The following is a 66,736-nucleotide window of genomic DNA, read 5'->3' as shown; positions in this document are numbered from 1 at the left end:
TTATATTAATATTAATATTATATTAATATTATATAAATATTAAGGTCATGAGAATAATGGAAATGATGAGGGTTTAATTAACCCTTCGTACTCAACATCAGTATGCATATTCTCGCTCCTTGGTAGGCACAAGCACGTCCTTGTGCGGTGAAAGAAGCGATGTAAACAAAATAGGCAAATCTAGACCGGATAAAAGCCCTGCAAAAACTTTAAACATTTTTTTTTTGCAATATTTTGTAAGTTTGTCGCTTTCCCAGCCCGCTCTTTCGCTCGACTTTACTGACTGAGGGTCAGAGAGGATCAGAGAGAATCAGCCCATAAAATTTCCGTACCGTTTTTCCGATACAAGACTTTAAAGCCTGTCCGACTTCTTTTTCATTACCATAAACCGCTGCGCAGTCGATGTGTCTGTATCCAGCTTTTATCGCCATTTCCACGGCATAGGTGACCTTATCTGGTTTGCTTTTCCATGTCCCAAGGCTAAGAGCAGGTAGCGAACCACCGTTACTTAATTTGATGGTTTCCATGTGATTTTATGGCACAAACAAAAGCTCTCCCAGATGTTCTGCACATTAGTCAAGCAGCTTTGATGAGGACCAAACAACAGAATAGGACCTCATTAATGTCCTGTAAATCCCTCTAAAGGCTGTTTCTGTTTGGTATTATTCCTTAGGGTAAGGATAAGAACCTCATTACTCGAGCTTCTGTTACAACGCTCGAGTCGTTTTCCTCCGAGGCGTTCCAAGTGTAGACGCGGAGAAACTAGTGATGAGAATCGCGTGCCTCTCCCACTGGGTGCTGCCGTCTGCTCAAATATCTGGGGAGTGATACAGAGGCCGAAATTTTTGCCTAAGTACATTGATTATTCAACAAAATAAAGTTATCTGGCCGGTTTTTCCTTCTTTTCACTGAGTCCTTGATCAAATTACACCCGTGTAGAACGTACAAACGAAGGGGAAATATGCAAAAGAAAATGGTTTTAAAGTCAACGACCGCTGGTGAATTGGTGGAAAATAGAAATTTTTTAAACTAATCACAATAAAAGCATCAAGAAATTATAATTTTTATGATTAATTTGAGAATAGCTTGGGTTTATAAATATTTCTGAAGCACCTACAAGTGCCCTGATTGGTTATAAACCCAGCTTTATTGCACGAGTAACCCATAGAAAATTAAAACATACTGTTGTTTTGTTTTAAGTTTAGTTTATAAAGCAGGAGACCTTAAATAACATCAGTTAACTGGCAAAATAACCCACTTAGGATGTTGGGAGAACAAGAGAAAAGTGAATGAATCATTGGTGTCTTGCACATGATTTATAACCTTTTCTTGTGTTACCTCAACATCCCATTAGTGGGTTATTATGCTGGTAAACAGATAGAAAGTGCAGATAATTGCTTCAGTATTATTGTGAAAGGTGTTATTGAAAGTGCTGTTTTTTATTGATAATATAAATTTAATCAGTTTCCCAAGATGTAAGATTTAGGCTAATCAATTGAGACGTTTCGACTGCTAATTACTTCGTTAGGTGAGGAAGTTGAAAGGTTATGTGTCGCTATTTGTAACACCATAATTTGATGTTATTGGTGGGTTATGGTGCGCTGTCATCGGTGCATTTTGATCCTCATTATTATTCTGAGTTTTGGATATCATTCCCTTATAGCTTTGCCTTTTTACCGATTGGCTATCATGCTTTTTGATAGTAAGGCATCCATGCTTCAGGAATTTTAATTCCATTATCTTTATTGATGTTAATAAGATTAATGCATAAGTGGCTTGCTTGTTTAACCCTTCATGTGTTACAGGGAGAGTCATGATCAATATACCTAACTTAGTCCTAAAGAGGAACATGCCTTGTTCCATTGACGTGTTCTGAAACAGCCATATTCTGAATGCAAGCAAGCTGTAGCATGAAAGTGCAGTAAATAGCGGTAACTACCCTTGAAACAATGAGGGTCATGTGTTCAATATTTTTCCTTTTTTCGCCTTCGCGGGAATTTAACTGCAATGGAACAGTTGTTGAAAACCCAGAATGTGGAGAGGTGATACAGCCACAAGGTGACCAGCGTCAGAGCATCAGTGATTTTCTGAAACAGCTGAAACTGGCCAAACCAGACCAGACACACATGCATGGTTTCTAAAACTTACTCCTTAGCATTGGGGTTTGCATGTATATAAGTTTACTCTTATTACCAAGTAAGATCATATCTAGAAAACAACTATCAAAGTGAAGGCTGATTCAGATCTAACTAGGAACACTGTTTTGTGGTAAACTTTCAGACTATGTCTACCTTAAAATCAAAACTTTTTTTAAGATTTATGTCTAGCTATGTTGAGTTGATGGTTTCAGTTCTTTGGTGGCTTCTCTTACTTCATGTGTTCACGACAGCCATGGAAATAGTTTTAACACTAGCCAGTACCTTGGAAAACATAAGCAATAAAAAAAGAAACATTTCTGACTAGCATTGGTTGGTTTGTTTGTTTTTTGTTAATGTGAACAATTGGTTGAGAATTATCATATTTCATGTCAGCGTAAACCTTTCAACCCTCATACATTGTAAATGAATGAGACAGAATTTCTCTTAACCGTATCAATACAACATCAAGCAGACAAGTGATGAGAATAAAGAAAAATTCCAATTGGGAATTATTTGTTGATCAAATACAAAATTCTCTAAACTAAAATCATAAGAATTGCATAACAGACTGTAAGGAGAATTACTACTGAGATATTGGGAATGAAAGGGTAAATGTATTATTTCCCTCCCAGTTTTTAATAAATTTGTTTTATTTGAGTGTACACTGGTTTATTAATCACTGGAAAGTTCGTAAAAACTGAAATACAATAAATTAAAATAGGCAATTATCACACAATAAACGCTAATCGAAATGTCCTAAACTCGAACAGTGAGATGCTATATCGAAGGCGTTCGTCGAGGGTCGAACACACAAGTTTATAGTACAGCGGTTAAATTTAAAATACGTCATGTAAGCTTCAGCACTTGTTCCCCACGAAAAATTCAAAAAAGGACTGTTCAAGATCGTTCTGAAGAAAGGAGCTTTGAGGTCCTGCGGCAGTTTCTTGATTTTGTTTGAGTATTTTGTGGTTGTCATAAAATAACCACTGAGATCGGATCTTTACCTGTAAACTAAATACGAGTACAAATTTGTTCTTATATCGGGTACATAAAATAGCATTACACCGTTACTGTTTTCTTCCAGTATCAATCATTAGGAGAAGAAGAAATATTAATAAATGCGTGATCGCGTAGTTTATAGCGATTCTCAAAATCCTAGATTCATGAAAACAAGCCATCAAACTATACTTCTCTGTTTTTTATTACTCACATGAAGCTCACAGATAAAGATATACAAAAACTAATAAAAATGTTTTCAGTATGTTTGAGCTATTTACTAGGTTATCAATGCGCTAATACTGAGCCTAACAGTAACGTTTGATGAAATTAAGAGATCCTCGCAGCTAAGAACACTACTGAAACGAATAGTTGTAAATAGGACCTGAAAAAAATTCAGGCCTGTAAGGGATTTGAACCCATGACCTCTGCGATACCGGTGCAGCACTCTACCAATTGAGCTAACAAGCCAACTGGGAGCTGGTCAACGTTTGAATTTTAGACGGTAATGTCATCTCTTAAAAAGTAAATTATGAGAGAGATTCTCCTTGCAGCGTTGAGTCCGTTGAGAGAAGTTCAATGTTTTTTACTTACGTAATACGAAAAATTTGTCAACACTGAAACATCAGATGATTCGTGAAATAACGAACGGGAATTTCAGGAATTGTACACACGCTACGTTTATGGGAAATTCTGAAGTAAATGGATGTAAATGACCTTCTCGATTTTGTTTCCTCAGTATGCGAAAAGCTCGATGGATTCCTCCACTAAAATACCTAGAAAAATTAAAACAGTTTCGCGGGTTATGCAATAATCGAATACTACAGGTACGTTCCATTATATTTCAAACTCTGTTTTCAAAAGGAATTCTCACCTTTGTTGGTCCGTGGAGGCAATGCCGAGTTCCATTGCTTACGATGGTAAACGGTTTGCCAAAAAATTGGATCGGTACATTACCACCATTGTGTTCAAAGACGGGAGATGCTGCAAATGCATAATGCGTACTTAGAGTGTTTTCCAAGAGCTTTCCTATATATGAAATACTTTTAAATATTTCAACACTTTTACGCCCGGTGCATTGCGTAAATTCTTCACAAAATTGCGGCAAAAGATCAAGTCTCTACAAGGCCCGCACCGAATTGATTAAGGCAAAAAAATCAGCCAAGAATAAGAGAACCTGCCAATTATTTTTCGAAAACCTCTTGTGATTTAACTCCTTTGAGTGCAAGGCCTTGTTTACAAAGCATGTGGAACTAATAAGAAGAAACCTCTCGAGCATATCCTTGAACTCGTCTCTTTTCCCCTCGAAATAACCCAAGAAGTACTGATTTTCAACCGGAACAATTTTCAAGGTTTTCCTCAAGGAAGTCAATCTCCGAGTTATTTAAAGAAGTATAATTAGTCGCCGCCATCATTACGCATTCTAGTGTCTTAATCAAAAATTGTCTTCAGTTTTTAGATGTCATCCTTTCGCGGGCTTTTGCAATATTCGCGGGTTTCATATTTTTTCCCGCTGACCAAAATTACTCTAACCCTCGACGAACGCCTTCGATATCGCGTCACCCACTCGAACACGCGAGGCGTGTATCTACTTATAGATAAATCAAAACAACAAAAATATCTTAAGCGCAACAAAACTACCTTGATTATACACGTTTCGGTTTATAAATACAAAAATAAATAAGATGACATACCTCTTTCTCCGTTCTATTATTCTAGTATTTCGACAATCCTTCGATCTGGCTATGCTTGTGACTAACACGTGTCTCGTGGCCGAATGGAACCTAATGCCGACAATTCGAGGGTATGTCGCACAAAACAAAACAAAAGGGTATTGAACGTCACGCAGATCACAACTAAAAATAGCCTTCGTGACGCTTAGAGACGGTCTTTTGGAGAAGAGGACAGAAAACTTCCTCCCCTAACGAATTACTGCAGGACAATTGACATGAGAACAAACAAATTAATTCACTTCCTTGCTTCTTCTCCAGTTGTCCTTGGAGCGAGTTCATTCGTTTTCCTCGCTTGGCTCATAAGCTAACCGGTTGTTCATTAATTCTTATCTAACGGTGGAGAATATTTCCATGTTCATGTTGGGTAGTTTCTCGCAGTTTCCACGCCAAATTAGTTGTCATTGAAAAGGCGCTCAGTGCATACAATAGAATAACGCTCCACAAATAAAAGATTGTCCTGCGCTTGGTTTCATAGAAATCCTACGTAAATCGGCTGACGACAAGCGGACAAAATTAATAGGTAATTGATAAAACTTAACCCTTTAACTCCCAAGATCTGATTGCTAATTCTCCCCTGTAGCTGCTACACATTTCCTTGTAAATTGGTTATAAGAACTTGGTGCTAGATCGAGATAGCAGCTTCAGCCTGATAAGTTTGAATATTCTGATCACCTGTTTGCTAAAGAATGTACGGATATTGTAAGGAGAAGTTTTATGTTAATCACTTCTGGGAGTTAAAGGGTTAAAGGACCTTTTCTACTGGCGCTTACGTTTGGCTCTTCAACGGGCCTAGGAAAGGGAATGATTACGGAACCGACAGTCGAACAGAAATAGACAACCACATTTTATTGGCTGCCTGATATGACTGACGTATGACGTGTGTTGGAAAAAAAAACTTTAACGACGAAAAGAGATGGTTAAAGTTATTTTCGAAACAGGGCACTGAAGACTACAGATTGTGGTAAGTACTGTCTGTGAAAACACATGATTCACATCCATCATGATTAGAACATCGGTTTTTAAAACTGCTTCAAACCTCGTCCTGTTATGAATAGTGTGATAAATGACTTGGCGGAAGAGAATTCCGACATGTGCGATAGAAATTGAAAGAAATTCATAAACGACAAAGTCGGTTAAACGTTTTTAAGCCCACTTAGACCTACCAAACATTGACTAAATTCGACGAATTAACTGGTATTTTAACCGACACTGGACATGATGATTTCTTTCAAGCTACCTTCTTTGAAGATTAAATTCCGACATCCTCTGAGTTAGACGAAGGGCAATCTACTAACGCACCAACCTTGCGCAGAATTCCAACCGTTATGTGAAAAATATGAATTCCGAATGTCCATCACAAAATCTTAAATGAAATTCATTTTGTTTTTTCCAATGAAGGAAAGATAAGGAGAGACGGATATTTGTTATCCTACTTTTAATGCGGCGCCATTTGATGAAAATATATTTCGGTTTTGTAAGTCTAACTTTTTTACCGATGACAATTATGAGCATGCAAAAATGAAACAATTAATTTTTGTTACAGGTAACATCCGGTCTCAGTACACATTGTTTTGCAAGAACTGTTGGGTTCTTAACCCAAAATTACAATCAAGACTTGTTACAGTACTGAAATGGAGCTTCTGTCTTGAAACTGTAAGCTATTTGTGCTCGATGAGTATCTCTTCGCGAGCTGTTCATTTTCCAGTTAGTGCTATTTGCATCATCGAATACAAAGTTGGTAAATAACAGGAACGTCTGGTTTGATCAGTGTTCTACCCTAAAAAGACAACACATTGCTCTCTCCGTTTATCTTTTAAGGGTTTTAATCTAAACAATACGGAAATATCGTAACAATCACGTGATGTCATGATCGAGAGGATCTCGCTTGGCTTCATGTAAGTGATGATCAACAAATGAGACCTCTTTTAGGGAGGGGAGGGAAAGGTGAATGATGAACCTGAACTACTACAACAAGAGGAATTTTTCCTAAGAGTGTACAACATCGCTCATCTATTTGAGTTTATACATTCTCTTTATTCGGGCAAGCGATTTAAACTTGAAAAGTAGTGCCGAGTTATGAAAAGTTGAAAATCTACTTCTCATGATATTCTCGGGCCTAGTTATACCGGACCAAGTGAATGGAACAAAGTTCCTAGGTTTCCATAGCTTGTTGCTTCTCCATCCCTGTCGCCAATTTCTATTCTGATAGCGAGTGTTTTATCCTGATATTCTCGGGCCTTGTCATATTGACCAACTGATCGGAACAAAGTTCTTAGGTTTCCGTAGCTTGTGGCTTTTCAAGAATTTGGAAATAATTATGAAATTCTTGAAAAGCTTTTTTCCGAATAGATCAAGTTTTTTCTACAGATTCTTTTTCGAAACTTTCCAGTAGCAGTGGATAATTAAGGGGGGGGGGGTAAATTTTTTTAATGGGGAAGAGGGTGGAGAGGAGTTTTATATGATGATGTAACAATGATTTAGGAGCAAACCATGGTGTTTCTTTATCATTACTGGTGGGGGAGCTGCTTACAAACAACCGAAGATCCTTTTGGTTACGGCCCTCCTGAATAGTCTAAGAAGGTAAAGCTGTTGTTACCAATTTTTGACAACTTGAAGGAAAATGAGAACTGTGATCAGAGTTATTTAACAAAAAACAAAACAAAAAAGAAACTTTTAAAATCTCAGATAATATTTTGAGGAATTGGGGCTTTTTTAATCAAAATGACTCGTGATGTGCAGGTCGTTCACAGTGAATACAGCAGAACTGGAAACGATTTGAAAATTAAATTTTTGTCTAACACTAAACGGATGATTGCGCCGGGCGATATCCTTAGTTTTCGCTTAACGCTATAAAATCCAAAATTAAAAATATTACGACACACAAGAGTAATGACGTTTTACCCCGAAAGGAAAAAAACGCATGAAAAATGAAACTTTTCGCCAGCCATAAACATTACCTCCAATGCTATTCCTAAATATTTAAATGGCTGGCTCAGGAAGATATCATGAAGGTATAAAAATCTTGGTATCGAGTGATTGTTTCTCTCCTGAGTCGTCAAATAAGTCTTTGCAAAACGGCAACGCGTAACGTATCATTTTTATGTCGAAAAGAAACAATATTCATTTACTTTACGGTCATTACATTTGTAGTCTATGAACAAAACTGGCCTCCTCAAACTACACCCCATCAAATTTTTTCCGAAATTTGGGCGATCGCCTATTCAGTGGGAAATAACTGACTCCGAAAGAAAGACATAGCCACATAGGTATAAATTTCCTCGATGGTTCTTGGCTTTAAGCCGACTCTGTCCGTTTACTTTCAGTTTGACGGCGTGACAAGAGACAAAAAATATAATTTTTATATTTTCCAGTAAAAAGTTGACTTCCTTCGGAAGATCTTATACAAGTCCCTTTACCCTCATCAAAATGAATAACGAACGTTTCTAACTTCAAAAGGCAATTTGCATCAATGCTGACTGTTGTAGAAATCCAAACAACACTAGCATCGTTACGAAAGCTTAAAAAAAATTATCTTAAGAATAACAACATTAACAGCATACAGAAATCTCACTGCTTCCCCCCTCTTTGAAAAGAAGCTATGGCTTCTTCCATTGAGTGAGATATATAAAGGAAAAGAGATCATTGTTTATATTTCGATACCTAACATCACTTTTCCAAAAACGTCGACAAATAATGCACTTTTTCAAGGATTTTCACAATCAAAATGCAAGATTATCAAATAAAGTTCGTATCGATTATGTACGGACAATTATAACAACCACTCCATAGAATACAGGACTTTACAGAAAGGTAACTTATATAGAACATTTTCTGAACGCATGCAAAACCTGTGAGTCATAATATATATTTAGGAAGCAGATCAAAGAAAACCTACTCTCTGATTTAATTTCTAGAAACGCGAGCTTGTTGCAAGGAAATGCGATTATTATTAAAGTCTATTAAGATATGGGCTGGGCAGTTTCGAATTAGCAGTAAGCAGTATGATGCAACACGAGCTCTCTTGAGAGCCGAGTAAATCGGTTTTGTTAAAAGCATTGTTCCTTGTTTCCTACAGCAGAACTGGAAACGATTTGAAAATTAAATTTGTCACTCAACGGAAGATTGCGCCGGGCGATCTCCTTAGTTTTTATATATTAAATATTAAAATGGCTGGCTCAGGAAGATATCATGAATGTATATAAATGTTGGTATCGAGTGATTGTTTGTCTCCTGAGTCGTCAAATAATTATTCGCCAGAACGCAACGGGTAACTTACCATTTTCATGGCGTCGAAACTTCCTTCAAAGAACGAGTGATTTTTTTCTTCTGATGTCAGGTAGTTCTGATTACTCGGAATTTACCGGAAGTTTCACTTTCCAATAGTAATGGATAATTGGGGTGGGTATAAGACCCGTGGGGTGGGTTTAAGTTATCCGTTGCCAGAACGCAACGGGTAACATATCATTTTTATGGCGAAAAGAAACAATGTTTATTTACTTTACGCTCATTACATTTGCATTCTATGAATGGGAACAAAATTTTTGTACGAAATTTGGGCGAGCGCTTATTCAGTGGAAAAATATTGACTCCAAAAGAGACTTAGCCAGATTGGCATAAGACACAAAAAAAATAATTATTTTTATAAATTCCCAACTTTTCACCATGGAATTTTTCTTCTATTTTCTAGGAAAAAGTTGACCTCCCTCGGAAGATCTTATACAGGTCCCTCTGTCTTCATCAAAATGAATAAGGAATGTTTCTAATTAACTGCTGAAGGTAAGTTGCATCAATGCTGACTGTGTTAGAAATCCAAACAACACTAGTATCGTTATGAAAGCTACAAAAGAAAATTATCATAGGAATAACAACATTACCAGCATATATAGATCACACTGCTTCCCCCCCCCCCTCCCCCCTTTGAAAAGAGGCTATGCTTCTTCCATTGAATGAGATATACAAGGGAAAAGAGATCATTTGTTTATATTTCGATATCCTATAATACTTATTCAAAAGCATCGACAAATACTGCACTTTTTTCATGGTTTTACACAATCAAATTACAAGATCATCAAATAAAGTGTACATTATGTACTGACAATTATGTACTGACAATTATAATTATAACAAACACGCCATAGAGTACAGGACCTTCACACAAAGGTAGCTTATATGGAACATGCAAAACCTGTGAGTCAAAATATATATTTAGGAAACAGATCAAAGAAGACCTACTCTCTAATTTAATTTCTAGAAACGCGAACTTGTTGCAAGGAAATGCGATTATTATTAAGATATTGGCTGGGCAGTTTCGAATTAGCAGTAAGCAGTCTGATGCAACACGAGCTCCCTCGAGAGCCCAGTAAATCGGTTTTGTTAAAAGCATTGCTCCTTCTTACATAATTGAATTGAATTACTGTGAACTAAATATGAATCAGCAAGTCAAATGAAACTTGTTGTGTTCTGTTAGCCGGTTTAATTTTCCAGTTGGTCTCTGATCTGCGTGATTCGCGTGACAGTGTAATGAACACTCCAGTAGAATAGACGGCAAAGGTGTGTTCCTCTTTGATGGACAATGTAAAATATCGATCTACGATACAAGGGGCTAGAGTCCAAACTCCGTAGAAAATATGTATTAAACTTGTTAAATGAACAACAACATTTGGCTAAAAAATAAAATAAAAGTATGCGAAAAATGTCTACCTCAGTTTTCCAATGTCAAGGTTAGAGTTCTTTGACGTGATTTACTAACTTAACTGTGAAATCACGTGCGCCGCGCGTGAACACAAAAAGAATACAAGGCGGGGAGGGGAAGATAAAAATTGAAGTTTAAAGATAAACAGTCCGTGTATAAGTTTTCACTAATTTCTCCTTTTTTTTTTTCAAACTGAGAAGAAACAGGATCAAGATGAACAGCATAAAAGAAGCTATACCAGCTATCTTCATAGGTATACTGGTCGCCGACTTCCTTCGCAAAACTGGTCGCGTGTTGCAAGCCATCGAGGTATACAAGGAATGTTTGATTATATTACACAGTCAGGCGCAGGCTATCGATCGTTCATTAGCAAACTTTACGTTCCGAGCCATCTACAAGAGAATAATCAGTGCTTACGTTTATGTAAAGGATTATATAAGTGCAGAAAAATACCTCAGGGAACTCCTCCTATACCTGGGTTCTAATGACACCGCTGAAAAAGGATGGCTACATTTAAACCTGGCAGAAATACTTCAGGTACAAAGTAAATTAATGGAGGCCTGGAAATTTTACGAATCAGCAATCAACATCATGAAAACGATGGGAAACATACATGGCCAGGCACTGTGTTACGCAATGCTCGGAGACATGTTCCAATCGCATAGTCAATATGACAAGGCCCGAGAATATCAAGAGAAAGCACTCGCTATCAGAATAGAAATTGGTGACAGGGATGGAGAAGCAACAAGCTACGGAAACCTAGGAACTTTGTTCCAATCACTCGGTCAATATGACAAGGCCCGAGAATATCAAGAGGAAGCACTCGCTATCACAATAGAAATTGGTGACAGGGATGGAGAAGCAACAAGCTACGGAAACCTAGGAACTTTGTTCCAATCACTCGGTCAATATGACAAGGCCCGAGAATATCAAGAGAAAGCACTCGCTATCAAAATAGAAATTGGTGACAGGGATGGAGAAGCAACAAGCTACGGAAACCTAGGAACTTTGTTCCAATCACTCGGTCAATATGACAAGGCCCGAGAATATCAAGAGAAAGCACTCGCTATCAGAATAGAAATTGGTGACAGGGATGGAGAAGCAACAAGCTACGGAAACCTAGGAACTTTGCTCATATCACTCGGTCAATATGACAAGGCCCGAGAATATCAGGAGAAAGCACTCGCTATCAAAATAGAAATTGGTGACAGGGATGGAGAAGCAACAAGCTACGGAAACCTAGGAACTTTGTTCCAATCACTCGGTCAATATGACAAGGCCCGAAAATATCAAGAGAAAGCACTCGCTATCAAAATAGAAATTGGTGACAGGGATGGAGAAGCAACAAGCTACGGAAACCTAGGAACTTTGTTCCAATCACTCGGTCAATATGACAAGGCCCGAGAATATCAAGAGAAAGCACTCGCTATCAGAATAGAAATTGGTGACAGGGATGGAGAAGCATCAAGCTACGGAAACCTAGGAACTTTGTTTGAATCACTCGGTCAATATGACAAGGCCCGAGAATATCAAGAGAAAGCACTCGCTATCAGAATAGAAATTGGTGACAGGGATGGAGGAGCATCAAGCTACGGAAATCTAGGAACTTTGTTCCAATCACTCGGTCAATATGACAAGGCCCGAGAATATCAAGAGAAAGCACTCGCTATCAGAATAGAAATTGGTGACAGGGATGGAGAAGCAACAAGCTACGGAAACCTAGGAACTTTGTTCCAATCACTCGGTCAATATGACAAGGCCCGAGAATATCAAGAGAAAGCACTCGCTATCAGAATAGAAATTGGTGACAGGGATGGAGAAGCAACAAGCTACGGAAACCTAGGAACTTTGTTCCAATCACTCGGTCAATATGACAAGGCCCGAGAATATCAAGAGAAAGCACTCGCTATCAAAATAGAAATTGGTGACAGGGATGGAAAGGCATCAAGCTACGGAAACCTAGGAACTTTGTTCCGATCACTCGCTCAATATGACAAGGCCCGAGAATATCAAGAGAAAGCACTCGCTATCAAAATAGAAATTGATGACAGATATGGAGAAGCAAGAAGCCACGGAAACCTAGGAAGTTTATTCCAATCACTCGGTCAATATGACAAGGCCCGAGAATGTCAAGAGAAAGCACTCGCTATCAAAATAGAAATTGGTGACAGGGATGGAGAAGCATCAAGCTACGGAAACCTAGGAACTTTGTTCCAATCACTCGGTCAATATGACAAGGCCCGAGAATATCAAGAGAAAGCACTCGCTATCAAAATAGAAATTGGTGACAGGGATGGAGAAGCATCAAGCCACGGAAACCTAGGAACTTTGTTCCAATCACTCGCTCAATATGACAAGGCCCGAGAATATCAAGAGAAAGCACTCGCTATCAAAATAGAAATTGGTGACAGGGATGGAGAAGCAACAAGCTACGGAAACCTAGGAACTTTGTTCCAATCACTCGCTCAATATGATAAGGCCCGAGAATATCAAGAGAAAGCACTCGCTATCAGAATAGAAATTGGTGACAGGGATGGAGAAGCATCAAGCTACGGAAACCTAGGAACTTTGTTCCAATCACTCGGTCAATATGACAAGGCCCGAGAATATCAAGAGAAATCACTCGCTATCAGAATAGAAATTGGTGACAGGGTTGGAAAAGCAACAAGCTACGGAAACCTAGGAACTTTGTTCTTATCACTCGGTCAATATGACAAGGCCCGAAAATATCAAGAGAAAGCACTCGCTATCAGAATAGAAATTGGTGACAGGCATGGAGAAGCAATAAGCTATAGAAACCTCATATGTTTGTTTCTCTCACTTGGTTATTATAAAGAGGCTGACGATTATCTAAAGAAGGCAATGGCAATTAGAAAGGTTATCGATGACAGAACCGGAGAAGCATCAGACTACATAAGCCTTGGTGAAATTTCTTGTAAGCGTGGTGAATATGATAAGGCTCAAGAATATTTCCAGAAAGCCCTTACAATTTGCATGGACATCGGTGATAGAAAAAATGTAGTAGTCTGCTACAACAATTTAGGATTGTGTTACCAATCGCTTGATAAAAATGACATAGCCGAAGGATACCTTAAGCAAGCTCTCCTACTAAGTAGGGACATTGGACACAACTTGAACGAGTTTATCTGCCTTTGTAATCTATCGGTGTTACTGGCGTCACAAGGTCATCTTGAAGAGGCTTCTTCGTATCTTTTTCGAGGCATCCAAAAGTTCGAAACTTTGAGAGGTTTTCTTAAAGAAAACGATGAGTTTCAAATATCTCTTTTAGAAGAGTACGGCACCTTTCCCTTCAAGTTATTCAGTAGGCTGCTTTCTTCCACTGGAAAGCCTGAAGACGCCCTTTACGTCGAAGAACTGAAAAGGGCAAGAGGCCTGGCCGACTTGATGTCAGCTCAGTACTCTGTTCAAGAGCAGATCTCAAGCGATCCACAATCTTGGTGCGGCATTCAAGAGATCATCAGTAAAGAAACAGACTGTGCATGCCTGTACATTTCGGTTGGTGGAGATGAGGTACGGTTTTGGATAATAAAAGCAACGGGAGCTATTCTTTTTTCAGAAAAGAAAGTGAACCTGGACCCCAACAAGGTGACCGGAATAGTCCCTGAGGTATATAAATTTTTTAAAGAACTGATGTCACTTCGCTGCGACAACCGATCAGAGCTGCATTACTGTGATACCGAAGATTTCAAAACAAGTCTTCACTTGTGTTACAAGATAATCATTGCTCCCGTGGCCAGTTTACTGAAGCAGCCCGAGATCATAATTGTCCCTGATTCCTGTGTGTACCAAGTGCCATTTGCAGCCTTGGCTGACGAAGGAGGCAAGTATTTATCAGAGACATGCAGGATTCGGTTGGTTCCCTCTCTCACGACTCTAAAGCTTGTTAAAGACAGTCCTCCAGACTATCACAGTCAGACCGGGGCACTGGTAGTGGGTGACCCTGTGGTTGGAAAGGTGATTTACGAGGGAAAGTGCAGAAATATGATACCATTGCCGTGTGCAAGAAAGGAAGCAGAGATGATTGGAACACTTCTTGGCGTAAGACCTTTGATAGGAGAGTCCGCCACAAAGCATTCTGTACTCCAAGCGATAAATTCAGCGAGCCTGATACACATTACTGCGCATGGAGATCCCGAAAGAGGGGAGATTGCTCTTTCTCCTGAGCACCATTCCCCACTCCCACCTTTTCCTCGAGAAGAAGAGTATCTTTTGACGATGGCAGATATTTCAAAAACTCGGTTGCGAGCTAAACTAGTGGTGCTTAGTTGTTGTCACAGTGCTCGTGGACAGATTAGAACCGAGGGAGTTATTGGAATCGCCCGAGCGTTCTTAGGATCCGGAGCTCGTTCAGTGTTAGCGGCACGATGGGCCCTCGATGACACAGCCACAGAGCAGTTCATGACTTGTTTCTACAAACATTTGTACCACGGTGAAAGCGCAAGTGAATCTCTCCACAAGGCCAGGAAGTGGATGAGAAATAACGGCTTTGACAAAGTTTCTCAATGGGCGCCATTTATGATCATGGGTGACAACGTAACATTTGATTTTGGAAATTGGCCGGTGCCTAGCGCACCTTAAGAGCCATGACTTTGATAAAACCTCTGTAGCAGAATGAACTGAACTTAGTAAAGCTCGGAACTATTTAATTACTAGCCTGTAGAAAAAGGACGCCATATGCGAAGGAAAACTCGGATCGATACACAGAGGAAAGCATTTCTGTAAAATGCTCATCAGACGTCTAAGTTTATCAATCTGAAACAAGACAGCGTACAGTGTGTCTCTTTATAAGAGTTCCGAAGTTAAAAACTCCAATCTATTTTTTAAGTTTTTAGTTCAGCAAACCACCCAAGCGAAGTGTGACAATTTTTTAGGTTTCGAACGAGATTAGTTCTTCGAGGAAAGAAAATTTTTAATCCTTTTTCAAAGGTGATTAGTTGGTCAATTCAAGAGACTTTTAAACAAATGTGTGACTTGGAAAAGAAATTTTATCTGAGCTTAAATTTCTTGCAAGGCTTTTGAAAAAAATATTGTGGTTTAATATGCCAAAATAACCACCTAAAAAAAAAGAAAAAAAAAGGGATACTCTTAATCGTATAGTAATACAAACCATTGTATTCTCACAAATACCCCAGTAGTTTTATCAATTTAACCCTTTAACCCCAAAGAGTGACTAGCATCTAATTTCTCCTTACAGTGTCACTCCTGAATTAAACATTAAGGTCATGAGAATAAGGAAATGATCAACAAGTACAGGAGCTCTTGATTATTAAGCAAAATCTCCTTGTCAGCAACTAAGGAAATGTATTGAGATCAGTATGGAGAATATGCACATTGATATTAGTGTGTAAAGGGTTAATTGATACCCCTATGCGTAGATAACATTGTATCCTCACACAGACTCTTGTATGCTTATAGATACTTTTTACTCATATACTCATTATCCTTCACTTTCGCTCTGCCGCTAATATTTCGCTCCGTTTTATCAAATGCATGAAAAAGGTTACTTTATTATCAAAGGAAAATTTATGCATGGGAATGCTTTTTATTGACCAAAAAAACTCAACAGATTCTTCGTCTGCTACTTTTGTGCCATATCTGCGAGTTACAAGACAATAAATATACAATGAAAACCGAAAGAATACGAAGTATATTTATATACGTTTAAACGAGTTGTCATCAGAATTTCTCCCACTATCAGCTCAAAACAGTATTACAATACAAGATAAACTTAGCGAGATGAAAACGGTCTGACTCATTGTCTGTCAACAAACTGCACTCTAACAGGTCTGTCAGAAATGGTGACCCCTCTCATGAACGGGTCCACATTCTCTGCCTCCAGTGGGTAAGTGATGTCGGCGTAATCGTACATCGAGTCAAAATTATCGAAAAACTTTTTAAATTTCTGTGTCTCGTAGACCTTGCAAAACCAAGTAGGCAAAAAACCCAACCTCGACCGCAGTCGCCAGAAAATCTCCGACGGCTTTTATGAAGGTCTGTGCTTCTTTGCTGATTTCCTCTTAAAGACAACTAAACCTTTTGTCAAACAACACCTCCGCCACAGACTCAAACGAATATTTGAAAAGTTAATTATCGAGTTTACAAACTTCATTTTCTTTCTCTGACCTACTAGGCTCCCGAACTGATCGTAATCGGTGGATAAAATCGCCGATAATTTCATCGAAACCTTAAGTATAGTTGGCGACTTCTTTCGGTCAAAGCATTCTTTTTCTCAGGACGCTTCACCATCGGCAAAAAAAAAAAAAACCCAGGAATTTTCTTCCTTTTTCCCCGTAGAAATTTAGAGATGGAAAGCCCAGTCTTTCTGGATATTTGGGATCCGATCGAACTTTGCAACGTCGGCAGGATCGGATAAACTGATAATTTCGACGCTTGGTAGTTTGTTGCGGAATACTTTCCCATATTTCTTGACATCTTCGGCTTGGATTTCGTAAAATCGCTTTCCAAGAGGCTGACCTTTCGTTCCCACGAAGAACGTCCAAGTTATTCCGAAAACTGGAAGACGGAGCGGACCTGGGTTTCTGAAAAAAGTTTTGTTTTTGGTGCATCTTCGACTGAAATGAACGAAAGAGAACACATCGATGTCGTCGGCAGAAAACCACGGAGACCATGGTTTTGTTTAAGCATGAACAAAATAGTCCGACCAGATGAGACAACGAGAGGGTGATTACTTTTCGTTCTAACAGTAAAGGCCATCTTCAACAACTTCAGCTATCAAAACCCCGTAGATCAAAGGAATCATTTGCACAGCTATAGACCCTGGCTTAGACGTTGCGAAGATTAAACGATTTTGACAACTAAAGAATGGTCACGCACCCCACAGAGGGGTATCATAACGAGCCAACTCAAAAATTCGTTACGTAATCCAAGATTCACTTACACAGTCAAGTACTTCGGTAACAAAAAAATCAGTAAACCTAAAGTTTTAGCAAACTCGAGCTACACATCTTGTGGGTATAAATCAGCATAACTGAAAGGCACAAGAAAGGGAAATTTTAACTTGGAATTGTTCACCAAATTTTCAAAAATTTGCTTAAACGTGAGAGACGTCTATTCAGAGGGCCCACTTCTTTTGTTTTCTTTGTTTGCTATGGATAAGCAAATAACTCATTCAGTGTTGAGGTAGATAATAGTTTTACAAGAAACTCTGTGGGAAAAAACGACTCTTAAATCGATGGACGTAAAAACACTCGACTTTACCTCATTATCGTTGTTCTCACGCCAATTTTTTTTTCTGGTGGTCACCCAACTTTGTGAACGCCGTCAGGAGCCCATTACTTAATGGACTCCTCACGCTGTATATATTTTTCAGAAACCAGCGATCGCTTGCTGCGGAGAGAACTAATCTGACCAAATTTGTGAGCGAGGTTATTCATCAGTACTTTTGAGAACTGTAGTGTGTCGTCGGCGGGAAAGTAGGTTAAAATGAAACACTTTGATGGTTATCTGAAGCTGTGTACTCTGATGCAAATATATGAAAGCCGAGTCATTTCGAACGTCAAACGGATCAGAGAGAAGAGGTTCCATAGAATGACGATTGCGTTACGTGTTTCGTGTTACGTCTGTTTTTCGATTGAATAACGTGAGTAAGTTACTAAAGAAACTTTGGTGCTGCATCGGTGGGTAGGAGAGTATAACAGGGTAATTTTGTATTTTCAACTGAGTTTAGATAATCTGCAAAATTACAAAGGACAACACCCTCCCCTCCTCCTTTTAAAGAAGACACGAGAGGACAGAAAAAACCAGGCTATTTTAATCTTTAATCTTAATGAATCTTACCAGAACGCAAGGTAGGGTGATATTTAAAGTTTTCCCTTTTAAATTCGTGAAGCGTGAAATACTGTTTCAAGTGCAAGTGACTTGTTATTTTTTTAATTTTGTGCGTGAAACAGGATCCTGATCAATATGTTGGCTATGATGATTTCATGCAATTTGCATTTGCTTGGAATTTCTTGAAGGTGTCTCCTTTCGTGATAACATCCAAAATTAAGCACTCAGTGACATCCTACAGAACAGCAATTATAGCATGCCTACTCCTTCTTAGTTTTCGTAGCACTAGTTTTACAGCATGCTTTGCAAAAACACCTGCATGTGAACCTAATCACCATGACAACTAATGCTACTATAGCAACAAGGAAAGCTATGACGTCAAGTAAGTAGTACTGGTACCAAGGGATGTTAAACACTTGAGCTCTGAGGTGTTGGGCTCCACCATGTCTGTGTACATACTCTATCCAGTCCCCAGCTTTCTCCAGGGGGGTCCTTGGATTGTCTTTCATAAGACGAGAAATGCGTTTGGATTCTCTCTTGAATCTGACACAAATAAGAATAGCAACATTTAACAATGCCAATTACAACAATACAAATTAACATAACTGAGAATTTTGCAACTGCATGATTCTATATAGCAAGGAAGTTATTAATACTACGAGTTAATAATTTGAAGGGAAAGGCAGTTTTGTGGACAAAAGATGTGGATGTCAAAATTATATTTAAATATTATTTAAAATATGTCTTGAAGCCTTTGTTAGGTTGCTTTTCCTGGTACAAGTGCAAACACAACTTTGATTCCAGCTTAAAGCCATTCTCTAAGGTCTTTATCATATCACCATAGAAGTTTGCATTTCATTGCTGTTAGTGAAAAGCGACCATTGAGAACTACAGGTATTTTAACTTAACCTGTTCATTCCCAAGATCTAACTAGCAATTCTCCTCGCTGTCTGCCATACAATTCTTTTGATGTTAGTTTGGAGAATTTTGAATAAGATTGAATGATAATCCCCTTATTGATGTTTTGCTTTATTCTCATCAAGGAGAAATGATTCTGTCTTAGTTACCCATGAGAGTTTAATTAAGGGTTAACAGCTCAGAGAAAAGTGAAATAAATATAATAAATTATATATATATGAATATACCTTGGTTCATCAATAACATGCTGAATTGCCTCTGAAAGTTGTTTAGCATTCATAATTTTGTGATCTAAAACTGTTGCTATTCCAAAGTGTTCTGCCTTCCTGGCATTAGGGAATTGGTCTGCATACAAGGGCACAGCCACCACAGGCACCCCATGATATGCTGACTCATAAAGGCTGTTGTGTCCCACATGAGATACAAAAGCTTTGATATCCTTGTGAGCCAACAGATCATTCTGAGGTATCCAGCTCATTACTTTTATGTTTTTATTGAGAGATGGGGGTATGTAGCCTGAAATAATAATTATATCACAACAATTATACCTTTTAGTAAGATATCCAAAAAATAATTTCCATATCCTTGTCACAAAAATTCTGTTGACTCTGTGACAATTAACTGTAATTTATAACTCCACATCACTGCAAAAGAAGCTAAAAAAGAGGACTCACTTTCAAGTTCTCCCTATCCATTTTCTAAATGCATGATCAACTTGTTCAATGATATACTCTGCCATGCAAGAGGTAGTACCCTTTTGAGTGTAAAGTCTGTATATTTGCCAGTTGTTGAAAAGTCCCATGGTGCTATCCACTAGATAAATTTCTATCTGGTGGATAACCCTATACATTTTGCTAGCACTTGTCCGTTGGATACCATTATCTGCCCCTTTTCCAACTGGGCCCAGATCTATCCCTTTGTAAAGTTACTTAGGGTTACATACCTTTCAGTTTCCATATGACGTTCTGCTTCACCTTTCCAAAACCTTCAGCCAAGACATCGATCTTCTCCTTAGCTATGATTGTTTTTACATATGACCCAAAAGAGGCAATAATGAACCCATGTCCCCCTGAACTGTTGATAAAATCTTTCAATTCAGGGGGGAGTGTATTAGGATCCCCTTTTGCAGAAATGGCACCCACCATAATTTGACCTGCAAGAAGACAAACAGATAAACTGTTAATGCTAACTGGTTCATCCTAAGAATAATGTGGAGGAGGGGGTGAGGTTGAGGATGCCTTATTACCTCCCCCCCCCCCTTGGGCAAGATACTACAGATAAATGATAACTAGCCTACCATTAGGTCTAGACAATATTTTGTGATTTATAATTTTCAAAAATTTCCATTATCCTTCTGTAATAGAAAGATCCCATAGCACTAATTAACCACTAGATAAATTTCTATTTGGTGGATAACCCCATACATTTTGCTATCACTTATCTGTTGGCTGGTTTTTTACACAAATTTTGAACATAAAAAAACATTAATGCATCACTTGATCTTTAAGCAGTATTTAACACATCATGAATTTCAAAGGGAAAATTTCACATCACACCTTAACTCGCCTTTCTGTAAAAATTTACACGTCAGATATGGAATCACATGTCACATGTAAAACCTTTTCCAACTCTAAACTCTATTACAGGAGTGATTGGATTACTTAACAAATCAATGCCAACATCTAAGCAACCTCATCACACCTACCCCTCCCCTGACCCAATATTAACCCTACTTGTTATCAGTTGATTGTTGTTTGGTTAGGGGAGGGGTAAGTACTCTGTTGCTCAGATCCTTTTCACTTATTTTGGCAAACCTGGCAAAAGAGGCTGTGGATACTCCAGTGCAAAATCAGCAAGAAACAGCACCAGCTCAGCAGTGCCAGCAGCTTCTTGGTAGCTCTTCCCAGGAGTGATGTTGTATTCCTCTTTCAGAGAGCCCATATACCTGGCAATTAAAACTTGTTCTGCAGACTGTGCGAGTTTATATGTACCAAAGTTCACAAGACGCTGTAAAAATGTCATTTCACTTGTAAATAAAGTCATTGGTGCTGGAATGTATGATACTGGGTGGGGAATATTATGGGCAAAAGTTCCTGGACCATTTGGAGGACCAGAAAATATGATTACTTTTGGAATGCCAAGAAGCTCAGAGACCAAAACAGCACAGAAGGAAAAACTCTCATAAACTATCAAGTCAAAGCTTTTCAGTTCTTGAAGTAGCACTGTGTCATTCAGCATGTATTCACAATTGACTCTTTGCATTTCATGTAGGCGATTTATTGTCTTCCACATTTTGCCTTCCATGGCTGTTATCGCTGTGTTCTCTGTATCTTTTTCATCGTATGGAGTCTGGAATGTCCTGTGGGGAATTTTCTGCTCATTACTTAGTGGTGCATCACGAACCGCTGGTCGAACAAGCACCACCTACATCAGAAAGGAAGAAAAAGTAATTATACTATATAAAAAAAACTAAAAAAAACTTTGCAAAGTATTCAACCTCTACTTGAAAAAAAATTACAGTGCTCCAAACACCTACTCATGTAATCATTCAAGAAGAAAAAAAAAGGGCTAAAAAATCAAAAAACAAAACAAAACAAAACAAAACAGAAATAGAGAAATCACTTAATAAGTTGCATGTTGCAAAGTAACTCCCACCACTAATGGCACAGTAGATGGTCAAGTTGCCAGTGCGTGAAGGCTCGTTTGAGTTTGTGGAGACGTTTAATAGCCCAGTAAATCCGCGAGACAAGGGAAACGAGGTAAAACGCAAGAGAATGGCGTGATGATAAAACTATCGTCACCTCTAAATTAGCGCGGCAGCATGTGCCTCAACTAGTGTCATTGGTAACGTCAAGCTCCTAGGGTGTAGGCTTTATGTCTGGTATATGAGAAATCGGCGTTAATTTAACGAGTTGAGCCATGGACCTTTGCTCTGAAGCCGATGGAGAGAGTGTGCACACTGAAGGAAAATTAATAGGCGCGAAAATTTCTAAGACGAGGTGTGATCGCCATGTTCCTTTGGTTGCGGGCCAAAACGGTAAGTCACGAGATCCGAGATTTCACTCGCCCTGCAGAAGAATCGGCATTTCAAATGCAAAACGTTACAGAATGCGAAATAGGGAGCATTCTCCCGGATGAAAATTACCTTAAGTAAGCGGTACACGCAGGTTTCAAGGATTTTTTTACGGTAGTTGGGACCGCATCTAGTGCGAAAGACTCTCACCTCGTGACCTCGGGAGAACAACTCCTCCATAACCTTTTTGATCGTAAAATAATGGGATCCCGAATAAAATCCGCTAAAACCTGCAATTCTGGCCGAAAATGATAAGTCCATCGATAATATAACCGAAGAAAGAAGTAAGAACGATTTTATCTCGGCCATCTTCGAGGGTGAGGCGAGGGGGCGCGGAGAATGGGGGGGGGGAGGGGGGAGAGAAAGAATATTGAGGCGATAGCGCAGTGCCTTCCTGTATCTTCTCCCCCTCATAACCCTCTACTCACTAGTAATGCAACTTTGTCCATGTACGTCAGCCCCGCAGATGGTTCCCAACTGAAAATGATCCCTTAAATTAAACTCTGACTGATCCCGAACCGCTCACGCAACCCACTTAAAAATTCAGGAATGGCATGGATAGAGGGGGTGAACAGAGGAACACGTAGTAGCATGTGATATCAACTATAATTATTTGTTGCGCTTTTGGCAAACATGAGCACAACGACAAAAAAAGGTGATAGAAAGGCAGTCGGCATTCAACAACTTTCAAACTTATGAAAACTGTAAGAAGGAAAGGTGTCTGAAACAATTTTTTTAAATAGTCTATACAGTCCTGCCTTTCTTCCTTTCCTCAATCTTCGGAACTAGTGGGTCTTAATTAACAAACCTGTAAAAATTGATATTTAATTCATGAATGGGTGAGCTTACAGAAGGAAATTATGGGTTGAAAGCCCTGACCTGGTGCAGAAACAGGAATTTTTGGTGGGAGAGTGGACAGAAACTTTTATTGATCAGCTTAGTAGTTTATTAACTTTTCTAGAAGGCCAATCTAAGTCAATTAACAAACAATAATGAGAAGTAGGAATGTAGGCTAGTTCTTGGACAACAATGATTATTTGACTGGGAAGGAAATCGTAGAATATTCAAAAACTGAACCAAAATATATTCATATGAGAGTTTTAAATAGTGCCATTGTAAGGTGTACATGAAAATTGCCTAACATCACATTTCATGAAATAACATTGAAATCCACATATGTCAGCAAGGTACTCACCCACAAGCACTGATTGGTTTGTTTGCATGGGATTTCAAGTTTCTCATTTTGTTGCTTTGGGTAGCTTTCATGGCAAAACCTTCTGTTCTTCTGGCTGATACCAGTTCCAAAAGCTAAAATTTCCTGAGGTAATTTCTCACAATGAAAATCAGTCACACCTGCTCACTTAAGTTTCGCATGGACTGTCGTCAAGTCTCGTGTCCTCGTATACCCTAAGTGGCACAGCATTACCAGTGATTTTCACCCTTACTAATCCTTAACTCCCATGATTGACCAAGACAGAATTTCTCCTTACAATATCAACACAATATTAACCAGATAAGTGATGAGAATAAAGAAAAAAAATCAATTTGGGGTTAATTAGTTGATCCAATACTAAATTCTCAAAAGTAACATCATAAGAATTATATGGTTGACAGTAAGGAGAATGACAAATTTGATCTGGGAGTTAAAGAGTTAAGCGGTTGTGATCACCCTTGACTGAGTCCCAACTGCCTGTTTGTATTGTCTTTACCTATGCCAGGTGGTCACATCAAATGGAACCACCCAAATAAAACTAAGAATAATCTCTAAAGTAAAATTTATATATTTTGTATTTTATTTCCCAGAATCAACATTAGTACTTTGAGTTCAATGTCCTCAACGCATTGTAGATTATCTTTCTTCTTAGGACTGTTAGGACAAATATTATGCACAAATATCACTCAAGTCATTTGCTATTTAATGACCTCGAGGTCCAACTGTACCATAATAAATCGTGGGCGGTACGGAAAAATTAAGCGGACTGTATGCTGTCACTGTGTTAACAACAAAATAATTAAATAAATTGATTGGACTCAAGACAAGATCTTGAAACAACATTGACACTGACTGCAACAGTTGGAAAGTTCTATCTTAATGCGGTTGGCGATGCTGAAGTGCCATCTAGGAATTTACAAACCTGTAATGTAATCAGGAAGATTAGATAATCCACACTTGTCCTCAGACACAGACAGCCATCTCTGTAAGAGTCTCGTAAGATTTCGCAAAATCAAGGTTTACCGTTCTGATTCACAAAGCTGTGTCGTACAAGTATTGAAAAGAACTGGTCAATGATCTTTTCACGAAAATAAAACAAACTATTGACCTCCTAACATACCTCCTCTACTGTTGCAGCCATTGTCGTCTCGTCCGCAGAAACTACGTGCGTGACAGCCGGTCACGTGCGTCCCAACGATTTTCCCATCCATCGCGCGATATTTTGATTTCATCGCGTGATAAATAGAGAATAATACATCGGCGCACGTAGATATGGAATTTCTCTTTGAGTGTTTAACTCGAGTTGAACATGAGAAGAGAAATTTCATGTCTACAAGTAACCATGTATTATTTTGTTTACCACATAAATACAATAGCCCTTTACTGACAAGAAAAGTCAACTTTACTATTAAATGAAAGTTGTCGATTTTTGCTCTCAGCCGTTCATTCATCAACCCTGACCGAGTGGCGCGAAAGGCGAGTAACGTATCAGCAGCTGATTGGCGATATCAAACACACGTAGAAAAAAATACGATATATTTTCACGAGTGTTGTTGCTACTTTTCTCAGCGCTTTTCATATAAACCATAGTTTATATGAAAAATCTCATTTATCACGTGGTAAGATTGAATTAAAAAATGGGATAGCTTGTCCTCTATGGGCAGCCGTATATTTACGTTATTTTAAGTCATTTAAACTTATTTATGAGGATTTATCAGTGCGTGTTTCTGTCGCGTGGTTTGGGGTCGGAATTGCGAGATCTGCAAAGATTTACCACCACAAAGAAACCTGTGCGCCACATAGAAGAAATAGCAAGATAATCTGCAAAATTACAAAGGAAAACACCCTCGCCTCCCCTCTTTAAAGAAGATATTGATATCATCAATAGGGTTATACTCGAACGTGGCAACGACTTAAATATTACGTGACGCCTAAACTTTGTACGTGGTGCATGAACTTTGTGAAAAAGCCAGGTAAGGTGAGATTTAAAGTTTTCCCTTTTAAATTCGTGAGGCGTGAAGTATTGTTGCAGGTGCACGTGACTCGTTCTTTCTTTTTTTTTTTAAATTTTATGCGTGAAACAGGATCGTGATCAAGATGTTGGCTATGATGATTTCATGCAATTTGTATTTGCTTGAAATTTTTTGAAGGTGTCTCTTTGTTGTCATAACAACAAAAATCAAGCACTGAGTGACATCCTTAAGAACAGTGATTATTGCATGCCTAGTCCTTTTTAGTTTTTGTAACACCATTTTTACCACACGCTTTGCATAAACACCTGCATGTGTACCTAATCACCATGACAACTAATGTTACTATAGCAACAAGGAAAGCTATGACGTCAAGTAAGAAGTACTGGTACCAAGGGATGTTAAACACTTGAGCTCTGAGGTGTTGGGCTCCACCATGTCTGTGTACATACTCTATCCAGTCACCAGCTTTCTCCAGGGGGGTCCTCAGATTGTCTTTCATAAGACGAGAAATGCGTTTGGCTTCTCTCTTGAATCTGACACAAATAAGAATAGCAACATTTAACAATGCCAATTACAACAATACCAATTAACATAAGAATTTTGTCACTGCATGATTCTACATAGCAAGGAATATATTAATACTACGAGTTAATAACTTGAAGGGAAAGGGAATTTCATGGACAAAAGGTGTGGATGTCAGAACTGTATGTAAATATTATTCAAAACATGTGTCTTGTAGCCTTTGTTAGGCTGCTTTTTCTGGTGCAAGCCCAAAGACAATTTTGATTCCAGTTGTTAAGCCTTTCTCTAAGGTCTCTATAAGTTTATTAAATTACTGAGTTCACCATAAAAGTTGGCATTTCATTGCTGGTAATGAAGAGCGACTATCAAGAACTACAGGTATTGTTACCTTAACAGGTTCATTCCCAAGATCTCATTATTAATTCTCTTTACTCTCTGCTATACAATTGTTATGATGTTTGTTTGGAGAATTTGGATTGGATCAAATGATAATCCCCTTGTTGATGTTTTTCTTTGTTCTCATCAAGAAGGAATAATTCTGTCTTGGTTACTCATGAGTAAGGGTTAACAGTTCAGAAGAAAGTGAAATCACTCTATAAATATACCTTGGTTCATCAATAACATGCTGAATTGCCTCTGAAAGTTCTTCAGCATTCATGGTTTTGTGATCTAAAACTTTTGCTAGTCCAAAGTGTTCTGCCTTCCTGGCATTAGAAAATTGGTCTGTACACAAGGGCACAGCCACCACAGGCACCCCATGATATGCTGACTCATAAAGGCTGTTGTGTCCCACATGAGATACAAAAGCTTTGATATCCTTGTGAGCCAACAGATCACTCTGAGGTATCCAGCTCATTACTCTTATGTTTTGCCTGAGAGATGAGGGTATGTAGCCTGAAATAATAATTATCACAACAATTATATCTTTTAGTAATATAAGATATCAAAAAAATGACTTCCATACCCTATTCACAAAAATTCTGTTGACACACAGTAGTGACAATTAACTGAAATTTATAACCACAACTCCACATCATTGCAAAAGAAGCCAAAAAAGAGGATTCATTTTCAAGTTCTCCCTATCCATTCTATAAATGCGTGATCAACTTGATCAATGACACAAAATCTTTGACATACTTTGCCATGCCAGAGGTAGTTGCACCCTTTTGGGTGTAGAATGTACAGACTTGCTGGTCATTGAAAGGTTGCATGGCGCTATCCACTAGATAAATTTCTATCTGGTGGATAATCCTATACATTTTGCTATCACTTGTCCGTTAGATACCGTTATCTGCCCCTTTTCCAACTGGGCCCAGATCTGTCCCTTTGGAAAGTTACTTTAGGTTACATACCTTTCAGTTTCCATATGACTTTCTGCTTCACCTTTCCAAAAGCTTCAGCCAAGACATCGATCTTCTCCTTAGCTATGATTGTTTGCGCATATGACCCAAAAGAGGCAATGACAAACCCATGCCCCCCTGCACTGTCAATAAAATCTTTTAATTCAGGGGGGAGTGTTTCAGGATCTGCTTTTGCAGAAATGGCTCCCACCATAATTTGACCTGTAAGAAGACAAACAGATATACAGTTAGTGCTAACTGGTTCATTCTTAGAAATATGTGGGGGAGGGGGTGAGGTTGAAGATCCCTCAATACCTATACATTACCCTACTCCCCCACCTTCCGCACTTTTGACACCAGTCTCTCCCCTTTGGCCAGAACACTACAGACAAATGATAATTAGCCTACCATTAGATCTAGACAATACTTCCTGTTTGATAATTTTCAAAATTTAAATTAACCATCTGCTGGATTTCAGTACCAAAGGCCCAGGATCCAGATCTGGTCATGCACAGGAATTTTGGATAGAAAAAATTCATGTATCACCTAATCTTAACTCAATATTTCAAATCTCAGCTTACCTTGCCTTCCTGTAAAATTCTCATATCATGAATGAAATCACATTGCCAACTCTAAGCTCTCTTAATTATGAGAGTGATATTAAAACTAGCATTTAAGCAGCCACACACTTACCCCTCCCCTGACCCAACATTTAACCCAACTTGTTATCACTTATTTGGCAAACCTGGCAAAAGAGGCTGCGGATACTCCAGTGCAAAATCAGCAAGAAACAGCACCAGCTCAGCAGTGCCAGCAGCTTCTTGGTAGCTCTTCCCAGGAGTGATGTTGTATTCCTCTTTCAGAGAACCCATGTACCTGGCAATTAAAACTTGTTCTGCAGACTGTATGAAGTTGTATGCTCCAAAGTTCACAAGACGCTGTAAAAACGTCATTTCGCTTGTAAATAAAGTCATTGGTGCTGGAATGTATGATACTGGAAAAGGAACATTATGGGCAAAAGTTCCTGGACCATTTGGAGGACCAGAAAATATGATTACTTTCGGAATGCCAAGAAGCTCAGAGACCAAAACAGCACAGAAGGAAAAACTCTCATAAACTATCAAGTCAAAGCTTTTCAGTTCTTGAAGTAGCACTGTGTCATTCAGCATGATTTCACAAATGACTCTTTGCATTTCATATAAGTTATTTATTGTCTTCCACATTTTGCCTTCCATGGCTGTTTTCACTTTATTCTCTGTATCTTTTTCGTCGTATGGTGTCAGGAATGTCCTTTGGGGAATTTTCTGCTCATTACTTGGTGGTGCATCACGAAGCACTGGTCGAACAAGCACCACCTACATCAGAAAAGAAGAAAAAGTATTATTATACTGTATGAAAACTAAAAAAACTTTGTGAAGTATTCAACCTCCACTTGAAAAAAATTACGGCGCTCCGAACAACTACTCATGTGATCACTCAAGAAAAGACAAAAAGAACAGGGCTAAAAAATAATAATAAAAACAAAACAAACAAAAATCGAGAACTCACTAAAGTTGAATGTTGCAAAGTAACTCCCTCGACAAATAGGCATGGTAGATGGTAGTTGCCAGTGCGTGTCTGGGTTTGTTTGAGTTTTTGGAGACGTTTCAAAAACTCAAACAAGCGTTCAAGCCTTTATTGGGGCAAGGGAGATGAGGTAAAAAGAAAGATAATGGCTTGGTGTTAAAACTATCGTCACGTCTTAATTAGCGCAGCAGCATGACACTGTTGCTCAACTAGTCGCATTGATAAAGAAGTCCCTGGGGCATACGTTTTATGTCTGCTTATCAGAAATCGACGTTAATTTTACAAGTTGAGCCGTGGACCCCTTGCTCTGAAGCCGATGAAGAGAGCGAGCACACTGAAGGAGAAATTAGTAGGCGCGAAGATTTGATGACGAGGTGTGATCGCCATGTTCTTTCGTTGCCGGCCAAAACGGCGAGTCACGAGATCCGAGATTTTGCTCGCCCTTCAGAGGAATCGGCGTTTCAAATGCAAAGTTTTACAGGTTGCGAAGTAGTGAGCATTCTCCCACGCGAAAAATTACCTTAAGTAAGCGATACACGCAGGTTTCAAGGATATATTTACTGCAGTTGGGACCGCAACTAATGTGAAAGAAGGAAACTCTCACCTCGTGACCTCGGGAGAACAACTCCTCCATGACCTTTTTGATCGTAAAATAATGAGATCCCGAAGAAGTTCCGCTAAGACCTGCGATTCTAGCCGAAAAGGATAATTCCATTGATATTATAACCGAAAAAAGAAGTAAGAACGATTTCACCTCGGCCATCTTGGAGAGTGGAAAAACTTGGAGAGGTGAGGGGACGCAGGGGCTGGGGTGGGGGGGCGATAAAATTGTGGTGATAGCGCGCGGTGCCTCCCTGTATCTTCCCCCCCTCACAACTCCCCTCTCACTGGTAAGAAGGAAAGGTGTCTGAAACAATTTTTTTAACAGTCTACACAGCCCTGCCTTTCTTCCTTTCCTCTTCAGAACTAGTGGGTCTTAATTAACATATAGAAATCGATATGTAATTCATGAATGGGTGAGCTTACTGCAGGAATCAATGGGCTGAAAGCCCTGATCTGGTGCGGAACCAGGAATTTTTGATGGGCGAATAGGCAAATACTTTCATTGATCAGCACAGTAGTTTCTTAACTACACTAGCTAAAGGCCAATGTGAGTCAATATTTACAACCCTAAGTCGGAATGAAGGCTGGTTCTAGGACAAAAATGATTCTTTTTATCGGGAGAAAATTGTACAATATTCCAAAAAACCGAAATATACCCATACGAGTTCCAAATCGCGGAATTGCAAGTTATAATTATACATGAAAAAAGCATATTGCCTAACGTCACATGTTTCACGAGATAACATACAAATCCACATACGTGATCAGCAACGTACTCACCGACAAGCGCTGATTGGTTCATTTGCATGAGATTTCACGTTCCCCGTTTTGTTACTTTAGGGTAGCTTTCATGAGAAAACCTGTTGTTCTCGTGGCCAATACCAGCTTCAAAGGCTAAAATTCTTCAAGGTAGTTTCCCACGATAAAAATCGGTCACCGCGGCTGCAAATTTAAGTTTCCCCGTGGGTGGACTGTCACCAAGTCTCGTTTCCTCGTACACCTTAAGCGACAGCGCACATTAATCCTTACACCCTTAAGAGTGACTAGCATGTAATTTCTCCCTACAGTATTACCTCTGAATCATGCATGAAGGTCATGAGAATAAAGGAAATGATCACCAACTAAAGAACCTCTTGATTGGTAAACAAATTTTCCATGTTAACACCTTAAGAAATGAATGGAGGACGGTAAGGAGAAGATGAATAATGATCTTAGGGCGTAACGGGTTAAGCGGTCGTGGTCACCCTTGACTGAGTCCCAACCGTCTGTTGCTGTGTATCGTCTTCAGCTATGCCGGGTGGTCACATAAAACGGAACCAATCAAGTAAAACCAAGAATAATCTTAAAGTAAAGTTTACATATTTCATGTTTTATTTCCCGGAATCAATGTTAGTAATTAAAGTTCAATGTCCTTAACGCATCGCAGATTATCTTTCTTCTTAGGACTGTTAGGACAAATATTACACTGGTCCAACTGTACAATACAAGTACTCAGCGAACGGCAATCTGCGATACTGTTCTGTTTTACGTTGCATCATCATTTTGTCGATGGTATTTATCAAAGAAGAGCCAATGCATTATTTAGCTACATTAGTGAACAATTATGCCGTAAAATGGCGTTTTTCTTCAATCGATACTCACACAATCGCACGCGCACGAAGTTGAGCGCAGTTTTCAATGTTTTCTTCCAGCGCAAGCCGTCCCGTTAATTCTTATTGGTATATTAATGTACGCGCGTAAGGACGGCCGTCTGTGAATAATTCATGATTGGGTGAGCTCCCCGCTAGGAACTAATGGACTGAAGGGCCTGGACAGGGCTGGAACTAGGACCTTTTGCTTTCAATAGAGCCGTTTATCAACTCTCCTTGAAAGCTATTCTGAGTTAATTTACAATCAGTAAGGTGAAAAGCTTGATTCAGTAATTATTGAGAACGAATAGCCTCATTCATACAAAAAAATGGATCTAACTATCTCCTTAAAATATCTATAAGCATATGTACTAGTTAACACTGTAAGTTTTAAGTAAAAATTATGGCAGTCTAAAATGGTTATACTGAGACGACGTGCACACATTCCGCAAAATTCAGGTGAAACCCCACCTTAAGCACTGAGTTTAAAAAAGGTGAGCGTTTTACTTTTTCTGGTATTAGCACTAAGAAAAGTTAATTTTAAACACTTCATAGTGAGAAGTGACATATGATCTTGTTGGTGCAAGAATTTTGGTGTTAGACAATTAAAAATAAAAACCCACAGGTCTGAGGAGAGAGATCCAGCCGTGCGACACCCTCCCTTGGATACGCCACTGAAAACAGTGATTGCAAATTGGCCCTTACTCAGCTGACTCTGACCAACCGTCAGAACCTTTCATTTATATCAAACTTAGCCCGCAAGCGTTTTTGCTGGCAAGCATTTATTACTAGCGCTGCATAACGCGCGTTTCTCCGCCCGCGGGAAGATTTGAAACGAGTTGAGGAGAGGTTTGCCGGGAGTCTAGACCCATTTGAGACCTCTCGCTGGCTAAATTTGCTCAGAGTTTCATACTTGCCCGCGAGCCAAGAAACGCTCCTTCCGAAGCACTACTCATGTGGGTTTGTTCGCTGGCTACATCGAACAAGCAACGTCTACAAGTCTGTAATTGTCTATAGTTACACGTAGAAACGGTGCACGTGGTGCGTTCACCGCTGAATCTTTTTAAATCTGGCTTTAAATTTACCTGGTGACAACTTCCATGAATATTATAAAATGTTAACTCTACAAGAATTCCTTAAAATCAAAGTAACTACCGATGCATGACTTGTGACATCACGAGCTCGGGCCAAAAGAGATCAATCGTTTTTCGCTTTCTCGCTGCTCGGGCGGAAACACACACGAAACATGCATCCACATATCCATTTGATCACTATGACGACAAACGCAGCTAGGGCAACAAGGAAAGCTATGACGTCAAGTAAGTAGTACTGGTACCAAGGGATGTTAAACACTTGAGCTCTGAGGTGTTGGGCTCCACCATGTCTGAGTAGATACTCTATCCAGTCACCAGCTTTCTCCAGGGGGGTCCGTGGAGTGTCTTTCATAAGGCGAGAAATGCGCCTAGCATTTTTCTTGAAACTGAAGAAACACGATCGAATAATAACATTGCAAAACTTAAGATTCTTTCATGCAGGAAAAAATGAAAAAAAAGAAAAACGACCATCCGAGTTTATGGTCTCCCGATGTAATTGTCAATAGTTGCTGTTGGGTTTGTTTGCTTGATCATATCTTATCGAATGCAATATTTTGAAGTGGATGATAGTTCACACAGTGACTTTGAGCGATTGCACGTGTCGTAATAACTTTTCTAAGGATCCTAATGCGGGCTTTTTTGTTACATATGCTGCTGAACGGTGTAACTTTTGAACATGGATTTTCACGCCAATTTTCCCCATAGATATCCAGCTATGCAACTACATGTCAAATTAAATGACTCTCTAAAAACTTTGTTAAAATACGTGTCACTACCTTGGTTCAGTCATCACATCCTCCATTGTCTTAGCAAACTCCTCAGCAGTCGCAGTTTTGTGATCCACAGTCATACCCAATCCAAAGTGCTCTACCTTCCTGGCGTTAAAAAACTGATCAGCAAAGAGAGGAACAGCCACCACAGGCACCCCATGGTAAGCTGACTCGTAGAGACTGCTGTGTCCCACATGAGAAACAAAAGCTTTGATATCTTTGTGAGCCAGCAGATCATTCTGAGGTATCCACTTCATTACTTTGATGTTTGGACCAAGGAGTGAAGGAATGTAACCTGAAAAAGTTGATAAAAAGGAGTTTCCTGAGTAACAAAGAATTCAAAGTTTCACCAATAAAAGGCAAATAAAATCTTCACCCTTTAACTCTCATATCAAAATTGTAATTCTCCTTACTGTCAACCATACAATTCATTTAATGTTAGGTAATTTAGTGTTAACAACTGGGTTGAAAACGTAAATTGGCCTCCGTAAAGAGTAAAAAAGCTGACAAACATTAGCCCTTCGTCAGAGTGAAGAATTTATGTTAGTTTAGAGAATTTAGTATTGGATCAACTAATTATCCCCATATTGATGTTTTCCTTTTTTCTCATCACTTATCTGATTGATATTGTATTGATATTGTAAGGAGAAATTCTGTCTTGGTCACTTATGGGAGTTAAAGGGTTAATTACATTCATTCTACCTATTTCGACTTAAACTTCACTGGAGACAGTTGACACATTATATCTTACTTAAAATAAAATGCATCGCTAAAAATTATACCAATAATTATGGTTACGTTGATAATAACAATAATGATGACAATGATGACTTTGACAATAACTGGTTATTAACAATTAATACTAAAAAAATACCTTTAAGTTTCCAAATAACTTTCTGCTTTAACTTTCCAAAAGCTGCAGCCATAACATCGAAGGTCCTGTTAGAAATAATTGTTTCTGCATACGATCCAAAAGAAGCAATAATGAACCCGTGCCCCCTTGAACTGTTGATAATGTTTGCCAAGTCAAGGGGAAGTGGGTCAGGTTCTGCTTTAGCAGTGATGGGACCCACCATGACCTGACCTTAAAAGAAAAAAACAAAACAAAACAAAACAAGAAGATAAATACAAACAGAATGTGATCAGGTATCTATAAATACCCCAGGAACTGATTTGTCTAGTAGGCATTACGCAGAGGGGAAGTGCACCTTAAGTTCACTTCAAGAGATTATAAACTGAGAGAACTTATACCCATGACCCATGACACCTCTTTCTCAAAGTCTACTTTAAATTTCCAACCACAGCTGAGAAGTTGCTATTAATGCTAGCTTCCATGACAAGGCAATCAAAGGTCTCAATATCATAAGTCATTGAGGTTACCAGTGTTCAAGTTTGTAATCTCCTGATGCACATGTGTTAATAATGCTATGAGTGGAATCATATAAATCACCCTTCAGCAAACTGACAGCCATTCAACCCTTTCAGGAGAGTATTATTTTAAGAGTCTGGACCTACAATGTCTGACTCAAGTCTGAAAAGAGACTTGATCGAGAACACAGAGAGTCACAATCAGGGTATTCAATGGGAAATTTTGATTTCTTCTCTTTTTTTCTCTTTTTTTCATGGAGATGTATTCACCTAACAGTTAAGTTAGAGGGCTGTCTAGGTAATTTTTCTGTGTTTGTACAAAGGACACTTAACTCTCTCCACCCAAGAGTATAAATGGGTACCAATGACCCGTCAGTAAAACCTGTCAAACACTTAACATCTGGGGAGGGGGGAGGGGGGAGGTGGGAGGTGGGCAGGGTAGGGGGGGTGCAGAGGCAGCCCAGCCATGGAGTGGTATCCTATTTAGGATGGGTAGCAAACCTGGCAGAAGTGGCTGTGGATATTCAAGTGAAAAGTCTCCAAGAATGAGCACTAACTCAGCATTCCCGAGGACCTCTTCAAGTTCTTTCTCAGGTGCAATGTTATATTTTTCCTTAAGGCGGCGCTCACTTGGAGATTTCAAAAGTCTTACAGCAAACTCAAAACTGATCTGACCTACAGAGTTCATGACACGCTGTATAAATGACATGTCACTTGTAAATGCAGCAAGACGTGAAGGCACATATGACAATGGACAAGGAACCTTGAAAAGTGAACAACCTGCTGGAGCATTTGGAGAGGGTATTAAAACCACTGCAGGAATTTTTAGAAGATCTGCCACTATTGAAGCACACAAAAAAAGTCTTTCAAACACTATCATGTCAAACTGCCTCAGATGTTGAATCAGTTCAGTGTTATTTAACAAGTGTTTGCAAATGACACTTTGCATCTCTGTAAATCTGATTAGAGCCTTCCATAAGCCGTCTTCCATATGACTTTTAACAAAAAATACCTCAAAATAAGACTGGTTATATGGTATGTGGAATATCTTATGAGGTATCGTCTGCCCAATTGTTGGTGGATCGTTTTGATTGGCAGGCTTAATCAGCACAACCTGTATTGAAGAAAAGGCATGAGAGCAGGAAAAAAAGTAATGAACAAATACTGGTTTGACACAAATACACACCCTGGTGTACAGCCTTGCCTTAAAACAAAGAGTTGAATATGGATCTGCAGATAAATTATGGTAGTCAATTCCTTTGACGAAAAAATGAGTTTGCCCCTAGATCAAACTCTCCGAGGGACTTTCTTTACGGTAATGGATACTGAGACAACCCTTACCTGAGCTACCCTGGCTAAGCTAACTTTTCACTTATTTCTATGAAAAGAGCTGTGCCTGCTGATAATCTGAGCATGATTTAAGATGTAAGTATTGTATACAGATTGCACTTGAAAATGGGTGGCCATGATAAAACAGACTGCAGACTGCAGACTGTGCACAGTGCACAGACTGTGCAGACTGTGCAATTTTTTTGTTTGCTTTTTCTTTTAAACTATGATGTACATATGATAAAGGTGTATACGTCTTTTTCTTACTCTTTTGGTAACATTGGAACTGTTTCCAATTTTTGAACAACACATGACAAAATTTTATAAGGTTATTTTCGAGCTCACATTATCCAACAAAATAAAATTGCAGGCTCAAGTTTCTCGAGCTCATGGAGATTAGCCCTACTCTGAAAGATGTGTTGCAAATGTAATTTGTGTGGACAGTGACACTGATTTAGGGGTAAGGAATGTGCTATGTAGATGAAGCAAATGATTACCAAGATCTTCACAAGACAGCCTAAAGAACTTTGCAGAGAAGAAAGTGCTGAACCATAAAATCTAACTTTACTAGAAAATAAGGTTTTTGAACCGGAGTAGAAACTGATGGAGAGCTTCGTGGAGAAATTTGGCCATGTCAGTAGTCTCCAACTTAATCTCTGATTCTATCGCAATGCATGCACAATGTGTGTGAAATTAAAATTAAAAGGACAATTTCCAAGTTACCAACAGACAGGACTCAAGGTTTCATCAGTATTTTTTTTTCATTTTACCAGAAATTGAAAAATATAGAACGAAAAGATCCAGTACTCTGGTTGAATCAAAATTCTGGGAAACGTGAAAAACAAAGCACGCAACGCACCACGCACCAAAAATGTAGCGGCATTTAAAAAGCCCCTCGTTTGTTGTTCATTTCTCCTTATCATCCAATCAAAAACCAGTTCCCAGCAAAGTTTCTTGACTTCCACTTGACGTCCACCGAGGCGTAAAATATAATTTTATAAGCCAGAAAACGTATCTTTTTTCCTCAGGCTGAAAAAACCGCATAATACTAGTGAAATTGGATAACTATCTAAGTCGACTGGGTTAGAAGGTCATGAAGGAATTTGTCGGATGTGCAACAAATTCATTCACGTTGTTGGCCAAACCTCCTTGTTACTGTGTAGTAATTTTAATTATGTCTGTAATTTGTATTTGAAATATGACAGCAAAAATATGTACAAAAAAATTTGTCAAAAAAAAATTACGAATTTGTCAGTGTCTCGCGAGCTGTAACAGTCGAAATTCTCCATGGAACAAAGCGCGGTCTGCACGGTCTTAAGGGTAGCATGACCGTCACAGATTCCTTTTGCACGATCGAAAATTCCAAATAATTATGAACTCCTACATGCAGGACCACCAAAGGGAAAAGATTATACAGTATGCAGCACTACATCTTTATTTTTTACTTTCCTCTGTATCGCCGTAAACGATGGCTATGTCGGTCAGAGATACTTCTGCAAGGCTGCTCTAGACCTTACCTCGTGTCCGCGCGCGGACAATTCCTCCATAACCTTCTTTATGGTGAAGTAGTGGGATCCCGAATATGTTGGGCTAAAACCTGCAATTCTGGCCGACAAAGTAAAGTTTACTGACACAAGCGCAACAATTAGCTGAACGATCATAGCTTTGAGCGCCATTTTGTTGATCGGGTGACGTCACACCTGAGTTCGGAGACGCAAACCTGCCTGATAAGTGGTACGGGGTGGAAAGAAGAAAAAGAGCAAAAAGGGGGGGGGGGGGGGGTAGTGCATCTTTGCCGTGGCACTAGCTACCGTCTCAGGGGCCTCAAAATCCCACGCAAAACTGGCAGGAAGGTAAGTGTGAGGAGGATGATAAAGTATATTGGAAGAGGAGGAGATGCATCTTACAGTTAGAGTTGCATTCAATTGAAGGCCACTCAGCCTGCAGGGTTGGGAAAGTGTCTTCATGACACAACTATGGCTGAAAAGAAACAGAAACAGAAAATTGCTAGTTTGTTTCTTGTGAAAATGAAGCTAGCTTTTGCTACAGATTTAAATGACATCAATTGACTAGTTTCGTTACATATCTACACGTACGAAATTGGATTATTTTAATAAAAGACTGATCAGGTAATCACAACGTTATCATCTCCCCGCTAGGAACTAATGGACTGAAGGCCCTGATTAGGGCTGAAACTAGGAGCTTTTGCTTTCAATAGAGAAGTTTATCAACTCTCCTTGAAAGCTATTCTAAGTTAATTTACAATCAGTGAAACTGCCATAAACCTGCAAGACTCCTGGCTTTGAATAATAACACCACACACCAAATAAAAAGAAAAAGATTTATTGGAGCCGAACGTGCTTGATACTAAGAGTGTGGGTTGAAACTAAAACGAAAAAAAAAAAAGCAAAAAGGTTACAAGTTGCGACTAAGGTAAATTAGAGTAAAGAAATAACAAAACTGCAAAACGAGGACTGCGAAATACACTTACATTGTTTTGGCCAGAGAAAACTTCTGTAAAGAGGACTGCGAATAACGCGAAGAGGCTAGAAACAAACTAAACAGAACTGCGCTAAGCGCGGACCAAACTGAACTCACACAAACTGTACTGACAAACTACGATCTTCAAATACGCTAGAAAATGCGGAAAATAAAACTATAGAAAGGCGCTAATGAAGATGGAACAGCACGGAAACGCTAACGAGGGCACGAAAACTAACAGAAAGAGATAAACACCTAAATTAACGCCAAAAAAGAAGACTAAACAAATGAACCAAAGGAAGTATAAACTAATTTGCGTACGCAAAGGAAAAACAAATTAGGCAAGAACGAATAATCAAAAAAAATGTTACACTTGGATCTAACAATCAGTAAGGTGAAAAGCTTGATTCAATAATTATTGAGAACGAATAGCCTAATTCATACAAAAAATTGATTCTAACTATCTCCTTAAAATATCTTTAAGCATATGTACTAGTTAACACTAGAAAGTTGCGGAGAGAAATATCGAAAACGAAAATACATCAGTTAGTAAACAGATATACAGTACATCCGAAACAATGCTGAAACAATGATGAAACCGATAAAAATTGCGTGACATATTGAGAAAGAGGCCATGGCGTGACACTGGCGTCACAGGCTCTGAGAAGGTAGCGTCACCACTGAGACGGACTCAACTGACCTTCATTCTAAAAAGCTCTCTGTTCTTGCTCTGGTGTGACGAGGAGCTGCTTGAGGTACCATCTCTCAGCAAGTGATCCCCCCCTCCTGTGTGCAGTGGTATCTGCTGGAGCTGTGGTATAGGTAAGCGTTGGGCTTTCAGGAGGGGTCTCCGGAGGTGTTGTAGGAGCCTTTGCTAATTTCTTAATTTTTGGTTTTGGTGGTGAATCCTGGAGGATAACAAGAAGAGTTGACTTCAGATTTCATTCTGAGTGGACAAGGAAGTAGTTGCCACAATCAAGCTGCTGGTTTGCCTTACCTCGTCCATATCAACGTAGCTGTGAGCAGAAGTACTTGTATGATCAGGTTCTGGGACAACATAAGGGTGTTCTTCCTCTGATGAGGGGCTGCTGTCCCAGCTTGGAACATCCCACTGAGTTTTCGTACGAAAAGAAAGAAAGTTAAATATGAGGATCACTGAGTTGGGGGGGGGGGGGGAAATTTTCCAATAGACATTTTCAATTTTTTTTCGTAGACACTGTTGAGCGATAGTCGCCAGGAATAAAATTATGGTCGACAAATAAAATAAAAGAAAACGATACATGGAAGAAGACATCTGGTGCACGGCTACTGACCAAGGGCCCGGGACACACTTTTAACTCTCTCATGAAAATCAAACGGCTCTAGCGATGTTACTTGCTGAAGAAAACAACAGAATCATTCTCCAATAGATGATTAACGCTTCAATAGATGATTAACGCTTCAATAGATGATTAACGCTTCCAAGACCTAGAAGTAACTAACTCGTCACAGTTATCGTATGACAGAAAACCCAGATACACAACAGTTCATTATTTGCCAAGGACTCGCGGTGGGCATTGAGCAATAATAAACCCACAGTTCTAACAAACGAGTAAGATTACTCACCTTGTTAGGGCATGATAGAAGTAGACTTTCCCTTGGCTATCGGTAGCTGATTTCCAATGTGGAGGGAGATGCCCCGGTGGTTTGTGTTTCACAGGTGATGGCGTGCACGGTTCTGAATCTGAAGGAAAGCCCTCTCTGCATTCAAAGGCATCTGACATCGATGTCGTCACAGCTCCAGTTTGAACAGAGAGCGACCCCAACTCGGGGTGTGGTACACTTTCTGTTGGATCAGTCACCTGCTGTAGAGGCCATGGTATATTTCCGGCTTAATTCCCCTGTTGAGCGGCCGCGATGTTGAGGTTTGGAGGGGGTGTATTAAACTGAAACTGATTCTGCTGTGGTGGAAGAGCAGCCTGGATGCTTTGAGGAAATTGCTGTTGAATAGGGTTAGGGTTGGAGTGTGAAAACTGTGTTGGTGGTGGTGTCGTAACATTGGCTTGAAAAGGTGGCAGAGGAGGAAGCCGAGTGTAAGAGGGGGTAGGTTGACTTGGTGGAAAGAACTGCGATTGACTACTCTGAAGGGGTGGAGGAGGTACTTGCTGAGGGGGCGGTATGAGCGGATTTGGCTGTAGCTGCTGAGGAATCATTGGATGAGTCTGCGGACGGATATTAGGTGGTGGAACTATGCGAAAAAATTCCATAGGTGACATATTAGGAGGAGATACATTAAAGTTTGGTAGTGGTGGAGGTTGTTGAGAGAAATTTCCCACAAAACTTCCTAAAACTACACTTTGTGGCCGTGGTCCTTGATCATGTCCAACTGCTGGTCCGCTGCTGCAGAAGAATTGGTTTCCCATTTAGAAAGTCGCAGGGGGATTTTGCGACTGACCTCTCCACTGGGTTGCCGTACCTTGCTGAGGTCTTAAGTTTGTTTGAGGATTCACGTTAAAGTTCCCAGCGTTTTTATCTACCAATCCTTGAGGATTTCTTCCCTGTTGCTAGAATAAGTTCTGCAATTGATTCCATTTTTTCTTTTTCTTTTTGCTGCGGCCGGGTTTATGTTGGAAAGGGCCCATCCCATGCTCCACACCGACGCTCATGTGCTGTTGATAACCGAATGTCTGCATCATGTTTTGTGATTTCGAATCTTGTTTCTGAGTAACTTCAACAGAATCCGACACCCATGAACTTGAATGAGTTCCTTCTCCTTCATCAGGAGTTGAATCCGCTTGGGTATCCACGTCTTCTCCGAATTCCAAAGCACTGAAGTCACTAGTTTTTGACGGAGGGGTAGCACTTGAAAAGTCTTGCGGCATCTCAGTGTCTTCACTACAGGTAGAGAATCCCTGAGAAACGGGCGGAGTTCTGGATTCAGATGGATAGAGGGGCTTGGGGGAGTCCTGTAAACTCTTCATGATGGCATCTAATTTTCCTGGAGAACCGATGTTCTCAATAGGAGTCCTACAGAAATACAATCATAGATCAGATCAGAGATTCAAAGACCATTAATAGAGTAACTTTTAATTGAGTTTCCAAAGTAATCTGGGTTTGTACTGGTTTTACTCTACTCTGCTCTATGATTGGTCCGAAAAAACTCGCGTCACTCTCTCGACCAATCAGATGCAAAACTACAATCAATCACGACTTGGTCGCCCGCATTTTCCTGCCCTTTGGGCGGTTTGCTTGTTTTTCCTCCGAGTTCTCATTGGCTCTTCAGGGTATTTTCCATTCTTCTTTCCATAATAAGTACTTTGATTTTGTTTTAAGGCACTCAATCGAAAAACGCTCTATCAATGGTAACCCTTCATTTCCAAGCCCAGACGGTATAAAAATTCATCTTCTGAACGTAGAAATTCTTCAAACCTGTTCTTTTTTTCAATCACTTATTCAATTTGTTGTCTCACCTTGCATGATCACCATCATCATCATCATCAACAAGAGAGTTTCACCCTCTCCTTTTGCATCAACGATCGGCTTTGAAACAAAAGCTAAAACGTAGACAAAATACAAAATAAATAAATAAAAACGGAGAGGAAAAATGCCCTCTGTTTCGAGTGTCACTTTAATAATACTTACTGGAGTTGCAGTTTTCTTCGGTATTCGGTAAACTTCCTACAAACAAATACAAGGCAAAAAATGCCCCAGTTTTAGCGCGTTAGACTCTGGCTCAAGGGGTCTGAAGTACAGCTCTAGCTTGTTGAGTCGAGTTCGCTCGAGTTACAAACAACCACACCAGCTAGTAACTCACGGTGTTTTAAAAACGTATAACCTTTCGGATAAAACTCAAAACAGAATAGAAAACTCAAAACAGAATAGAAAATTCAAAACAGAATAGAAAATCAACAGGATACCTGTACTTGAATAAGCTTTGTGTTTGAAAATTCTCTTGGTTGCCTTTTCCCTCTCTTCGTATCCTTGTATAAATTTCTATGAACGTTCCAATTTGTTCTCGCTTATTTTGCGAGATTTATTATAGTTTTCGTGTTTTCCATTGACTTTTGCAAAATACAAAATTCATTTCATCAAATTCATTTGACAAATTCCTTGTTTGCTTTTTACGTCTCCTCCTTGGTGAGCTTGTGATAGGTGGGGTTGCTTACATAGAGAAAGAAAAGAAAAGCATGAATTACACCTAAATTGTGTGACCAGTCTAGTATCAGTATGCAGATTCTCTGTACTGTTCTCTATACATTTCATAAGGTGCTGACAAGGAGAGTTTGTTTAAAAGATCTGATTGTTAATTCTCCCCTCTAGCTGCTAAACATTTCCTTGTAAATTAGTTACAAGAATTTGATGTTAGATCAAGATAAAAACTTAAACCTGATCAGTTTGAGTATTCTCATTATTGGTTTATTGGATAGTGTATGAATATTAAAGGGAGAAGTTATATGTTCAATACTTCTGGGAGTTAACGTGTTAATGTGTGACTCAGGGGGGATATCACAGGGACAAAGTAAATCCTGGTCACTCTCAGGGTTGTAATTAAAAATATTTTTGCATACTTATTCTTTCCACTGTGTTCTTCAGAGGTGTTTGCTTGTCTCCTCCAATAAATCCACAACAATTTGGTGCTTCACATTATGGCAAATCTGAGCAACTTTCCTGATTAATGACAAAAATTATAACTTACTATGAATTTTTTGTAAGCCTCTCCTCCCAAGTTCAGAAGGGATCATCTTTCTGTGTGACTGCTGTAAAGTTCCTTAAATTTTAAAATCTCTCAGTTTAGTGTCACCTACAGACATGAAGCTTTGACAGTAGCATGTACATTGCCCACCTACCCATAATGCTGCAGTTTGTAATCAAACGTGAGCTCTGCACCAGCTGGGATAGGTCTCTGAGTAAAAAAATCCAATCCTCAACAAGCCATGGACAGTCCACTATGAGAAGCAAAAGATTAAAACCCACTCAGTTCTTATCTTAACCCTTTACACCCAAACATCAGTATGCACACTCTCCATACTGCTCTCTAAACAATTCCTAAGGGGCTGACAAGGAGAATTTGTTCAGCAATCAAGAACTTCTTCAGTTACTGATCATTTCCTTTATTCTCATGACCTACAGGTTTGATTCAGGGGTAATATTGTGGGGAGAAATTGGATGCTAGTCACTCTTAAGGGTTAAAGGATTTAAGTACAGCTGTAGATGTGTTTTCTTTCAGTTTCCTGTCAATCGATCTATTATAGAGTACCCCTGGAAAAAGAAGTGAAAAACTGGCATTATTGATCATAATATAAACTGGTAAAATGGACTGAACAATTTATTAAACTACCTTTTGAGTTTGACGGTTTGAGTCACAGCCGTGGTTGATAGACTGAGACAAGTTCCCCTTGTAGGTGGCATCAATTAGCTGAACAAAGAAGGAATTTGAAAGAAGCTATAACTCATTAAGTAACAAAACCATGAACTATAATGATTAGTCCACCTACATGTACTGTATTATGTATAATATTTTAAAAGATGGGTTCTTATTGGAAGGAGGGCACTGAATTAAAGGGGGTGCTAATATTACTCTCCCGTACTGATTGCCCTATGGTTGAGGCAATAGAAACAGGTTTTCCTCGTGTCCCTGTTATTTAGGAAAGTGAGGAAGGAGGGGGGAGGTGCTTCTTTTAAGATGGGTGCTTAAGGCCTGAGGGATGGACATCTATTTGGGAGAGGGTGCTTATCAGAGCTTAGGCTCTGATTCAAGGAATAAGCATATATCAAAATTTAATTTCCCACAATGGATGATTTCAACATCATTTAGTCAGGCTCAATGCTAGATGTAAGTCACATATAAATCTAGTAAACAACTCGGCTGGCTATGGAGTTCCTTGTAACTCAGTTGATAAAGAATTTGAAAATGATAACAGGCTGGAGATCATAATATTGAACTGACTGGAGTTCATGCCATTTAAATGCATTCTTTGTCCACACAGTTGACAATTGAATTACAGTTAACCCTGTAACTCCCAAGATCTGATTGTTAATTCTCCCCTGTAGCTGCTTCACATCTCCTTGTAAATTGGTTATGAGAACTTGGTGCTAGATCAAGATAGCAGCTTCTCCCTGATAAGTTTGAGTATTCTCATTACCTGTTTGCTGAATAATGTGTGGATATAATAGGGAGAAGTTTCTTGTCAATCACTTCTGAGAGTTAAAGGGTTAAGCAGGATTTTAGATACGAATCACAGAAGGCAGCAAGGAGGAGGGACTAAGGAGAGAAGGGATACCTCCTGACAAGTGCACAACCACTTGAAGAGATCTAGGGGTACACCAACCCTCCTCCCACCCCTCCCTCCATAAAAATGCTAAAACTTGGGTCTCAGAGAATGCATTTGTGCACTTTGAAGTAATAATCAGGTTATTTCAGTGAAACCAATCATTTTCATTTCATTCAGCAAAAGGAGCAAAATCATATGAAGTGACCTACAAGTTTAACAGACCACCAGCCCTTCTTGAAATCCTGCTCACTTTTACTAAGATGTCATAACTGTTCGGTATAGTGATCTACTGATCAATTCTGGGTTTGAAAAGCCTTAAAATGACCAAAGAATTTATCAGGTGAGCACTCATCACAGCAGTGCTGTTATTGTCTCTACTTAGGAAAAGGTTAAGATTTCCACTCCTTACCTCATCAGCTTTCAATGTCATGAATTAGTAGTGTCTTCTGTTTTCTCTGTCATAATACTCTGCTCTTTCCTGGAAATCTTTATAGTTCATGACTTCTCCACAGTACTCCATACCAAACTGATCCCTGGACAACAGTTACAATTTTTAATTGAGTGACAAAAGTATTGGGGATTGTTTTTGTTTTTTGCTGTACTCTGCTCTGTGATTGGTCCAAAAAAAAAAAAAAAGGAAGGTGAAAACACAAAATTACTGACCTGCAAAATTAAGTACCAATAAGGCATTTCTTTCCTGAAGATAAAAGTAAAAATATAAACTTTCCAGATCTTCAAGAGTTCTCAATCCCCAGCCTTTCTTCTCTGTTTTAAACACTTCAACTTTCACTTTACAGCCCTGCAAAAAGTGTTGTACATGTACATAAATTTGAAATCCTCTCATGGCTGATATCAGCATATAAGTATCATCTCTCATGAAAGCATATTTAACTCCCAGAAGTGATTAAGATGAAACTTCTTCCTGTAATATCCATATATCATCCAGCAACAGGTAAGGAGAAAACTCAAACTTATCAGGTAGAACTTGTTAAATTGATCGAACACCAAATTCTCATCACTACTTTAAAATGAAATGTGTAGCAGCTAGAGGAGAGAATGAACAATCAGATCTTGGGAGTTAAAGGGTTAAAATACCCATTATCTTTGTTAAAGAGGCAGTTGCTTCAACAGCTAACCCTTACCATTTCAGTAACATCAATCTTAATGTTGTAATGATAGTTTCACTAACCTGTTTCACATCTCTCCACAAGCACTTCTGCTGTTACTATTTGGAGATCAATGTGATCGACGATGACGATGTGAAAAGGAAGACTTTTGGCAAAATTAACCAACAAGAGAGGAAAAGATACCAACCATTCTATCATCAACAATCTGTTCAGACAGTCCTTGCCACAACCACTAAAACATGGATCATCTGTTAAAAAATATTGCTATATGTTAAACAACAAAAAATTCCTGTTTCCATGTATCTGTTCAGTAAAAAATTGGATCAATGTCAGTATCTGATCAACTGAGCACCTACCCCTCTCCTAACCCAACATTAATCCTAACTTGTTATCAGTTGACTGTGGTTGAATTAGGGGAGGAGTAGGTGTGCAGTTGTTCAGATACTGACATTGATCCAGGAGACCACAGATGATGTTGAAATGTGGTATAAGAACAAAAAAAAATAGTACACAAGGCACAGTTGAGTGTGTCACTGATGTTTGTACCTCAATATAAATGTGGAATTTATTTGAAGAATCTATTTGTTTTATACCATAAAAAAAGCATAGGGCAGGTCATGCTCAGCTTATCTCAAAAAATATGATTAAGAAGACCTCAACAGTGGGTTGCTAAGTTCACGTACTGTAAAATGCACATAACCATATTCAGCATATAGTGAAGTCTATGCATCAAAGCCATTAACTTACCAGGATCTAAGGTACAATCACACTGCATTCTGTGCACTTCCTTGTTGATTTTCTTCTTTCTGAAACATGAAATGAAAAACATGTTGCCCTGGTAACAGTAACAAGTTGTTTGAAGGGTAGAAAACTCAACTATTTTACACTATGAAATAGTTAAACACTGCTAATAGTAATTAAACATAAAACCCACCTGTTAAATAAGTACTCATTCTCCTCAATATGCTCATAGTAAGGTGGTTGACATTCTTCAGCTGAAGAAATGATGTGCTCCTCAGACACCTGGAAAATTAACAGCATTCATAGGTATTTTCAGGTACTTTCAATGTTACCAGTGGAAAATTTCAGGAAGACCCATGGACTTCAAGACATACTGTAACTATCTAATGCTTCACACACCAAGTGGAGTGACAGATAAACAATATACAAATGGATTTCAGGATGCCATGCCTCTTCAAAATGATTCGTTTCCTGTTTGAAATGACTTGGCCTTCAAATATTCACTGCAGTGTACACAGTTTAAGAAAACCACCAAAGTGTTTCACTTTGACCAACTTTCCCGCCGATGATGCACTACAGTTTCTCAAAACTACCGATGAATAACCTTGCTCACAATCTTGGTCAGATTAGTTCTCTTCCCAACAGTGTAACGATTTTGTAAACTTTGCCCCATTTACTAGAGATATAATTCCAATGAACTAGACTCAATCAAACTGTTTTGTTCCACTCTCATATTCACCCATTTACAACAGGTGTGTAAAGAGCTACTCTGCATAACTTGTAAGAAATCACTCTCTTATACTATATTCTCTACATTGTGATTGGTTGTTGCTAAGTACTGATTTAAAAGGTTATTCAAGGTTGCGTCAATCATGCAAACCAATCAATGTCAAAAAATCACGAAAGCTGGTGCTTCAAGCTCTTGACATAATGTTCACACTCATCATCTACATGTGTCATGCACGAATCACAAAGTCTCTGACAACAAGCAGTGTAATGATCAGCAGCAGCAGCTGGTTACTTAAAAATATATACAGCATTCGAAAAGTTGGGTGACCACCAGAAAAAAAAAATTGGAATGAGACCAACTATAATGAGACAAAGTCGGGCGATTTTACATTGCTCGATTTAAGAGACATTTTCTTCCACAGAGTTTCCACTGAAACTATTATCTACCTTGACTCTGAATGAGCCAGAAGCTTATCCATAGAAAACAAAGAACACAAAAGAAGTGGGCTGTCTAAAAAGACCTATTTCAGGTTTACGCAATTTTTGACAATTTCAAGTTAAAATTTCCCTTTCTTGTGCCTTTCAGTTATTTATACAATTTATATGCACAAGATGTGTAGCTCAAGTTTGCTTATTAACTTTAGGTTAACTGATTTTGTTGTTATCGAAGTACTCCACTGTGTAGGTGAATCTTGGATACATAACAAATTGATAAGTTGGCTCATTATAATGCACTTATTATGACTTAAATTGTGGTGAAGTTTCCAACTCAGATCTGTATGAATCAATGGAGGACATCACACATTGTCTACCTTTTAAAGTTATGGGAACTTGCTATTCTGAAAAATACCAGAAAGCATTACAGGTAGCCTATGAGTATCACTATGAACATAATAAACGCATCTTTGCTAATGTTAAGGCTGAACCTGACAAACCCTATAACAAAAATGCAATTGCAGTACACATAATGTCTTCCTCAGACTAAGAGAAAGTTGGCTATTTACCCACTGAACTAACAAGATTTGTACATCCTCAACCAAAGGATCGAAAGCTTGAGGTGACAGTGAAGCAAATCAGGTTTTGTACCACATTTCCTATGAATGGTTTTTACTTAACAATTGAAATTTCCACGACTGATCTATGGGAGAAGCCATGCAGAGATTAAAGCCAGCCGCAGAGTAAAGTGATAAGAATTAAATGTTCACAAAGAGTGAATCCTGCAAAAAAATGGCAAAATTAAGGAGTTCTATTTAATTTGTGCAAGTAATTTCGATGAGAGAGATATCTGTTTCATGTAAAATTTCATTTGCATCACAGGCATGGCACTGTCTGGTCTGGGATTGCACCAAACACGAAATAACCTTCTGGCCCTCTTATTGCCCTGATTTGTTATGGCCTTGGCTATATAAATATACTGCTGCGCAAATAAGATATTTCTGACAAAGTTGAAGTTAATAAAAACATTGATGAATCTAGTGTCACAAAGTGATGTATAACCACAGGCAGCCCAAGCTCCAGCTGTGAGATGATCATCTTGCAAAATAACAGTCATGGCGAAATTACAAGAGTTTGTATGGGAATATTTCCAACCGCTGTTAGGAATAAAAAGTACGGTCAAATTCTCAATAAAAATACCTCACCTCACTTCCACAGTGTATCGCTTGCTGTCTGACCACTTACTATGTTGAAAAGAACCCATTTTGGCGAGTTATCTATTTCTAGGTTTATTACGTACATAAGAAAAGCCCAAGGCTGCACACTCCATTTCCTAACGCCCGATCCGAGAAGCGAAAAATACGAGCTCAAAATGGCCGGGCGGCCACAAGTCCAACGCAGAATCCAAGCACATATCCTTTAGTTTCATTTCAATTCACTTCAAACTCAACCTTCCCCGTGACCACTGAAAACCAGCTTGGCAACCCTTCCTCCTTTATAAACTGAGCCTCGCCGGGGATCACACCGTAACTTGGCACCCGTGGTTCTAAGACAATTTCTTCATGCCAAGTGACGACTAGATTTCTGAGCCAAAAGACAGTGTTTTCGCTGCTTTATTAAGACGTGAGAAGTAATATTCAGGATAATTACACGATTGAATTACGTGACAGAGTCACTAGTCACGGTGTGTTTCAGTACGGCTGTTATCGCAAGTTGTACCAAATAAAATCCTTTAGTTTGGTTCTGAAATGTTCTTACAGTTTTGAATAGCGTAAGCTGTCAGAACTCAAATATGAAATAACAGAAGCCAAATTTTTAAAAAAGAGTTTGCCATTTAAATGTTGACCGAGAGCGCTAATCAAATTATGATATTCGATACGTTGTTGTTGTTGTTTGGCCTTTTAGAATGTTTAAAGTATTAATCGGTGTGGTCTAAAAGCTCTTTCCTGCTATCTTTTAAACTTAAAACCGATAAAATCTGAGATCTATTGAGCTCTTTATATAAAACGGTCGGAGTTTGCTCAATGAACTAATTTGCATAATCGGCTGTCACGCTAACAAAATCGCTAATAGTTTGAGGTCACCACGGCGAAAAAAATTAATAGGTGCAAGATGTATTTATATTTTTCTGCTGCCAAACATCTTATTAGAAGAAACCAAACGGAGTTTTCAATGGTCTGGTCTGGACTTGAGCAATATCAACCAAGAAAGAGAGAATACTTTTGACCAATTTCAGAAAGCTGTCGACTAACGAGTGTCTTTAAATAAGTTATGACGAACCTCTGAATAAACGAATATCAAAATTGAAATGCGCTTTATACGCCTTATATATCACACAGTTTAAGAATGCAAAAGATTTTTTTGCTGCATGCGGTGTGATACGAGGACCGGGCTTTTCAACTTTTGAAATTTTCCATGTCGCAAGAGGTCAAAAAAGGGCCTTTTGCAGCTTTGTCTTTTGAGAGCTGTAAAAATTTTGTTTTAACATACAGATTTCAAGAAACTAATATGGTTTTATTTACTAGCTACCAAAGATACTTTATTGGGCAAAATTTGAGGGAAAACTTTGTTCCGATGCGAAATGCCTTTGGACCGCTCTTAAAGAGATCGCCTCTTAATATGAAAACAAACAAATTAATTTACTTCCTTGATTCTTCTGCAGTTGTCCTTGGAGCGAGTTTATTCGTTTTCCTCGCTTGGCTCTTAAGCTTACTGGTTTTCCATTAATTCATATCTGACGGTGGAGAATATTTCCATGTTCATGTTGGATAGTTTGTCGCAGTTTCCACGCCAAGGGAAATGTCAATGAAAAGGGGCTCGGTGCATACATTAGACTGACGGCTCCACAAATAAAAGATTGTCCAGCGCTTGGTCTAATAAAAACCTTACGTAAATCGGCCAACGACAAGCGGACAAAATTAATAAGTAATTGATAATACTTAAAGGACCTTTTCCATTGGCGCTTACGTTTGGCCGTTACGTTCAGCGGGCCTGGGGAAGAGAATGTCTATGGAACCTACAGCCGAACAGGAACAGACAACCACATTTTATTAGCTGCCTGATATGACTGACGTATGACGTGTGTTGGAAAAAAAACTTTAAGGACGAAAAGAGATGGTTAAAGTTATTATCGAAACAGAGCACTGAAGGCTACAGATTGTGGTAAGTACTGTCTGTGAAAACACCTGATTCACTTCCATCATGATTAGAGCATCGGTTTTTAAAACTGCTTCAAACCTCGTCCTGTTGTGAATGATGTGATAAATGACTTGGCGGAAGAGAATTCCGACATGTGCGATAAAAATTGAAAGAAATTCATAAACGGCAAAGTCGGTTAAAGGTTTTTAAGCCCACTTAGACCTACCAAACATTGACTAAATTCGACGAATTAACTGGTATTTTAACCGACACTGGACATGATGATTTCTTTCAAGCTACCTTCTTTGAAGATTAAATTCCGATATCCTCCGAGTTAGCCGAAGGGCAATCTACTAACGCACCAACCTTGCGCAGAATTCCAACCGTTATGTGAAAAATATGAATTCCGAATGTCCTTCACAAAATCTTAAATGAAATTCATTTTGTTTTTTCCAATGAAGGAAAGATAAGGACAGACGGATATTTGTTATCCTACTCTTAATGCGGCGCTATTTGATGAAAATATATTTCGGTTTTGTAAGTCTAACTTTTTTACCGATGACAATTATGAGCATGCAAAAATGAAACAATTAATTTTTGTTACAGGTAACATCCGGTCTCAGTACACATTGTTTTGCAAGAACTGTTGGGTTCTTAACCCAAAATTACAATCAAGACTTGTTACAGTACTGAATTGGAGCTTCTGTCTTGAAACGGTAAGCTATTTGTGCTCAATGAGTATCTCTCCGCGAGCTGTTCATTTTTCAGTTAGTGCTATTTGCGTCATCGAAGACAAAGTTGGTAAATAACAGGAACGTAAACCAGTGTTCTACCCTAAAAAGACAACACATTGCTCTCTCCGTTTACCTTTTAAGGATGTTAATCTAAATAAGACGGAAATATCGTAACAATCACGTGATGTCATGATCGAGAGGATCTCGCTTGGCTTCATATAAGTGATGATCAACAAATGAGACCTCTTTTAGGGAGGGGAGGGAAAGGTGAATAATGAACCTGAACTACTAGAACAAGAGGAATTTTCCTAAGAGTGTACAACATCGGTCATCTATTTGAGTTTATACATTCTCTTTATTCGGGCAAGCGATTTAAACTTGAAAAGTAGTGTCGAATTATGAAAAGTTGAAAATCTATTTCTCATGATATTCTCAGGCCTTGTTATATCGGACCAAGTGAATGGAACAAAGTTCCTAGGTTTCTATAGCTTGTTGCTTCTCCATCCCTGTCGCCAATTTCTATTCTGATAGCGAGTGTTTTATCCTGATATTCTCGGGCCTTGTCATATTGACCAACTGATCGGAAAAAAGTTCTTAGGTTTCCGTAGCATGTGGCTTTTCAAGAATTTGGAAATAATTATGAAATTCTTGAAAAGCTTTTTTTCCGAATAGATCAAGTTTTTTCCACAGATTCTTTTCCTGAATCTTATCGAAACTTTCCAGTAGTAGTGGATAATTAAGGGGGGGGGGTAAATTTTTTTAATGGGGAAGAGGGCGGAGAGGAGTTTTTATCATAATGTAACAATGATTTAGGAGCAAACCATGGTGTTTCTTTATCATTACTGCTGGGGGAGCTGCTTACAAACAACCGAAGATCCTTTTGGTTACGGCCCTCCTGAATAGTCTAAGAAGGTAAAGCTGTTGTTACCAATTTTTGACAACTTGAAGGAAAAATGAGAACTGTGATCAGAGTTATTTAACAAAAAACAAAAAAAAAAAGAAACTTTTAAACTCTCAGATAATATTTTGAGGAATTGGGGCTTTTTTAATCAAAATGACCCGTGATGTGCAGGCCGTTCACAGCGAATACAGCAGAACTGGAAACGATTTGAAAATTAAATTTTTGTCTAACACTAAACGGATGATTGCGCCGGGCGATATCCTTAGTTTTCGCTTGACGCTGTAAAATCCAAAATTAAAAATATTACGCCACACAAGAGTAATGACGTTTTACCCCGAAAGGAAAAAAACGCATGAAAAATGAAACTTTTCGCCAGCCATAAACATGACCTCCAATGCTTTTCCTAAATATTTAAATGGCTGGCTCAGGAAGATATCATGAATGTATAAAAATCTTGGTATCGAGTGATTGTTTCTCTCGTGAGTCGTCAAATAAGTCTTTGCAAGAACGCAACGCGTAACGTATCATTTTTATGTCGAAAAGAAACAATATTCATTTACTTTACGGTCATTACATTTGTAGTCTATGAAAAGGAACAAAACTGGCCTCCTCAAACTACACCCCATCAAATTTTTTCCGAAATTTGGGCGATCGCCTTTTCAGTGGGAAATAACTGACTCCGAAAGAAAGACATAGCCACATTGGTATAGATTTCCTCGATGGTTCTTGGCTTTAAGCCGACTCTGTCCGTTTACTTTCAGTTTGATGGCGTGACAAGAGACAAAAAATATAATTGTTATAAATTCTTGACTTTATACCATGGAGGTCTTCTACTTTTTTTCTAGTAAAAAGTTGACTTCCTTCGGAAGATCTTATGCAAGTCTCTTTACCCTCATCAAAATGAATAACGAACGTTTCTAACTTCAAAAGGCAATTTGCATCAATGCTGACTGTTGTAGAAATCCAAACAACACTAGCATCGTTACGAAAGCTTCAAAAAAATTATCATAAGAATAACAACATTAACAGCATACAGAAATCTCACTGCTTCCCCCCTCTTTGAAAAGAAGCTATGGCTTCTTCCATTGAGTGAGATATATAAAGGAAAAGAGATCATTGTTTATATTTCGATACCTTACATCACTTTTCCAAAAACGTCGAGAAATAATGCCCTTTTTCAAGGATTTTCACAATCAAAATGTAAGATTATCAAATAAAGTTCGTATCGATTATGTACGGGCATGGAATACAGGACTTTACAGAAAGGTAGCTTATATAGAACATTTTCCGAACACATGCAAAACCTGTGAGTCATAATATATATTTAGGAAGCAGATCAAAGAAAACCTACTCTCTGATTTAATTTCTAGAAACGCGAGCTTGTTGCAAGGAAATGCGATTATTATTAAAGCCTATTAAGATATGGGCTGGGCAGTTTCGAATTAGCAGTAAGCAGTATGATGCGACGCGAGCTCTCTTTAGAGCCCAGTAAATCGGTTTTGTTAAAAGCATTGTTCCTTCTTACACAATTGAATTGAATTACCGTAAACTACATATGAATCAGCAGGTCAAATGAAACTTGTTGTGCTCTGTTAGCCCGTTAAATTTTCCAGTTGGTCTCTGAGCTGCGTGATTCGCGTGACAGTGTAACGAACACCCCGCTTGGAGCATCCGATGAGTTTTTAAAACTGCTTCAAACCTCGTCCTGTTATGAGCGATGTGATTAATGACTTGGCGGAAGAGAATTCTGATATGTGCGATTAAATTTGAAAGAAATTCATAAACGGCAAAGTCGGTTTAACGTTTTTAACCCCACCTAGACCTACCAAACATTGACCAAATTCGACGAATTAACTGGTATTTTAACCGACACTGGACAAGATGACTTCTTTCAGGCTACCTTCTTTGAAGATTAAATTCTAGGCAACTATTCTAAGGAATTGGGTTTTTGGTTCTAAACTGATCCATGAAGTACAGGCCGTTAATACATAAACAGCAGAACTGGAAACGATTTGAAAATTAAATTTGTCTCTAACACTAACGGAAAATTGCGCCGGGCGATCTCCTTAGTTCTTGATTGACGCTATAAAATCCAAAATTAAAAATATTATGGCACACAAGAGTATTGACGTTTTACCCCGAAAGTAAAAACTCTGTGAAAAATGAAACTTTTCGCCAGCCATAGACATGACCTCCAATGCTATTCCCTAAATATTAAAATGGCTGGCTCAGGAAGATATCATGAATGTATATAAATGTTGGTATCGAGTGATTGTTTGTCTCCTGAGTCGTCAAATAATTATTCGCCAGAACGCAACGGGTAACTTACCATTTTCATGGCGTCGAAACTTCCTTCAAAGAACGAGTGATTTTTTTCTTCTGATGTCAGGTACTTCTGATTACTCGGAATTTACCGGAAGTTTCACTTTCCAATAGTAATGGATAATTGGGGTGGGTATAAGACCCGTGGGGTGGGTTTAAGTTACCCGTTGCCAGAACGCAACGGGTAACATATCATTTTTATGGCGAAAAGAAACAATGTTTATTTACTTTACGCTCATTACATTTACAGTCTATGAATGGGAACAAAATTTTTGTACGAAATTTGGGCGATCGCTTATTCAGTGGAAAAATATTGACTCCGAAAGAGACTTTGCCAGATTGGCATAAGACACAAAAAAAATACTAATATTGATAAATTCCCAACTTTTCACCATGGACTTTTTACTTCTATTTTCTAGGAAAAAGTTGACCTCCCTCGGAAGATCTTATACAAGTCCCTCTGCCTTCATCAAAATGAATAAGGAACGTTTCTAATTAACTGCTGAAGGTAAGTTGCATCAATGCTGACTGTGTTAGAAATCCAAACAACACTAGTATCGTTATGAAAGCCTCAAAAGAAAATTATCATAGGAATAACAACATTACCAGCATATATAGATCACACTGCTCCCCCCCCCTCCCCCCTTTGAAAAGAAGTTATGCTTCTTCCATTGAATGAGATATACAAGGGAAACGAGATCATTTGTTTATATTTCGATATCCTATAATACTTATTCAAAAGCATCGACAAATACTGCACTTTTTTCAAGGTTTTACACAATTAAATTACAAGATCATCAAATAAAGTGTATAACGATTATGTACTGACAATTATAATTATAACAAACACGCCATAAAGTACAGGACCTTCACACAAAGGTAGCTTATATGGAACATGCAAAACCCGTGAGTCAAAATATATATTTAGGAAACAGATCAAAGAAAACCTACTCTCTATTTTAATTTCTAGAAACGCGAGCTTGTTGCAAGGAAATGCGATTATTATTAAGATATTCGCTGGGCAGTTTCGAATTAGCAGTAAACACTCTGATGCGACACTAGCTCCCTCGAGAGCCCAGTAAATCGGTTTTGTTAAAAGCATTGCTCCTTCTTACATAATTGAATTGAATTACTGTGAACTAAATATGAATCAGCAAGTCAAATGAAACTTGTTGTGTTCTGTTAGCCGGTGTAATTTTCCAGTTGGTCTCTGATCTGCGTGATTCGCGTGACAGTGTAATGAACACTCCAGTAGAATAGACGGCAAAGGTGTGTGTAAATGTAAAATATCGATCTACGATACAAGGGGCTAGAGTCCAAACTCCTTAGAAAATATGTATTAAACTTGTTAAATGAACAACAGCATTTGGCTAAAAAAAAAATAAAATAAAAGTAAGCGAAAAATGTCTGCCTCAGTTTTCCAATGTCAAGGTTAGAGTTCTTTGACGTGATTTACTAACTTAACTGTGAAATCACGTGCGCCGCGCGTGAACACAAAAAGAATACAAGGCGGGGAGGGGAAGATAAAGATTGAAATTTAAAGATAAACAGTCCGTGTAAAAGTTTTCACTAATTTCTCCTTTTTTTTTTTCAAACTGAGAAGAGACAGGGTCAAGATGGACAGCATAAAAGAAGCTATATCAGCTATCTTCATAGGTACAGTGGTCGCCGAGTTCCTTCGCAAAACTGGTCGCGTGTTGCAAGCCATCGAGGTATACAAGGAATGTTTGATTATATTACACAGTCAGGCGCAGGCTATCGATAGTTCATTGGCAAACTTAATATTCCGTGTCATCTACTTGGCAATAATCTGGGCTTACGTTTATATAAAGGATTACACAAGTGCAGAAAAATACCTCAGGGAACTCCTCCTATACCTGGATTCTAATGACACAGCTAAAAAAGGATGGCTACATTTAAAACTGGCAGAAATACTTCAGGTACAAGGCAAATTAATGGAGGCCTGGAAATTTTACGAATCAGCAATCAACATCATGAAAACGATGGGAATCATACATGGCCATGCACTGTGTTACGCAAAGCTCGGAGAAATGTTCCAATCGCATAGTCAATATGACAAGGCCCGAGAATATCAAGAGAAAGCACTCGCTATCAAAATAGAAATTGGTGACAGGGATGGAGAAGCAACAAGCTACGGAAACCTAGGAACTTTGTTCCAATCACTCGGTCAATATAACAAGGCCCGAGAATATCTAGAGAAAGCACTCGCTATCCAAATAGAAATTGGTGACAGGGATGGAGAAGCAACAAGCTACGGAAACCTAGGAACTTTGTTCCAATCACTCGGTCAATATGACAAGGCCCGAGAATATCAAGAGAAAGCACTCGCTATCAGAGTAGAAATTGGTGACAGGTATGGAAAAGCAAACAGCTACGGAAACCTAGGAACTTTGTTCCAATCACTCGGTCAATATGACAAGGCCCGAGAATATCAAGAGAAAGCACTCGCTATCAAAATAGAAATTGGTGACAGGCATGGAGAAGCAACAAGCTACGGAAACCTAGGAACTTTGTTCCAATCACTCGGTCAATATGACAAGGCCCGAGAATATCAAGAGAAATCACTCGCTATCAAAATAGAAATTGGTGACAGGCATGGAGAAGCATCAAGCTACGGAAACCTAGGAACTTTGTTCCAATCACTCAGTCAGTATGACAAGGCCCGAGAATATCAAGAGAAAGCACTCGCTATCAGAATAGAAATTGGTGACAGGGATGGAGAAGCAACAAGCTACGGAAACCTAGGAACTTTGTTCCAATCACTCGGTCAATATGACAAGGCCCGAGAATATCAAGAGAAAGCACTCGCTATCAAAATAGAAATTGGTGACAGGGGTGGAGAAGCATCAAGCTACGGAAACCTAGGATCTTTGTTCCAATCACTCGGTCAATATGACAAGGCCCGAGAATATCAAGAGAAAGCACTCGCTATCAGAATAGAAATTGGTAAAAGGGATGGAGAAGCAACAAGCTACGGAAACCTAGGAACTTTGTTCCAATCACTCGGTCAATATGACAAGGCCCGAGAATATCAAGAGAAAGCACTCGCCATCAAAATAGAAATTGATGACAGGGATGGAGAAGCAACAAGCTACGGAAACCTAGGAACTTTGTTCCAATCACTCGGTCAATATGACAAGGCCCGAGAATATCAAGAGAAAGCACTCGCTATCAAAATAGAAATTGGTGACAGGAATGGAGAAGCAACAAGCTTCGGAAACCTAGGAACTTTGTTCCAATCACTCGGTCAATATGACAAGGCCCAAGAATATCAAGAGAAAGCACTCGCTATCAAAATAGAAATTGGTGACAGGCATGGAGAAGCATCAAGCTACGGAAACCTAGGAACTTTGTTCCAATCACTCGGTCAATATGACAAGGCCCGAGAATATCAAGAGAAAGCACTCGCTATCAGAATAGAAATTGGTGACAGGGATGGAGAAGCATCAAGCTACGGAAACCTAGGAACTTTGTTCCAATCACTCGGTCAATATGACAAGGCCCGAGAATATCAAGAGAAAGCACTCCTTATCACAATAGACATTGGTGACAGGGATGGAGAAGCATCAAGCTACGGAAACCTTGGAATTTTGTTCCAATCACTCGGTCAATATGACAAGGCCCGAGAATATCAAGAGAAAGCACTCGCTATCAAAATAGAAATTGGTGACAGGCATGGAGAAGCATCAAGCTTCGGAAACCTAGGAACTTTGTTCCAATCACTCAGTCAGTATGACAAGGCCCGAGAATATCAAGAGAAAGCACTCGCTATCAGAATAGAAATTGGTGACAGGGATGGAGAAGCAACAAGCTACGGAAACCTAGGAACTTTGTTCCAATCACTCGGTCAATATGACAAGGCCCGAGAATATCAAGAGAAAGTCCTCGCTATCAAAATAGAAATTGGTGACAGGGGTGGAGAAGCATCAAGCTACGGAAACCTAGGATCTTTGTTCCGATCACTCGGTCAATATGACAAGGCCCGAGAATATCAAGAGAAAGCACTCGCTATCACAATAGAAATTGGTAAAAGGGATGGAGAAGCAACAAGCTACGGAAACCTAGGAACTTTGTTCCAATCACTCGGTCAATATGACAAGGCCCGAGAATATCAAGAGAAAGCACTCGCCATCAAAATAGAAATTGATGACAGGGATGGAGAAGCAACAAGCTACGGAAACCTAGGAATTTTGTTCCAATCACTCGGTCAATATGACAAGGCCCGAGAATATCAAGAGAAAGCACTGGCTATCAAAATAGAAATTGGTGACAGGGATGAAGAAGCAACAAGCTACGGAAACCTAGGAACTTTGTTCCAATCACTCGGTCAATATGACAAGGCCCGAGAATATCAAGAGAAAGCACTCGCTATCAAAATAGAAATTGATGACAGGGATGGAGAAGCAACAAGCTACGGAAACCTAGGAACTTTGTTCCAATCACTCGCTCAATATAACAGGGCCCGAGAATATCAAGAGAAAGCACTCGCTATCAAAATAGACATTGGTGACAGGCATGGAGAAGCATCAAGCTACGGAAACCTGGGAACTTTGTTCCAATCACTCGGTCAATATGACAAGGCCCGAGATTATGAAGAGAAAGCACTCGCTATCAAAATAGAAATTGGTGACAGGGATGGAGAAGCATCAAGCTACGGAAACCTAGGAACTTTGTTCCGATCACTCGGTCAATATGACAAGGCCCGAGAATATCAAGAGAAAGCACTCGCCATCAAAATAGAAATTGGTGACAGGGATGGAGAAGCAACAAGCTACGGAAACCTAGGAACTTTGTTCCAATCACTCGGTCAATATGACAAGGCCCGAGAATTTCAAGAAAAAGCACTCGCTATCAAAATAGAAATTGGTGACCGGGATGGAGAAGCATCATGCTACGGAAACCTAGGAACTTTGTTCCAATCACTCGGTCAATATGACAAGGCCCGAGAATTTCAAGAAAAAGCACTCGCTATCAAAATAGAAATTGGTGACCGGGATGGAGAAGCATCAAGCTACGGAAACCTAGGAACTTTGTTCCGATCACTCGGTCAATATGACAAGGCCCGAGAATATCAAGAGAAAGCACTCGTTATCAGAATAGAAATTGGTGACAGGGATGGAGAAGCAACAAGCTACGGAAACCTAGGAACTTTGTTCCAATCACTCGGTCAATATGACAAGGCCCGAGAATATCAAGAGAAAGCACTGGCTATCAAAATAGAAATTGGTGACAGGGATGGAGAAGCAACAAGCTACGGAAACCTAGGAACTTTGTTCCAATCACTCGGTCAATATGACAAGGCCCGAGAATATCAAAAGAAAGCAATCGCTATCAAAATAGAAATTGGTGACGTGGATGGAGAAGCAAAAAGCTACGGAAACCTTGGAACTTTGTTCCAATCACTCGGTCAATATGACAAGGCCCGAGAATTTCAGGAAAAAGCACTCGCTATCAAAATAGAAATTGGTGACCGGGATGGAGAAGCATCAAGCTACGGAAACCTAGGAACTTTGTTCCAATCACTCGGTCAATATGACAAGGCCCGAGAATATCAAGAGAAAGCACTCGCTATCAAAATAGAAATTGGTGACAGGGATGGAGAAGCAACAAGCTACGGAAACCTAGGAACTTTGTTCCAATCACTCGGTCAATATGACAAGGCCCGAGAATATCAAGAGAAAGCACTCGCTATCAAAATAGAAATTGGTGACAGGCATGGAGAAGCAACAAGCTACGGAAACCTAGGAACTTTGTTCCAATCACTCAGTCAATATGACAGGGCCCGAGAATATCAAGAGAAATCACTCGCTATCAAAATAGAAATTGGTGACAGGGATGGAGAAGCATCAAGCTACGGAAACCTAGGAACTTTGTTCCAATCACTCGGTCAATATGACAAGGCCCGAGAATATCAAGAGAAATCACTCGCTATCAAAATAGAAATTGGTGACAGGGATGGAGAAGCATCATGCTACGGAAACTTAGGAACTTTGTTCCAATCAGTCGGTCAATATGACAAGGCCCGAGAATATCTGGAGAAAGCACGTGCTATCGGAAAAGTTATTGGTGGCAGGCATGGAGAATCAATAAGCTATAGAAACCTCATATGTTTGTTTCTCTCACTTGGCATGTATAAAGAGGCTGACGATTATCTAAAGAAGGTAATGGCAGTTAGAAAGGGTATCCCTGACAGAACCGGAGAAGCATCAGACTACATAAGCCTTGGTGCAATTTCTTGTAAGCGTGGTGAATATGACAAGGCTCAAGAATATATCCAGAAAGCTCTTACAATTTGCATGGACATCGGTGATAGAGAACATGTAGTAGTCTGCTACAACAATTTAGGATTTTGTTACCAATCGCTTGGTAAAAATGACATAGCCGAAGGATACCTTAAGCAAGCTCTCCTACTAAGTAGGGATATTGGACACAACTTGAACGAGTTTGTCTGCCTTTGTAATCTATCGGTGTTACTGGCGTCACAAGGTCATCTTGAAGAGGCTTCTTCGTATCTTTTTCAAGGCATCCAAAAGTTCGAAACTTTGAGAAGTTTTCTTAAAGAAAACGATGAGTTTCAAATATCTCTGTTAGAAGAGCACGGCACCTTTCCCTTAAAGTTATTCAGTAGGCTGCTTTCTTCCACTGGAAAGCCTGAAGACGCCCTTTACGTCGAAGAGCTGAGAAGGGCAAGAGGCCTGGCCGACTTGATGACAGCTCAGTACTCTGTTCAAGAGCAGATCTCAAGCGATCCACAATCTTGGTGCGGCATTCAAGGGATCATCAGTAAAGAAACAGACTGTGCATGCCTGTACATTTCGGTTGGTGGAGATGAGGTACGGTTTTGGATAATAAAAGCAACGGGAGCTATTCTTTTTTCACAAAAGAAAGTGAACCTGGACCCAAACAAGATGACCGGAATAGTCCCTGAGATAGATGAGTTTTTTAAAGAACTGATGTCACTTCGCCGCAACAACCGATCAGGGCTGCATTACTTTGATACCGAAGATTTCAAAACAAGTCTTCACTTGTGTTACAACATAATCATTGCTCCCGTGGCCAGTTTACTGAAGGAGCCCGAGATCATAATTGTCCCTGATTCCTGTGTGTACCAAGTGCCATTTGCAGCCTTGGCTGACGAAGGAGGCAAGTATTTATCAGAGACATGCAGGATTCGGTTGGTTCCCTCTCTCACGACTCTGAAGCTTGTTCAAGACAGTCCTCCAGACTATCACAGTCAGACCGGGGCACTGGTAGTGGGTGACCCTGTGGTTGGAACGGTGATTTACAAGGGAAGGTGCAGAAATATGAAACCATTGCCGTATGCAAGAAAGGAAGCAGAGATGATTGGAACACTTCTTGGCGTAACGCTTTTGATAGGAGAGTCCGCTACAAAGTATTCTGTACTCCAAGCGATAAATTCAGTGAGCCTGATACACATTGCTGCGCATGGAGATCCCGAAAGAGGGGAGATTGCTCTTTCTCCTAAGCACCCTACCCAACTCCCACCTTTTCCTCGAGAAGAGGAGTATCTTTTGACGATAGCAGATATTTCAAAAACTCAGTTGCGAGCTAAACTAGTGGTGCTTAGTTGTAGTCACAGTGCTCGTGGACAGATTAGAACCGAGGGAGTTATTGGAATTGCCCGAGCGTTCTTGGGATCCGGAGCTCGTTCAGTGTTAGCGGCGCGATGGAGGCTGGATGACATAGCCACAGAGCAGTTCATGACTTGTTTCTACAAACATTTGTTCCGCGGTGAAAGCGCCAGTGAATCTCTTCACAAGGCCAGGAAGTGGATGAGAAATAACGGCTTTGACAAAGTTTCTCAATGGGCGCCATTTATGATCATGGGCGACAACGTGACATTTGATTTTGGAAATTGGCCGGTGCCTAACGCACCTTAAGAGCCATGACTTTGATAAAACCTCTGTAGCAGAATGAACTAGATTTAGTAAAGCTCACAACTATTTAATAACAAGCCTGTAAAAAGAGGACGCCATCTGCGAAGGACAACTCGGATCGATACACAGAGGAAAGCATTTCTGTAAAATACTTATCAGATATCTAAGTTTATTAATTTGAAACAAGACAGCGTGTAGAGTATTTCTTTATAAGAGTTCCGAAGTTAAAAAACTCCAATTTATTTTTTTAAGTCATAAGTTCAGTGAACAAACCAAGCAAAGTGTGACAGTTTTTAGGTTTCGAACGTGGTTAGTTCTTCAAGGAAAGAAAATTTTAAATCCTTTTTCAAAGGTGATTAGTTATTCAATTCAAGAGACTTTTAAACAAATGTGTGACCTAGGAAAAGAATTGTTTTCTGAGCTTAAATGTTTGGAAATTTCTTGCAAGGCTTTTGACAAAAATATTGTGGTTTAACATGCCAAAATAAATATATTTAAAGAAAAGAAAAAAGGAGATACTCTTAATCGTATAATAATGCAAACCTTTGTATTCACATAAATACTCCAGTAATTTTATCAATTTAACCCTTTAACCCCTAAGACTGACTAGCATCTAATTTCTCCTTACAGTGTCACTCCTGACTCAAATATTAAGGTCATGAGAATAAAGGAAATGATGAGGGTTTAATTAACCCTTATATTAATATTAATACTATATTAATATTATATAAATATTAAGGTCATGAGAATAATGGAAATGATGAGGGTTTAATTAATTTTAACCCTTCGTACTCAACATCAGTATGCATATTCTCGCTCCTTGGTAGGCACACGCACGTCCTTTTGCGGTGAAAGAAGTTATGTAAACAAAATAGGCAAATCTAGACCGGATAAAAGCCCTGCAAAAACTTTTAACATTTTTTTGCAAAATTTTGTAAGTTTGTCGCTTTATCAGCCTGTCCTTTCACTCGACTTTACTGACTGAGGGTCAGAGAGAATCAGAGAGAATCAGTCCATAAAATTTCCGTACCGTTTTTCCGATACAAGACTTTAAAGCCTGTCCGACCTCTTTTTCATTACCATAAACCGCAGCGCAGTCGATGTGTCTGTATCCAGCCTTTATCGCCATTTCTACGGTAGAGGTGACCTTATCTGGTTTGCTTTTCCATGTCCCAAGGCTAAGAGCAGGTAGCGAACCACCGTTGCTCAATTTGATGGTTTCCATGTGATTTTATGGCACAAACAAAAGCTCTCCCAGATGTTCTGCACATTAGTCAAGCAGCTTTGATGAGGACTAAAGAACAGAATAGGACCTCATTAATGTCTTGTAAATCTATCTAAGAGCTGTTTCTGTTTGGTATCATTCCTTAGGGTAAGGATAAGAACCTCATTACTCGAGCTTCTGTTACAACGCTCGAGTCGTTTTCCTCCGAGGCGTTCCAAGTGTAGACGCGGAGAAACTAGTGATGAGAATTGCGAGCCTTTCCCACTGGGTGCTGCCGTCTGCCCAAATATCTGGGGGGTGATACAGAGGCCGAAATTTTTGCCTAAGGACATTTATTATTCAACAAAATAAAATTATCTGGCCGGTTTTTTCTTCCTTTCACTGAGTCCTTGATCAAATTACACCCGTGTAGACCGTACAAACGAAGAGGAAAAATGCAAAAGAAAATGGTTTTAAAGTCAACGACCGCTGGTGAATTAGTGGAAAATAGAAAATTTTTAAACCAATCACAATAGAAGAATCAAGAAATTATAATTTTTATGGTTAATTTGAGAATAACTTGGGTTTATAAATATTTTTGAAGCACCTACAAGTGCCCTGATTGGTTATAAACCCAGCTTTATTGCACGAGTAACCCATAGAAAATTAAAACATACTGTTGTTTTGTTTTAAGTTTAGTTTATAAAGCAGGAGACCTTAAATAACATCAGTTAACTGGCAAAATAACCCACTGAGGATGTTGGGAGAACAAGAGAAAAGTGAATGAATCATTGGCGTCTTGCACATGATTTATAACCTTTTCTTGTGTTACCTCAACATCCCATTAGTAGGTTATTATGCTGGTAAACAGATAGAAAGTGCAGATAATTGCTTAAGTATTATTGTGAAAGGTGTTATTGAAAGTGCCGTTTTTTATTGATAATATAAATTTAATCATTTTCCTAAGATGTAAGATTCAGGCTAATCAATTGAGACGTTTCGACTGCTAATTACTTCGTTAGGTGAGGAAGTTGAAAGGTTATGTGTCGCTACTTGTAACACCATAATTTGATGTTATTGGCGGGTTATGATGCGCTGTCATCGGTGCATTTTGATCCTCATTATTATTCTGAGTATTGGATATCATTTCCTTATAGCTTTGCCTTTTTACCGATTGGCTATCATGCTTTTTGATAGTAAGGCATCCATGCGTCAGGAATTTCAATTCCATTATCTTTATTGATGTTAATAGGATTAATGCATAAGTGGCTTGCTTGTTTAACCCTTCATGTGTAACAGGGAGAGTCATGATCAATATACCTAACTTAGTCCTAAAGAGGAACATGCCTTGTTCCATTGACGTGTTCTGAAACAACCATATTCTGAATGCAAGCAAGCTGTAGCATGAAAGTGCAGTAGACAGCGGTAACTACCCTTGAAACAATGAGGACCATGTGTTCAATATTTTTCCTTTTTTTCGCCTTCGCAGGAATTTAACTGCAATGGAACAGTTTTTAAAAACCCAGAATATGGAGAGGTGATACAGCCACAAGGTGACCAGCGTCAGAGTATCAGTGATTTTCTGAAACAGCTGAAACTGGCCAAACCAGACCAGATACACATGCATGGTTTCTAAAACTTACTCCTTAGCATTGGGTTTGCATGTATATAAGTTTACTCTTATTACCAAGTAAGATCTAGAAAACAACCACCAAAGTGAAGGCTGATTCAGATCTAACTAAGAACACTGTTTTGTGGTAAACTTTTTATTACTAATTATGTTTACCTTAAAATCAGAACTTTTTTTGAAGATTTATGTTTAGCTGTGTTGAGTTGATGGTTTCAGTTCTTTAGTGGCTTCTATTCATGTGTTCACGACAGCCACGGAAATAGTTTTAACACTAGCCAGTAACTTGGAAAACATAAGCAATAAAAAAGAAACATTTCTTAGCATTGGTTTGCTTATTTTTTGTTAATGTGAACAATTGGTTGAGAATTATATCTCATGTCAATGTAAACTTTCAACTCTCATACATTGTAAATGACCAAGACAAAATTTCTCCTAACCATATCAATACAATATCAAGCAGACAAGTGATGGGAATAAAGAAAAATTTCAATTAGGTATCATTAGTTGATCAAATACAAAATTCTCTAAACTAAAATTATAAGAATTCTATAACAGACAGTAAGAAGAATTACTACTGAGATATTGGGGGCCTGAAAGGATAAATGTATTATTTCCTACCCAGTTTTTAATAAATTCGTTTTATTTGAGTGTACACCATGTCACCGTCTTTTCATCCAGCGGATAGAAACAACAGAAAATATAAACATACTGTAATTTGTTAGTGAGGAAAACTTCTTCAGTCTCGGAACCCTGAAGAAAGAAAAAAACAGAAAGAGCTGGTTTTTGCCAAAACAAAGAGTCATCTATAGAAAGTACTGGTGTTCGAGATGTGCTTTCTGATTTGTTATTAATGCCAGAAGGAATGTGATCATTTAGCTTTATCTGAAACTTAAACCTCTCTACATCCTAACATCAGTATCAATGTTCTCTATACTTTTCTCTGTATAATTCCTCTGGTACTGACAAGGAGAATTTGTTTAACAATCAAAGGTTGTTAAGTTGGTGATCATTTGCCATATTCTCATTATCTTAAAGAATGACTCAGTAGTATTATTGTGAGGAGAAATTAAAAACTGGTCACTCCCGGGGTTCATTAGGGTTAAAAACACAAATATCTACATGAAAAACTATTGAATACCTATAAATTCCCTTGTCATGAAAACTTAGCAATCCCATCAGAAATCTGAAAGAATCGTCCAAACGCATCGATCTGAGGCTCGGCACCCTCACCTGCTTCCTCTAGCTCGCCCCAGGCTTGTCACTGCTCACTCGAAAAGGACCTGGAGGCTGAGAGAAGATCCTAACGAATTACTGGAAGACAGTTAACATAAGAAAAAACAAATTAATTTACTTCCTTGA

The 66,736-nt window shown here is 39.0% G+C and overlaps 4 protein-coding genes, 1 long non-coding RNA gene and 1 pseudogene across 6 annotated transcripts; 2 read left to right on the top strand and 4 right to left on the bottom strand.

Annotated features, from left to right (window-relative positions):
- The first annotated feature begins 10,772 nt into the window (after positions 1-10,772).
- Positions 10,773-15,256, top strand: LOC131784926 (tetratricopeptide repeat protein 28-like). Its single transcript, XM_066160508.1, has 2 exons — positions 10,773-13,263; positions 13,603-15,256. The coding sequence occupies exons 1-2, from the start codon at positions 10,773-10,775 to the stop codon at positions 15,156-15,158; spliced, it is 4,047 nt and encodes a 1,348-aa protein (XP_066016605.1). The 3' UTR covers positions 15,159-15,256.
- A 3,073-nt stretch (positions 15,257-18,329) lies between these two features.
- LOC131784922 (UDP-glucuronosyltransferase 2C1-like) lies at positions 18,330-22,707 on the bottom strand. 2 transcript variants are annotated; one of them, XM_066160171.1, is made up of 5 exons: positions 22,432-22,707; positions 21,101-21,710; positions 20,230-20,439; positions 19,514-19,802; positions 18,330-18,911 (listed from the first exon to the last, which is right to left on the bottom strand). In XM_066160171.1, the coding sequence occupies exons 1-5, from the start codon at positions 22,666-22,668 to the stop codon at positions 18,629-18,631; spliced, it is 1,629 nt and encodes a 542-aa protein (XP_066016268.1). In that variant the 5' UTR covers positions 22,669-22,707; the 3' UTR covers positions 18,330-18,628. The 2 variants fall into 2 exon arrangements, with proteins under 2 accessions (XP_066016268.1, XP_058957746.2); XM_059101763.2 differs by having other exon boundaries at positions 22,510-22,705.
- A 429-nt stretch (positions 22,708-23,136) lies between these two features.
- Positions 23,137-38,940, bottom strand: LOC131784929 (uncharacterized). The gene is made up of 10 exons (XM_066160507.1): positions 37,283-38,940; positions 34,938-35,550; positions 33,943-34,152; positions 33,075-33,363; positions 32,411-32,684; positions 29,578-29,736; positions 28,153-28,762; positions 27,420-27,629; positions 26,673-26,961; positions 23,137-26,078 (listed from the first exon to the last, which is right to left on the bottom strand). Exons 1-10 carry the CDS (start codon positions 37,439-37,441, stop codon positions 25,796-25,798), a joined length of 3,096 nt encoding a protein of 1,031 aa, XP_066016604.1. The 5' UTR covers positions 37,442-38,940; the 3' UTR covers positions 23,137-25,795.
- Positions 38,941-38,968: 28 nt separating this feature from the next.
- LOC136276857 (probable LIM domain-containing serine/threonine-protein kinase DDB_G0286997) lies at positions 38,969-44,968 on the bottom strand (annotated as a pseudogene).
- A 200-nt stretch (positions 44,969-45,168) lies between these two features.
- LOC136277691 (uncharacterized) lies at positions 45,169-46,351 on the bottom strand. Its single transcript, XR_010715971.1, has 3 exons — positions 46,308-46,351; positions 45,687-45,872; positions 45,169-45,296 (listed from the first exon to the last, which is right to left on the bottom strand). It is a non-coding gene; the product is annotated as an uncharacterized lncRNA (long non-coding RNA).
- Positions 46,352-55,092: 8,741 nt separating this feature from the next.
- Positions 55,093-58,475, top strand: LOC136277669 (tetratricopeptide repeat protein 28-like; the record flags this gene model as incomplete). Its single annotated transcript, XM_066160066.1, has 3 exons — positions 55,093-55,132; positions 56,228-56,585; positions 56,826-58,475. Coding segments are annotated over exons 2-3 (1,995 nt in total), but the record flags the coding sequence as incomplete, so codon positions are not given.
- Positions 58,476-66,736: the final 8,261 nt, after the last annotated feature.

Source organism: Pocillopora verrucosa, chromosome 13, assembly GCF_036669915.1.
Source record: "Pocillopora verrucosa isolate sample1 chromosome 13, ASM3666991v2, whole genome shotgun sequence".
Taxonomy (NCBI): Eukaryota; Metazoa; Cnidaria; class Anthozoa; order Scleractinia; family Pocilloporidae; genus Pocillopora; species Pocillopora verrucosa.
Note: the sequence above shows the minus strand (reverse complement) of the source record. Positions and strands in the feature narration are given on the sequence as shown.

Excerpts from the sequence above, each read along its gene's own strand:
- LOC131784926 (XM_066160508.1), top strand. The coding sequence starts at position 10,773 with ATGAACAGCATAAAAGAAGCTATACCAGCTATCTTCATAGGTATACTG. Across the intron at positions 13,264-13,602 it reads AACTTTGTTCTTATCACTCG|GATTGTGTTACCAATCGCTT; the intron begins GTCAATATGACA and ends ACAACAATTTAG.
- LOC131784922 (XM_066160171.1), bottom strand. The coding sequence starts at position 22,668 with ATGGCCGAGATAAAATCGTTCTTACTTCTTTCTTCGGTTATATTATCG. Across the intron at positions 20,440-21,100 it reads TCCACAGCCTCTTTTGCCAG|GTCAAATTATGGTGGGTGCC; the intron begins GTTTGCCAAAAT and ends GTCTTCTTGCAG. Across the intron at positions 18,912-19,513 it reads CATGTTATTGATGAACCAAG|ATTCAAGAGAGAATCCAAAC; the intron begins GTATATTCATAT and ends TATTTGTGTCAG.
- LOC131784929 (XM_066160507.1), bottom strand. The coding sequence starts at position 37,441 with ATGGCGCTCAAAGCTATGATCGTTCAGCTAATTGTTGCGCTTGTGTCA. Across the intron at positions 32,685-33,074 it reads GATGTGATGACTGAACCAAG|TTTCAAGAAAAATGCTAGGC; the intron begins GTAGTGACACGT and ends GTGTTTCTTCAG. Across the intron at positions 26,079-26,672 it reads CATGTTATTGATGAACCAAG|ATTCAAGAGAGAAGCCAAAC; the intron begins GTATATTTATAG and ends TATTTGTGTCAG.